The sequence below is a fragment of the Leuciscus leuciscus genome (assembly GCF_965113295.1).
Source record: "Leuciscus leuciscus genome assembly, chromosome: 3".
In the NCBI taxonomy this organism is placed as follows: domain Eukaryota; kingdom Metazoa; phylum Chordata; class Actinopteri; order Cypriniformes; family Leuciscidae; genus Leuciscus; species Leuciscus leuciscus.
In genome coordinates this window covers 30101083-30173171 of record NC_138727.1, presented here as the reverse complement: position 1 = coordinate 30173171, position 72089 = coordinate 30101083, and the positions used below count along the sequence as shown (strand labels likewise).

Sequence of the window (72089 nt, the reverse complement as noted above, 5' to 3'; positions counted from 1 at the left end):
ATGACATTTTTGGAAAATGCAGCACAGTACGATCTCACCTCTCATCTCTCGGGTTCTCATATGTTTACTACTGAAATGTAGTCCTTTGGTTTCATTGTTATACTTACGGTCTTATCTGTATTGAATCCCTGCCTTTTCATTTACAGATATTTTGCTTTCTTTCTCTCTGTTAGGTACGTCTTGTTGCTCTTCATTCTATTCTTCATCCCAGGTGTGGTGATGATCATTTCCTACGGTCTTATATCCAGAGAACTTTACAGAGGGATTCAGTTTGAACTGGAGCAGAAGAAAGACTCTAGTGGTATGAATCTTTTTTTTCTTCTTCTTTGTAAAAGCCCTTACACCACAATTTCATTAAGCCCTTGAAGCCCTGAGTAGTCTGAAGCATGCATGTTCACCTTGATGAACCACCTGGAAAACTTCTGAAAGATTGCACTTGTTTAGCCACCAGTCATTTTCCATTTAACAAATGTTTTTCTGCTAGCACTTGAATCCAATTTAAACTTATCCTTTGGATGTTACCTTTGACTTGGATTTCCAGTAGTGAGCCAGTGAAGCCAAAATTTAAACAACTCTAATTCGGTATATTGTTTACTGGCTAATGTGGCTATGGTGTTTACTGGATTCATGTGTACCAAACAGCCAGTCAAAAGTTTTGTCATGTCATCATTTTAGACCTTTTTTAGAAACCTTTTGGAAACCTTTTTTTTTTTTTTTTCATGATGTAACTGCTACGAATCAGGTGGCTTGCTTTCTTTGGCATTCTCAAAGGCTCAACAGACTATTGCCTTCTCTTCCCATTTTGTGTTAGAGGCTGCTTGACCCAAATCTCCCATGGCGAGGACTGAATGCACTAAGGTCATGCTGAGTACCTCCCTGTGTGTTAAGGTTATTTGTGCACTGATGTGCTGGAAGTTCTTTCAGGGAGAAGCTTTAGACAACTTCAGTGAGGTGGAAAGAGGTACTTCTGAGGGCATTGCAGTTAAAGACCTCCACAGGTATATTTTATTAGAAGTGTCCCTCAAAAAGTAGGCTACTATTTGTACCATTGCTGGGATCAAATAAATGAGGCTGGAAAAAAACGAGAGTGAATACTGAAGTTAATATTTTTGGTATTGGGTTAATATTCAGAGTAGGGACGTGCAGAACAAGATCTTTACATATTTAAACAGGCTACTGGTTATAAAGGTTGTTATTTTCCTTACTTTGTTAATCCCTTGTATCAGGTCCATGCAGAGTGTTACAAGATACTTATGTAAATTAACCTTCCCATCCTCGTAATGTTATTGTGCCCTGCAAAACCCACATTATGCCATCTACATTAAACCTTGATGACACTAGACTTTTCTGAAGCTCTTGCTCTAATGCTCTAGGACTTCCGTGTTTAGTAAATATAGTAATAATTTCGAAAACTTTTTTTTAAATACACCATATACTCAATATTTTCTTGCAGCTTTAAAGTTTGTGTTCTTTGAATTCAACCAAGAGGTCAATCTGTGGCATTTAAATCCTCTGTTAGTTACAGGTCTTCTCATTATACAGATTCAAAAGTTAGAGTTCAGCAACCTTGAACGCAGAGGATTGTGAAATGTCTTCTGCATTTCTTCCAGTCTCTCCATTTACTTTCATTCATTGGTATGAATGGAAGTCAATGGAGTGCAGATTTCTTGTGTTAAACAGAATTTCTCTTAATTTCTTCACTTCTTTTAATTACAGGCGTAAGGAATGGGTTGAATGGTGTAATGTCTCCTGGCCATGATGAGAGCGATGGATGTTACATCCAGGTCCCAAAGAAGCCCTCTGCTATAGAACTTTCTGCCCTGACCACCTCAGCAACCGTCAAGACAGACCGTCCACGGTGCAACACCTCAGAGGCTAAGCTCATTGCTAAGAAGCGAGTGATACGAATGCTGATCATTATAGTTGCCATGTTCTTCGTATGCTGGATGCCTCTGTACTCAGCCAACACCTGGAAGGCTTTTGACCAAAAGTCAGCCCAGCGCACTCTTTCCGGAGCTCCTATCTCCTTCATTCAGCTGCTGTCCTATACCTCAGCCTGCGTCAACCCTATTATCTACTGCTTCATGAACACCCGCTTTCGCAAGGCTCTCATTGTCACCTTTGGGTGTTGCAGGCGGCCGTGCCACAACCGGAGGAAGAGGAGGGAAGGTGATGATGAGATCACTGGGGTCACAGGGGCATCCATAACAAAGTTCAGTTATACCACCATTAGCACGGTAGGACAGTGTTAGCATTAGCATTGCAGGTGTCTCCAGTTTGATCCATGAGCTGTGTGCTTGTGACATTTACTGCTTGTTTAGGAGTTTAGATCACCAAATGTGTTCTTCATTTTCATGGTGTCAACATGCATTGTTCAGTGTGTCAGTGTTCATTTTTATTTGGAAAAAATACCTCATTTGTCTATTCTTTCTGGCCAAAGTCGGTGTGTCTTTCTATCGTTGTGTCTTCAACTTTTAGCATTGTGATACAATCAAAAGGTGCGGTACATGGGATGTGCAAAGATGTAGCTTTATTTTAATTGTGTAAAATCTTATCATGCATGGGATTTGTTAGTAGGTAAATACCATAGAATTATTCTTGTATCTTTGATGTTATGGAACCAAATACTGCATGTAGCATGATCAAACAATAGAGTACTGGTAGATGCTTTCTGGCTACAAAATGGTACAGTCTATTTTGAGTGTTGTGATGTCTGGAATTTTTTGTTCACTGTTTTGTTAGTTGTATAATAGAATCTTTGTCTTAATGAGCTTTGCTTAAATGACCCCACTGAGAGTCCTTCTATTGTATATTCTGATAATAACAGCATAATATGGTCTTGTAGGAGACAATGTTTAATCTGTGCTCCTTCTTTTTTGATGCACATCTCTTACAAGTTATCCATCATGAAGATGTATCAGGTGGACAAGACAATTCAGTCATCAACAGAATAACAGTCTCTTGGAAATCTTCATCCCAGCTGATGTTATTAAATGGTCAATAAGCTGCATGACCAGCGCTATCTCACGACCAATTCGTACGAATGAGTAAAAGGTATCTAATTCTTACGACCTCACTCATACAAATTTGTACGATTTGTCTAAACCCACGTGATGGGTACACTGTAAAATCCAACAGTGATTCTAACTAACACTTTTTTGTAAACTTAATGTCTTAACTTAATTGTAAAAATCTAGTAATCTGTACTATTCACATACTATGCTTTGTTTACTCAGAAAACCAAAGTTAAGATTAATTGATTGGTTTGAGCGTGGACTTTTCACTGATTTCCTCCACTTCTGCAGTTATTTTTCTCGGTTTGCATTCAATCATTTCCCAAAGTCATCTTGAATGTTGAATTGTCAATACAACAACTACAAAACTATATATATATATATATATATATTGATTTTCCTAAAATGTGTGATAGTGATCCCTTTGGTTGGGCACTTGGAACTTAATTTATACTAGTGTAATTATCTTCCCATTGATGCAGCAATGTAAAAAGAAATCAGTTATTTGGTTTCAAAGGAAGATAAGTAATATATATATATATACACTACCGTTCAAAAGTTTGGGGTCAGTAAGATTTTTTATGTTTTTAAAAGAAGTATCTTCTGTTCACCAAGGCTGCATTTATTTGATTAAAAATACAAACAAAACAGTAATATTGTGAAACATTATTCCAATTTAAAACAGCTGTTTTCTATGTGAATATACAGTAAAGTGTAATTTATTCCTATGATCAAAGCTGAATTTTCAGCGTCATTACTCCAGTCTTCAGTGTCACGTGATCCTTCAGAAATCATTCTAATATGATGATTTGATGCTCAAGAAACATTTATGATTATTATCAATGTTGAAAACAGCTATTTACATTTTTATTTCATGATGCTATGATGAATAGAAAGTTCAAAGGAACAGCATTTATCTGAAATCTAAAGCTTTTGTAACATTAAACACTACCATTCAAAAGTTTGGGGTCAGTAAGAATTTTAATTTTATTTTAGGGGGAAATAAATCAAATAAATCAATAATTTTATTCATCAAGGATGAGTTAAACTGATCAAAAGTTACAGTAAAGACAATTATAACGTTAGAAAATATTCTATTTTAAATAAATGCTGTTCTTTTGAACTTCTATTCATCAAAGAATTTAAAAAAATTGTACACAACTGTTTTCAACATGGATAATAATAATGAATGTTTCTTGAGCATCAAATATTATAATGATTTCTGAAGGATCATGTGACACTGAAGACTGGAGTAATGATGCTGAAAATTCTGCTTTGATCACAGGAATAAATTACAGTTTAAAATATCTTAAAATAGAAAACAGTCATTTTAAATTGTCATAATATTTCATAATATTTCACAATATTACTGTTTTTTTTTTATTATTGTTTTTTTTATCAAATAAATGCAGCCTTGGTGAGCAGAAGATACTTCTTTTAAAAACATAAAAAAATCTTACTGAGCCCAAACTTTTGAACAGTAGTGTATATATATATATAAAAGGTTGTTGATTGTGGACTGTATAATGTTGGTCCACAGAATGTTGGGCTGTGCGAAGTTGCTTGATATTGGCAGGACCTGGAGCACGCTGTCGTATAGCCTATGCCGATCCAGAGCATCCCAAACACATTCATTCATGCTGACTGCAGGAATGTCCACCAGAGCTGTGGCAGTGAATTAAATGTGAATTTTTCTACCATAAGCCGTCTCCAAAGGCATTTCAGAGAATATGGCAGTACATCCAACCGGCCTCACAAACGCAGACAACGTGTAACCACACCAGCCCAGGACCTCCACATCCACCTCTAAGATCGTCTGAGACCAGCCACCCGGACAGCTGCTGCAACAATTGGTTTGCATAACCAAAGAATTTCTGCACAAACTGTCAGAAACCGTCTCAGGGAAGCTCATCTGCATACTCATCGTCCTCATCGGGGTCCTTGACCTGACTGCAGTTCGTCGTCGTAACCGACCTGAGTGGGCAAATGCTCACATTCGATGGCGTCTGGCACTTTGGAGAGGTGTTCTCTTCACGGATGAATCCCGTTTTTCATTGTACAGGGCAGAGGGCAGACAGCATGTATGGCATCGTGTGGGTGAGCAGTTTGCTGATGTCAACGTTGTGGATCGAGTGGCCCATGGTGGCAGTGGGGTTATGGGCAGGTGTATGTTATGGACAACGAACACAGGTGCATATTATTGATGGCATTTTGAATGCACAGAGATACCGTGACGAGATCCTGAGGTCCATTGCTGTGCCATTCATCCACAAACATCACCTCATGTTGCAGCATGATAATGCACGGCCCTATGTTGCAAGGATCTGTACACAATTCCTGGAAGCTGAAAACATCCCAGTTCTTGCATGGCCAGCATACTCACCGTACATGTCACCCATTGAGCATGTTTAGGATGCTCTGGATCGGCGTATATGACAGCATGTTCCAGGTCCTGCCAATATTCAGCAACTTCGCACAGGCAGTGAAGAGGAGTGGACCAACATTCCACCACAGGCCACAATCAACAACCTTTTATATACTGTATATATATGAATGAATGATGTAACTATATTTCATGTCAATCAAAGATATTTTATAATTTTGTTGCTAACACTTATGTTCTAAACACCTAGTGAACATTGTGAAACTTTTAATTGGGTTTATAAAATCCCTCTATATTTGTGACAATCTTGCAATTGATTATGCTTGAGTCACACAGACTTCAACATTCAGCATGCAAAACACAACAATGGTAACAATTATATATATATATTTTTTTTTAAAGTAAATTATCAAGTACTCTCTACAGTTCTTTTTTAGTTACTAGAACTCTTGTGTAAGTGAACTATACTAACTAAGTATTTGTCAGTACCACATACTATTCCTATTTCACTTTACTTGGTTTTTTTAAGGCAATCGGTTTGCACGCTTTTTTTTAAGTAAGTCTAACTAATTAGATTTTACTGTGTAGGTTTAGGGGCGGGGTCAGGTGTAGGTCATTCGTACCAATTCATACGAATTGGGCAACTCGAAAAATATGTTCGATTTAGATTTTTTTTTTTTACGAAATTCGTATAAAATTTCAACTAGATGCTCTGGGAAATAATGAAAATAAACTGTAGAGGGAAGTTTAATGTGATTGCCTTGGAGGCACTAATGTTCTAATACACATTCTAGCAAAACCACTACAAAAAAACGAACAAACTTCAGTCTTTATTAAATTGGTGTTGCTCTAATTGATTTCTTCCTTATTGCTGAAGCTGATGAGACTCCTGGGATATTCGGCTTCTTGCCTGGCCCAAACGAAGCCTCTTTGAATATATGAAAGGCAAGCTAAGCTCTTGTTTGTGCGGAAATTAATTTATTCAGTGGTTCATGCTAAACATGAAAGCTGGATCTTCAGCATCAAACGGATTGTAGAGATGTGTATGTGCTTATACTTGGTTTATCTTGTTATCCACTGGATTGTGGGAATGCTTGTATGGCCATATTTTATACGTACAAGTAAGTTGGCAGTTGTCCCAGTTACATTTTTTTGCTACCTAATATGTATTGAAAAAAATATTCTCATAACTCAGATTAGGCAGATTAGGGAATTATGATAAAGTTGGTCAAAGTTGGTCTGATAAACTTTAGTTTAGGGTCCAATTCTCACTATTAACTAACTATTAAAACCCATTTGTGCCCAATTTTTTTCTGAATGGTTTCATTCATATAGTCGTGTTTTTATAGTGTCCTATGTGAACATGTTCTGCATTTATTTCCCCAGGTTTTTCCCCCCTATTTTTTCTTGAAAATCGAATTTGAATGTACGGCAACTATAGTTGCTGGTGGGCAAATATGTTGTATGCACCCCCTCAATGTCAAATATGAATAGGAGGAGAACGTTTGGCATCTATCTCATATCATATCTCATATCTATCAAAATAACTGCTTTCAACAGATCAATCTTTATTCATAAACAAATTTATTTTGTATAAAAGTCGAAGAACATTTGATGCGAACCCAAAAAAGCTGCATCTAGCTTATATAATCTCTTGAATATGAAAACACAACAAACAACAAATCCATTTGTCTTAAAGTGGTGGAACATAACAGGGCATTGTGTATCAAAAAGTTAAATGAAAATAAATAAATACAAATAAATGTAATGAAGAAAAAATTATATCTATATAACAAACAAAAAAACAAATAACAAAATGGCAAATAATAAAAATAACAGTGAATACAGACAATATATGAAGAGTAGAGATGTAATTCAAAGGGTTAAGTTATGTTTATGCACTAAACAAGACCAATAACCTTGATTTATTAACCTATTAACACAGTATACCCAATTTTATCATGATACTGTATATGTACTTACAAGGCATTTGCCCACCGGCAACTATAGTTGTCGCTTGGACTTTTGACTAAGTATATAAAAAACTATAGATCTCTAAGATTTGTTTTGTTTGGATGATTCTGGAGACCTTCATGATTATGAAGATATATAAATATATATATATTTCAACAAAAAATACTTATTAGTTACATGAAAATGAACTTTCTTTGGGAGGGTTTGCCTTTGCCATGCTTCCTGGAAGTAGGGGTAGGAAGTTGACAGCCTCATGTGACAGGAAGGAAGTTAATACTTTTTTTTTCTTCTTGAAATCCTTTATTTTGTTGTTTGCTTGCATGTCATTGAGACATAAAACATGGATAACATCTAGAAAAATATTTACAAAAGGAAAATTACAACTATACACTGCGGCAACTATAGTGTCAAATATAATAAGAAATTAGTTACAGTTTTTTTCGATTGCTAAACGACAGTGGGCACAACTGGAGTCATGTGCAAAACTCTAACTACAGTCTGCACAGCAGCAGTTCATGTGGACCAAACTCTAGTTCGTTTTTCATTGCTTGAACACAGTTTTCAAAACTCTACACACTTATCCCATGACTTTACCCACAACCTGCACAACACTGTGGATTTACAGCACTTTGTTCAAATGCTAACACACTGCTGTCAAAACTGTGAACCACACATTCAAAACAGAATAGATTTCAGCCTTGTGCCTTTCAAACACTGCTGACTGCAATTTCAGCTGAAAGGCTAAGCAGGTGTCTTGTTTTAGACTTGTTAGTGAACACACACACACACAGACACACAGACACACACACACACACACACACACACACACACACACACACACACACACACACACACACACACACACACACACACACACACACACACACACACACACACACACACACACATACATAATATATATATATATATATATATATATATATATATATATATATATATATATATATATATATATATATAGGTAGAGCTCAGAAAGACTAATTTTGGAAATGGAACAAGGAAGACGGGTTGGTGGAGGGAGAAGGGTGGCAGGGAGAGGGCGGATGCGTGCCGGATGTGAGGACACGAGTCCAGAGGACTGCCAGGGATGGATAAGGCACTCCAGAAGGTTCTTCCCCAGGTGCATGGCAAGAGAGAACATTAGATGTGATGTTGATGAAAACCTGTGGCCTGATGCTAGAGAGGCAGGATTAGCCCCTCAATTATTTGTTCGAATTACAGTATGTACTTTTAGTTCTACCTTTTTTTTTCTCATTACTGTAATTCCGTAAATTACTACAGACTATTGAAGCAAACTGCTAATTTTCATTTACCTTAAAGAATTGTTATGTTCTAAAAATTTTAATAAATCATGTGAAAGAATGTCACTCTTTTCTTTGAAGAAAATATTACTTTGTATGAAGTCACTGAAATTGTTCAAACTGTAAAGATGAAAAGTTTGTATTTTCTGTATTGGTGTTTGATGCTAGTGTTTTTCCTCTCAGTGTGTTCTGAGTGACAGTGTGTGTAATCTCAGTGAGGGTTGTGTGTAGTGTTTGGCTGCACTGAGCCTGTTGTGTTGCTTGGAATGAGTTTTGCAGGTGATGTGAACTGTTTAGCTCAGGTGACTGTTGGTAGTGCAGACTGTAGTTAGAGTTTTGCACATGTAGCTCCAGTTGTGCTCACTGTCGTTTAGCAATCGAAAAAAAACTGTAATAGGGAGAATTTGGACCCTAAACGAAAGTGTTACCATAAAGTTTAGAAACCACAGAAACAACTAATTAGAAACAAGTAATTTGTTAAGCCATTACAAATAGGCTATATTAGAAATATAAGTAGGCTTTTGGTTATTTCTGAGTAACAATAGATCAACTCTATAGAAAAAGAAAGTTTAACATGTACTCTACAAATATAAATTGAACTTTATTTAACAATATATCAGTGAGAATAGATCAAATAAAAATGATATGACAAAATGCAGCCTGTAGACGTATGCCCAGGTGGCAAATGAGAGGTCCAAAACACAATTGAGTGTTTTTGCAGGCCTATATAAAATGGTGGTTGTTTTTTAAAATGGTTTTGTGAATGACTCACTTGCTCGAAAATCTTGATTGGCAGAGCGCAAGAGAATTAGGTGAAAAGAGCTGTACAGCGGGCACTTGCTCCCTCCATTAGAATTAGAATCTTTCTTCCCTCCTCCTCATGTACACAAGGATAACTTTGAGGGTCAGAACTAGAATTCATAGCTTCATTTTGTTTATGTGCCCTCAGGTTATACAGTGAGCAAATACTTCAGTGCGTACACACCCTCCCTCCTTACCTCTTCCATTTCTGTCTTCTTCTTTCTTTATTATCACTCCCTACTTGCAATTTTTCTTTTCAGCAATCAATTTTTCCTATCTCTCCATTCCTTCTAAAGGACCACCTGGGTATGTGGCAGACCTATATAAAACAAAAAACTTGGGGATAAACAGAAAGTGTTATTTCTCACTCAGACACACAACCTGTCTGCTAAGCAGCTGCTGTTATTTCTCTTGTTGTCAGTGACATCCGCCAAAAGCTACAGTTGAACTAGTTCGTCTTGCAGGTTTTTGTTTGGGTAGATGACTGATAACATAAGTCTGGCCATTATTTCAAACCATGCCAACAGAGGATATGATATGGATCCTGTTTCCAAGACAACCATTCATAGATTCAAGAATGGCTTGATTAGGACCGAACGAAACAATAAGTAACAAATAGAACCTGGTTGAAATGAAAGCTACCTGAATAAATAAATAACAGCAAAACAAACAATTACTTGGGAATAGTTTTAGATAATCAGAAAACAAATAACAAAGAACTGCATTCAGAAATTCATCTGTTATCCCAGTCAAGCTTGAGTATTCGGCTAGTCTAATGAAAATGTCACTTTTGATGTTTGGCAGGTTAAACAGGAACAGGTTACCAGTTGTCCCACCTTCTGACCTAATTCAGAGAAGATTGCTTATATTTTCTAACATGCTTATGCTGTCTTGTGTTGTTTCTGTGGCAGATGTAAACGAGCACTAACAGACTGATAATTATGCAGTGTGTCAAAGTTTCTCTGCTCTAAAATGTTCTCTTTGAGGAATTATCCTCTGCTAGTTCCCTTATTAAATATTCGGAAATGCTTTCGGAGTGCTTTGCGATTTGTATAATTTTAACAAAACATTGTAAGATATTATATAATATACTGTCCTTAGGGTTTATGTTTTGACTAATGATGATGAATGATTCACTTTTATCCTGAATGGATATTTGTATGATAAATCTCTAAATGCAATTTTTTTTAATATAAATATCACATGATTTAAAAAGCACTTAATAAAGCATTTTTTTTATAATTAATACATGTTGACAAATTAACCACACAAACAAACATACCAGAAACAAACAAACAATATACACAACCAATATAAAAGCTAAATTTACTGGTCCTCTGAGATAGAGAGAATTGTGGGAATTTAGTTTAGTTAAGCACCATTCAACACAATTAAGTGATAAGGTTGTTAAAATGCAGTGTATTGGCTAAAACACCACAATACACCTTGGCCACCATAGCCTTAAATGAGGGAGAGAAAATGTATGAGACTCTACAGTATCTGTCAGTGTGTGTGTGTTTGTGTGTGTATGTATGATACTCTATAGTATCTCTCTGTGTGTGTGTGTGTGTGTGTGTGTGTGTGTGTGTGTGTGTGTGTGTGTGTGTGTGTGTGTGTGTGTGTGTGAAGGTGTGTGTGTGTGTGTGTGTTTTTGTTTATATTACATTGTGGGAACCAAATGTCCCCACAAGGATAGTAAAACCTGAGATCACCTCCATTGTGGGGACCAGCCAGCGGTCCCCACGAGGGAAATGGGTTAATAAACATACAAAATTATATTTTTTTGAAAATGTAAAAATGCAGAAAGTTTTCTGTGATGGGTAGGTTTAGGGGTAGGGTTAGTGTAAGGGGACAGAATATACAGTTTGTACAGTATAAAAACCATTACGTCTATGGAGAGTCCCCACAAAGATGTGTTCGCCTGTTTGTGTGTGTGTGTGTGTGTGTGTGTGTGTGTGTGTGTGTGTGTGTGTGTGTGTGCACTTGTGTATAACAAGAGATTGTATTAATAGGCAATTTTTGTAGCAAATTGTCCTTTCCTTTAGCCATTATCTAAATTTAAATGTGATTTATACATTCATCAGAACTTAGTTTAAAATTTTGAACTTTTTGAAAGTTATGTGACATTGTCATTTTTTCCCATGTCTGAGATCCATTTTAGGCTTATTTATGTTCCTATTTCTTACACCTTAAAGAAAATGACAGTGTCTACATATTTTATTTGTTATTGGGCATTTGTATGAAGCAAACTATAATATATGGGTTGTTTCTCAAAGAGTAATACTTTGAAGTAATATTTTTTTCTCCCAGTGTTTCACTCTTACATCTTAATCTAGTTGCTGCTGTGATGGATGGGTTTCAAAGGGCAAGCTTCTGGGCAGAGTTTTAAATGTGCGTACACGCTATGTGCATTGAATGAAAATTCAGTCTTCTGAACTGTAGGAATACACAAGGTGAACAGAAAACAATTTTTTACTTTGAAAAGTATTTTTAAAAACCTTTTTGAAAATAATGGTGAAGATGTTTACATTCACATGTATTCAAAGTCTAAGAAAAATATATTATTACTTTTTACTTCATGGTTATACACAACTTAACATATGTCATTAAACCAGAGGTCTTCAACCCTGCTCTTGGGGACCAACTGTCCTCCATCCCTAAAAAACTGTAAACTCCACGCACTGGCCCAACAACGGAATCCAGTGCTGTGGTTGAAGGTATTCTGTGTGTATGTGTTTTCTGGTGCTTCTGGAAAAATCACTTGAATTTATGAAACTGTTGGTTTCTAATTTTAATTCTGACCTTAATTTTAAGTGATACTTTGTTTTTACTATGTTTCTGTCTTAACAGCTGATCATAAGATTAGTTGTGATTTAATTTAGAACTTTGATTGTTCTGGGTGTCCCCTAATCCCGAATAGAGATCACGTTGGCCAGATCGTGTTTGCGGCAGCATCAGCCTCCTTATAATCTACTAAAATAAAGATTTCAGAATAATACAGAATAAATCAAGATTAATTTTATTTTATTTTAAACATCAATTAAAAGGATCAGAAAGAATAGGTTACATGATACACAACTGATCAGCATAAAATACAAACACAATAAAAAAATGCAATATTAAAAATAGTTTCAAAAAGTCAGCATGGCAATATAGAGAGACACTGCAATTGAGCGGGAAGTTCTGCTTACAGGTGCTTTCTTGAGTGGTTTGCCAATTTCCAATTCCCTTTAAATACCCAAATGAAAAAAAAAAAAAAAAGATTATTGTGGATGTGAGCCCAGTTGTGATATGCTCTCTCTCTTAGATCCCTTCTTCAGATTAGTGAGTTTGCATTCTTGAATTCAATCTTAGGAGAAATCCATTCTTACAAAACACACCTGAACCAGCTAATCAAGCTCTTCAGGATCGCTTGAAAATGAAAGGCAGGTGTGTGAAGCAGGTTGGATAAATTTTGCAGGATAAAAACTTCAGGAGCATGGTTAAAGACTTTTGATTTAAACTTTTGATAAAATGGTATATGGTATATGGTATACAAAGAGAATATGAACATGGCACATTTTATTTTTTAATATAAATAAATAAATAATTCTTAATCATGGACACTTACATGTCACCTTTATCCAAACATTGATCAATGAGCCTTGCAAGAATTTTCTTTTTTGAGACTGTATGATTTTCAGAAGACTGAAATCTTAAAAACAGGGGGAAAAAAACGTTTTTGTACCCTGACCCTGTATGTTCTGTTTAATATGACTACTCCTTGTCACACAAGCTGCGAGAAATCTGTATCAATGTCTTTTCTCATTATATGTTTGATATATTTAGAATACCTGTGGTATATACCAGCTTGTTTCTCAATGTGCAAATGTCTTTGTCGTGTTCTGGGTTTGTAGTTTGAGTCCAAGGCTAAAATAAAGCTTTCTCTATGCTGCCATGGTAATCTGTCTTCTGTTATCATGTCTTTGAAACTCCCACCTCTTCCTCCTCCATCACAGAATGTTTATTCAGCTACTTTGTTCCCAGGTGTTGTCTCAGCACTGTTACTCAAAATTGCTTGCATCTTTTTTGTCTGCACAGCTCTGAGCATCATGACAAGAGTATACAGTATGTATGATGTGTGTGTAGACAATAGATAGAGTTTGATGGTGAGATGGTGTGTTCAAACCGCCAGAAAGATTGTTGTGACACAAAGGAATAAAAACTTTATTGCAGCCTGCAACAAACAGTAATTAAATCTAGAGTAAACTAACATTTCATAACTCAAATAAATGCCAACACTGTATCTATTCTCAGTAGTGCATAAAGGGCATTACTGCATTGTTTAACATTTGATATGACTAGATAACATAATATCCATAATATCCAAATGATCCCAAGCCATCCCTCATACTGAGCTGTTTGATTACAGCAGACTGTCCATGTATGTAGCCTAATACATTACAATAAATAAATAATTTGTATTTCCAAAAAATGCTACATGAAATCTTAGATTTGTATTCTCAGTGACACTGATTGAGATCCTTTTAATCCCTAAATGAGTCATAGTCTGATAACATTCAGACAAAACAATAGGTCATTCGGAACTTTCACGATAAAGGTTCACAACCCAACATACAGTATGGCACAATCCATACTGCCTTTCATTGTATTTAAAATGTATCTTTTCTCTAAATTAATGTAATTATATTTTCTAAGCTGTAGTCAAAAATAGCACTAGCACTGACACTTTTTTGGGAAAGGCAAAAATTGTGGTTTCACTTTATTTTGATGGTCCCTTTAGCACATTCGGTTGTCTATAAGTAACATTGCACGCACCTACACGTCTACTAACTCTCATTAGAGTTTTAGTAGAGTATTAGTAGACTGTTAAGGTTAGAATAAGTTGACTTGTAGTTGAAAAGTTTTATAGTCAAAAGGTTCAAAAGGGACCATCAAAATAAAGTGTTACCAAAATTGTATCCTTAGACATGGCAGAGCATTCAGCACATCTGGCTGCAAGTCAGGACTGTGTTAATATTCACTTTAACCGAACAGTTCTTTTTGTCTTGTTTCCTTGTGGCAGCCATAATTGGGGTCAATGTCCTCTTTTGCTCCTTTCGCCACCTTCTCTATTCAATCGCCTTATTATCTCTCAGGTTTACAGTTCACACCTGCCTGTCAAGAAGAAATTTCCTTGTGATTATTAATTAGCTGCACACACGGGCAGGCAGGTAATGAGCTAGAAGGAAAAGCATCCAGACGACATAAAAAGGAAGAATTTTTCCATGTTTCATTCATCCGAGTGAATGGTAAATCTCACACTGAGATATGATTAATCAAAAACACATGCAATTACTGCTGTGTTAGCGCTGTCAGGGGAAGCTAAGCAATTATCTCTGCCTGAACGCTTAGTTCTCAAGCACTTATTTTCGTTTCATCTCTTAAAAAAAGACTCCCATTGAGGAAATCCCAGTGGGGAGAGAGAAAAAATTGCCAGATCGCAAGAGGAGATGCTATGTTTTTATGAGGGTCAGTCTGAGTCAACAAGTCTCTCCTGGTCACACACACTGTCATTGTAGCGGTTATGAGATTCTGTCTCCACGCTGCTCATTTCTGTGGTTAGACTGTGTAAGGATTGATCCTGGAGAGACATAAGGTCAAAGTAATGTCTTGTGAGGGATATAATCTGTGTGTTCGTGTGCAGTATTTCATTTATAAGTCATATAGTGCCCATCTCCGAAACCTTGGTCAAATCAGGGGTGATGTATACATGTGTGAGCTCATGTGAGAGGCTCCTGGGCCTTATCTCAAGACCGATTACAGTGTCAGGAGATATCAAGCTAGAGATCTCTCATTGGGTCTGTCCAATCTCACAGGGTTTTAAGAAACAATTCTAACAATCTAAAAGAAAACTGCACTCCCAACAATAAAATATTTGAATTACTGACAGCCTTTCACTCTTACTTTCTGTCACTACCTGTCATTGAGGATGTTCTAAAAAATCTTCATTTTCTTATACTGTCTGCTGGCATCTTGACTGCAGTGACTCAGTCATACTGGCCTTGGTAATGAACAGATGCAAATTTCCATTAGTTGCTTTATTATTCAATGTCAATACAGCAAATTATGACTGATCCATGTTTCTAGGCAAATTTACACACACAGAATATATTTTATTGCACGAGAATCATCTGCAAAAGGTTGCTCCTCTTTCAAATCAACAAGTGTTCTGACTTACCTCCTCAAAAGTAATAAAAGAAAATTCAAGGCTCATTCATAAAGCATGTTTCACTGTATAAACACCTTTTTACTGCAATTTACTGCTCAATTTATACCAGGATATTTGTACCATGCACACACTGGCAGAGAGGCCTTATAACTTTGAGATGAGATTCAAGCCATCACGATCTCATTACACTTCTGACATAGTGATTCAAAGCTTTTTTTCAAATAGTGTACCTTTAAAAGGTGGAAGAAGAAAAGAATGTGAGAATAAAATGCTGAATTTTCACCTCAGACATAAGTGGTAAAAGAAGAGCGGCTATGTTTCATATGGATGGACACTCCTCTTCGCTTCAGTATGAGACAGAGTTGGAGGATTCGCTGTCAGCCAAATAGACTCTTTAAACACACACACACACACACACACACACACACACACACACACACACACACACACACACACACACACACACACACACACACACACACACACACACACACACACACACACACACACACACACACACACACACACACACACACACACACACACACACACACACACACACACACAGCTTCATGTTGCCCACTGCATACTAACGGCTTGGAAAGCCCTGGAGAGCCAGACCCCAGAACAAGCTATTTATCTTCACTAGCCTTCACATTTCTCTCTGGCCTCCTCTCTTCTTCCTCCTTTCATCTGATATTGTAATTCTTGTTGCTTCATTTCATCTCTGTTGTTCTCAGTGTGTTTTTAAAATTCACCCTTTGGTCCAGTAATTTTCTATAATGTGGCCAAACATAATGACCACATATGCTGCTCACAGGCCCACTTTTACATAATGGTCCACCACCATGTTACAGGACAACGTTTTTCAAATGCAGAGAGACAGAGGAAACGGGAGACAGTAACTGTCCATGGATTACACATTAGTGACCGACCCCTGACCACTGATGTGATTGTGATGGATCAAAGGGCACACTTCTCACAGGTAGCCATTTTTTAAATGTTTGGCCAACATTGTGTTTGGTGCTTTGGTAAGAGGAATGCAAAAGTTTGTATCTTCATAAGCTTTGGGTTTAGATTTGCATTAGCTAAGTTTCCATCCACCTATTTTTTTTGCACATTTTTGGATAGGCTATCGCATAAAAAACTGCTGGATGGAAATGCCAAGATGTGCATAAATTCGACAAATCTGCATAAAAAAATAAAATAAAAAATGTATTTGAGTCGAATAAATGTTTCCACCGATAAGAAGATATGTGTATAAACTAAGACGGAAACACATTTATCGAATACATTCCTCAATGCACATAAAAAAAAATCAGTAACACTTTAGTATTTTGTTCCGTCATTAATGAATAACTACACTGGAACAAATAAGTAACACAATATTAACACTCTATTACTATTAACTAACAAGAAACTCTGATTAAAGAATTAAGTAACAGTTATTGTGTTTTGTTTGCGCAACCTGAGATGCAAGTAATTTATTAGATATACAAAATATGATATACAGTGGCTTCTCCTACTTCTTAATTATATTTAACGCCAGTTTATCAGGAAGTGACTATTTTGTTCTCTTCGACACACTGGATGGAATCGCTGCTTTATTCGCAAATGTTTTATGCAATATTCCAATTTTGCACACAAGTTAAATTCGCAACTTTGGATGGAAACAGCTTATGTGAGCAAGACTGCATGAAATGATCACAATCCATTCTTGTTTTAATTATATGCTGACAAGAGCTGACAAGTTGACAACTCAGTTGTGATAAATCCATTGTTATCAAATTCACAGAGCTTCTAGAACATTTAGACATACAGCACAGGTACAGAGATCCTCCCCCACCACCCAGTAATTAAAATGAACATTTCATGTTTGTTTTAAATGGATCTTTCCTAAATATCAGATTATTAATTGTTAGTTTCTTAAGTTAATTTAATTTAGATACTTATTGTCTTTAGAAACACTTGACTTGATTACAACAAAGATTGCTGTTTATTAATTTAGCCTACATCACACAGTCAGACATTTTGCATATTCCCACAACGAAAATGAAGCTGGGGTGAAAGAAGTGAGTGATTGTGTACATGTTATTTCATAATAAAAATGAATCATCTTCAAATTCGTGACTCTAAACACCATGAACAATGTGTCACTTTGACAAATCACACACAACTCTGTCAACAATCCCACCATATTATGTCTGTGCCTACAATCATTTGTCAGTATGTTATATTTTTTTATTTGTGTTCATTTATAACAACTAATTGAAATGTGTATAAGACACTGACATTGCTTCAAAAACAAAAATACAGGAAAAATTATATATTGTCTATCTTTCATTTTAAATCAATATGAATATGTTGCTCAGCTTGTCAAGCATAACAGTTATATTGGATCATTAGTAAGAAAAATCCTCCATAAACACTGCAAGTTTGGTGGCAGGTGTGGAGGTGCACTTTTAATTTATATGCTAAAAACTAGTTAACTCACAGATAATTAACGTTGCACTTTTTTTCACTATGTAACAGAGTTCAGTATGTAGGGAAGGAAGAGGACAGGGTCGGCTTGGGGAGACTGTGGGTATTTATTCAAAATAAACAAAAGAACAAAACAAAGTCGCGCACACGGCGCTGCAGCATTCAAACTCAGTCCAATAAAGTCGTAATCACTCAAGACGTCCTTGTGCTCTCCGCACTCAGCGTTGTGGCATTTCCAAAACTTTTTCCACTGTGCTGCTGGTAGCGTGATCACCCACGGTCTCCCGTTTGTCTCTCTCTCTCGTGGTCTCGTTTCCTCTTGGCTTTTATCCGGTCTCAGTTAACCCACTTACACCGCACCTGTCTCTCGATCCTCTCTCCCATCACAGACCTCGCTGAACCACGCCTCCCTTGCAACATACAACTTGGTCTCAATATGGTGCTGAATGAGATTTGTTCGACCAGGTAGGGGCGAGAACATGTCGGCAAATCCTGCCTGCAACCTGGCTACGTGAGTAATCTGGGACGGCGAAAGATGATCTCCTCCCGGAGCCAGTGCAAGAGATAGAATTTTAATATTCGCCTCTAGCCCGAGATCTTCTTCTGCACTAATCACGTCGCCAGCATTACTGACTCTGCCTCACTCCACTTTTTAAGGAGGCTGAGGTGATAAATTTGACGTGCCCCGTTCCTATCCGTTCGAAGTACCTCATAATTGAGATAACCAACTCGCTGTGTGACCTCAAAGGGCCCTTGCCACTTCGCGAGTAATTTGGAACTTGATGTAGGAAGCAATACAAGGACTTTATCTCCTGGTGAAAATTCTCTCAGTTTAGTTCCCCTATTGTATAACTGGGTCTGTCTGTCCTGAGCCTGTAACAAATTCTCCATCGAGAGCAGCCCCATAGTGTGGAGTTTTGTTCTCAGGTCCAGGACATACTGAATTTTGTTACGACTCTCTGAAGGTCCTTCCTCCCAAGTTTCCTTTAGAACATCCAACACCCCACGGGGCTGACAACCATAAAGGAGCTCGAAGGGGGGAAATCCCGTGGAGGCTTGCGGGACCTCGCACACAGCAAAAAACAGGGGTTCCAACCACTTATCCCAATTTTTGGCGTCTTCGTGAACAATTTTACGAATCATGGTCTTTAATGTGCGATTAAACCGTTCCACCAGAACGTCCGTTTGTGGATGATAGACGCTGGTGCAAATAGATTTAATTCCCAATAACTCGTAAAGTTCACGTAATGTATGTGACATAAACGCTGTGCCCTGATCAGTGAGGATCTCTTTCGGTATGCCCACTAGGGAGATTAAACGAAGAGAAGAAAAAATGGGAGAAGAAGAAAAAGTGGAAGAGATAGAGAGATATTAGGTAGGGTTTCGTCGACCCTGGAGCACGCCACCATCTGGTCCACCGCCAGTTGAATGGCTGAGTCCAGTGACGTCGGTCGGTGGCACTGGACCCACTCCGCTGTCTTCCTTGGCAGACGGACGATAAACTGCTCCAGTACCACACGGTCGATGATCTTCCCGATGTCGCTTCCCTCAGCCAGTAGCCACTTGCAGCAAGAGTCCCGGAGCTGTTGAGCCATCACGAAGGGCTGGCCCTGAACGAGCACCTTGAATCGACGCTCCTGGTCGTTCCGCATTTCCAGCAGCACCTGGTGTTGTTCTTGGTGGAGGACTTAGTGGAGGAGGTGAAATATTCTGGTTTACAGTGTGGTTTACATTATTTTGTGCTGTTGATTATTTTAGCGTCCAAAACCTCCCTTGCCTCCTCATAGAAAATACCTGTGCATGAAAGTACACTATTACCTTTAAGTTAACGCTAACGTTGAATGGGATGATGATGTGAAAAAAGTCAGGTTACACTTTATTTTTATGGTCCACTTTAAACATTCTACTAACTATAAGTAACTTTAGGTGAGGAAACACAGGTAGGTAACTGGAGAGTCTTACAAGGAGAACACTGGAGGAATACAAGGAGATCTCAGAAGTATAATTGAGAATCCACAGGAGACAACTTCAGGTAAGTAGAGCGGATAGGTAGATCAGGCAAGGAGTCAGTAGTCCACATTGGAGGCCAGACGATGAGTGACAGAGAAGTGTGTGCTCTTATACTGTGATGAGTGAGCTGATGAGTGACAGGTGCTTCTAATTCTAGTGAGAGTTGAGTTTAAGTTTATTCACAATACCACTTCAAACATTACAATAATACAGTTGGGGGGTACAGAATCAATTGGGTAGAGTGAATGGGTCCCCCAAGGAAGCTAGGAAAGCTTATAGGTGGAGGCCCATGGTTTATGAAAGGGTAGTGATACAGACAAAGGTATACACAGTTACCACCTGTAACCAGATGATGATGAGTAAATGCACGCAAAAGCTCACCAGGACATACATAACATTACATACACATACAATCATACACATACATCCCAGTAGTTCATGAGAAAACAGTTTTATATTAGATATAGGTTAATATGAAATGATTTTTTAGTTGTCTTTTGAAGTTGGAGATAGAGGGCAACACCTTGAGGCCATCATCAATCCCGTTCCAGATCTGCGGCCCCCTACAGACAACACTCATACTGGCGCGCACATGTCGGCGACATTTTCCTGATACAAGTGGTTTGATTCTCGTTTGGTATGTGTGCTGGGGGCTGGAGATAGGAACAAGACTACTCAATCTAGAGTTCAGCCTGTTAACAATTTGAAACATAAGGCAGGCATTATGATATTCATTTAGCTCAGCTAGTCTTAGTAACTCAAAGCGGTGGAATCCTCTATGGGTGGGGGAATTTATCTCTGACCAGGACAGAGCCTGTATGACTTTATTTTGCAAGGATACAAGTTTTTTAAGATGACTTGTGAAGGTGTTGCACCATATCACATTACAGTAGTTAAGGTGTGGTTCAAAGAGAGTTTTGTACAACATGAGAAGGGCAGACAGAGGAAGGAAATGTCTGATCTTATAGAACAAGCCAACATACTTTGACAGTTTGTTTACAAGATGGTCGATATGACATTTAAAGTAGAGAAAGTCGTCAATGAGGACCCCCAGGAATTTAGTGGAATACACTCTTTTTATCTCCTGCCCATTAGTTTTAATCAGGCAGTGATCAGTGTTTTATTTTTTATTTTTTTGCTCGATTTGAATAAAATGAAATTTGTTTTGCTGACATTTAATGACAGTTTGTTACATTTAAACCAGGAGTCAACTTTGGTTAACTCTGAGTTTACGATATCTTGTAGAATAAGTGGGTTCCTGTGTGATGTAAACAAATTTGTGTCGTCAGCTAAATTGATTTTATGCAATATTTTAGAGGAATTTATAAAATAATTTATATATAGAGTGAATAAGAGTGGCCCAAAAATGGAGCCCTGGGGGACCCCAAAGATTATGGGCTTACAAGTAGAGTTATGATCATCAACATGGACATACTGTTCCCTCTCATATAGATAACTTATGAACCATTCAAGTGCTAGACCTCTGATACCATAGTGATGCAATTTTTGCAATAAAATATCAAAGTCAATGGTATCAAAGGCTTTTGATAGGTCCAAGAAAATACCAACACCACATTTTCCCTCTTCAATGCAGTCATTAATTTGTTCTATTAGGTTGAGTATTGCCATACAGGTTGTGCTCTTTTTTCTAAAACCGTATTGAGAGGGAACAAGAATATCTAGTTTATCAAGATAGCCACTGAGTCTATTGTATACTACTTTCTCCATTACTTTAGAGAAAGTGGGTAGAATTGATATGGGCCGGTAATTGCTCATATCATTTCTGTCGCCCGATTTAAAAATTGGAATTATCTTAGCAATTTTTGTCATTTTAGGTGCAGTGCCAGTAAGTAAAGAAAGGTTGATGCAAAAAGCTAGTGGCTCTACAATGACGTTCGCAATGGCCTTCATGATCTTACTACATATTCCATCTACACCAGCGGTGTATGAGCTCCTCAAGTCCAAAATGATCTTGAGGAGTTCAGTACTGTCTGTTGGTATCATGAAAAATGAATGAATGTTGCTACCAGAAAGAAAATGTTTGAAGGTGACACCCTGGGGTTAACTTATCTTTTTAGACAGATTTACACCTATTGAGGCGACATGATTATTAAAACTCTGTGCAAGATCAGCTTTGGCATCACCAAGGTCAGGTAGAGCAGTAGGTTTAAATCTCCTGTTGAGGACTTAATTTAACACATTCCATGACCTCCTGCTATCTTAGAAAATCCTTCTATCTTAAATAAAGAGAAATATATTTCCTATAAAAATAAATTAACGCAGATCATAAGAAAGAGCAAAATAAGTCATTACACAGAACTCTTAAAAGCTGCACAGCCCAGCCAAAATGACTACCGTAATCAGAATGATGGGAAGTTTGAGCGCGCTCGATTTAATCTAAACAGTAAACAAAAAAGTAGTTTGACCTTGTTCGGCAATTTCATTGGTCTAATGAAAGCTTCATGCCGGCAAAAAACTGAGCACGTCACAGAATGTGTTTTTAAAAAAAATAAAAATAATTGAAAGCGGGAAAAATCGTCTCGGTTACGACTGTAACCTCGGTTCCCTGAAGAGGGAACGAGCGTTGCGTCGAAATTGACGCTATGGGGAACGCTTTGCGTGATGACGTCTTGAAGCACATGTAAAATCAGTCCAATGGTGTGGCGGAACGTCAGAGGCGGGTGACGTCACATACCAGGAAGCTATAAAAGCCAGCCCGAAACAGAAAACGAAAGCTTCGTAGAGTCTGAAGTCGTGCTGACAGGCATGAAGGAGATATGGCAAGGCGACGCAACGCTCGTTCCCTCTTCAGGGAACCGAGGTTACAGTCGTAACCGAGGCGTTCCCTTTCAAGGGAACTCGCGTTGCGTCGAAATTGACGCTATGGGGAACGTCTATACCAACGCCACCATAGCTACAAATGTCTGTCCTGTGTGAAATCAAGTGAGCAGCACTAGGAAGACAAAACCTGAGACCCAGGAGTAGAGTCTAGGTCTAAAGAGTAGCACCTGACGAAGGTGTGCGGTGAGGACCAGCCTGCCGCATCACAAACGTCCTGCAAATACACTCCTGATATAAGGGCCTTAGAGGCCGCCATACTCCTAGTAGAGTGCGACCGGACAGCCCAAGGAGAAGGCTGCCCAGCCGCCTCATAAGCAAGTGAGATAGCCTCAACCACCCACTTGCTCATCCTTTGCTTAGACACTGGACCTCCCTTGTTAGGGGACCCAAAGCATACAAACAATTGATCACTTTTACGCCACAGGGCAGCTCTGTGGACATACGCGTCTAACGCCCGGACAGGGCAAAGCAAATTATTTTGCATCGACACTGAAGCTGGACCGCTTTTCGAAAGGGGAGGAGGACAGAAGGCCTCCAAGTGCCACGAGGGAAACGAGATACCAAAGGGTCTTTCCCCACAGACATTCCACCCAAAGGAATGTGGTAAGCACCTATGGCCGCCACATAAACCTTTAAAGTGGACGGGGTCAGACCTGCAGTGAACCGGTCCTGCAGGAACTCCAGAACTGTACCAATTGGGCAGTTGACTGGATCCAACCGACGGTCACTACACAAAGAAGTGAATACTCTCCAGTTCAGGGCATAAAGTTTCCTCGTGGAGGGAGCTCTGGACTGTAGAATGGTCTCAACAACCTCAGTTGAGAGACCTGACTCTATGAGCTGGGCCCCCTCAGAGGCCAAGCCCACAGGTTCCACAGTTCCGGTCGGGGGTGAAAAATCGAGCCCCCTGCTTGGGACAGAAGGTCCCTCCTGACGGGTAGCTCCAGAGGAGGCCCGTCGAGGAGGGACACAAGATCGGGAAACCATACTCTGCCCGGCCAGCGCAGGGCTATAAGAAGCAGGCAAACCCGGTCCCTGCGAACTCTCTCCAGAACTCCCGGGAGCAGAGCAACTGGGGGAAAGGCGTACAGACGTAGCCTCGGCCACGTCTGTACCATAGCATCCAGTCCCAGAGGAGCTGGATGCGTGAGGGAGAACCAAAGTGGACAGTGAGACGTCTCTCGAGACGCAAACAGATCCACTTATGCTTGGCCAAACTCCCTCCATATCAGCTCCACCACCTCGGGGGTGGAGCCTCCATTCCCCGGGCCTCGGCCCCTGTCTCGACAGAGTGTCTGCTCCTATATTCTGGACCCCGGGGATGTAGGCTGCCCTGAGTGACAGCAACTTCCCCTGGGACCACAAGAGGATATGGCGTGCCAGATTGGATAATGGGCGCGAGCGCAAACCCCCTTGGTTGTTGATATAGGCGACCACCGACGTGTTGTCCGTATGCACTAACACATGGTGTCCCCTGAGACCTGTGATAAAGCTCCTCAGAGCCCAGAAGACAGCTAACATCTCTAGGCGATAGATATGCCAGGAACGATGATGGTCTTCCCACAGACCTTGAGATGAGCGACCCTCTAGGATCGCTCCCCAACCCGTGAGGGAAGCATCCGTCGTTAGCAGTTTGCGACGACAAGGAGCTCCCAGCACTGGGACCTGGGACAGGAACCAAGGTTTCTTCCACATAACCAAGGCACGTAGGCATCGCTGCGTGACCTTGATTGTGCGAAATGGGTTGCCCCTCGGGGAAACCCCCTGGTCCTGAGCCACCACTGCAGGGGCCTCATGTGCAGCAGTCCAAAAGGTATCACGTTGGAAGCTGCTGCCATGAGACCCAACAGTCTCTGGAACTGTTTGACAGTGAGTAGCTGGCCTAGCTTTACACTTTTCACAGCTGCCAGGATGGGATCTATGCGTGGCGGTGACAGGCACGCCTGCATCGACACTGAATCCCAAACCACGCCTAAAAAAGTGGTCCTCTAAAATGGAGAAAGCACACTCTTCTTGGCATTCAGCCGTAACCCCAACTCTTTCATATGGGCGAGAACAACATCTCGATGTTGAACCGCCAACTGATGCGACTGAGCTAAAATCAACCAATCGTCGATGTAGTTCGTGATGCGAATACCCTGGAGGCGCAGGGGCACCAGAGCTGCATCCACGCATTTGGTGAAAGTGCGGGGTGATAAAGCCAGGCCGAATGGAAGAACTCGACATTGGTATGCTTTGCCCCCGAAAGCAAACCTCAGGAACTTCCAATGACACGGACGGATGGAAATATGCGTCCTTGAGGTCTATCATGACAAACCAGTCCTCGGACCTGATCTGTGGCACGATTGTCTCAATTGTAACATTTTGAACTTGAGCTGCATGACTGACTCATTCAGAACTCGAAGATCTAAAATGGGACGCAATCCCCCGTCCTTCTTTGGAACTATGAAGTACCGGCTGTAAAACACGGTTTCCCTGTTGGAGGGAGGTACATATTCTATGGCCCCTTTCTCTAACAGAGTGTTTACTTCCTGTTCCATAACCAGAACCTGCTCGGGGCCCACCACTGTGGGCTGGACCCCCATAAACCGAGGTGGGCGTTTCTAGAATTGTATCTGATACCCTTTTTCCACGGTCTGCAGGACCCAACGAGAAACATTTGACAGTAGCTTCCACGCTGTCAAAGATTCTACAAGAGGTACCAGCCTCTCGAGACTGGTTTCTGGATTGTGTTGCTGTTGAGTAGTCGGTTCGTCGCCCTGTAACGGCACACCGGCAGGGAACGACTGAACAGACTGCTCTAACACCCTCCTCAGAGGGGGCGGGCATCCCGAGGCCACTACGTTTCCGGGTGGTCCTTGAGATATGTGCTCGTCGGAGACCGCTGCGCCCTGAAACACCGGAGGCGGCAGGGTTGGCAGACCGGTCCCCTGAGGGCACCGAAGAGAGACGGGCACCGTATTTTTCTCCTGCTGTTGAGTAGTCGGTTCGTCGCCCTGTAACGGCGCACCGGCAGGGAACGACTGAACAGACTGCTCTAACACCCTCCTCAGAGGGGGCGGGCATCCCGAGGCCACTACGTTTCCGGGTGGTCATTGAGATATGTGCTCGCCGGAGACCGCTGCGCCCTGAAACACCGGAGGCGGCAGGGTTGGCAGACCGGTCCCCTGAGGGCACCGAAGAGAGACGGGCACCGTAAAAAGAGGTGTTGGCCGCTCTACTTCGGGGGGGACTACCCTCATTTGTCCTGAGCCCTCAGACATCAGGACTTTTTCCCAGCAGCCTTCTTGGCGGTAATAACGGTCCGCAGATCCGTTTTACCCCTCGAAGACTGCTGGGTTTGAGAGCGCCCTCCGTGTCCCCGAGATTTTTGTGGGGGAGCACGGGAGGAAACGCTCTATTTCTGAGTGGCACGGTGCTCAGCGCTCTTTTTAGATGAGTGAGGCTGCTCCCGCTCAGCAGCCTCAATGAAAGAACGGCGGGGGAGAAGTTTCTGAAGTGCAGCTGCCTGTTTTGAAGCTTCTTGAGATTTAGCTACAGCACTATTAACTGCATCTCCAAATAAACCTTCAGTGGAAACCGGTGCATCTAAAAGAACATGTTTCTCTTTGTCCTTTATATCACTTAAATTGAGCCACAGATGCCTCTCAGTGGCCACCAGGGCTGCCATAGAATGGCCGATGGATTTAGCCGTCTCCTTGGTGGCCCTGAGAGACAAATCTGTGGCTCTACGCAATTCAGACACAGTTTCGGAACCAATACCCCCGCCCTCTTCAGAATCACCCAATAATTCAGCCTGGTACGCTTGCATTAGTGACATTGTGTGTAAACACGCTGCAGCTTGGCCGGCGGCGGCATAAGCCTTATGAACCAGGGAAGATGTGAATTTTACTGGCTTGGATGGTAGTGCAGGAGCCTTCAGAGAAGATGCCGTTGCTGGAGAGAGATAGCTCGCGAGCGTCTCTTCCACCTTCGGCATCTCCCCATAACCATGCTTTTTATAATTGTGAATGGAAGAATAGTGTGATGTTTGTGCAGTATACACTCTATATGACACTGGTTTCCAACGGAAGGCTTCTGCGCTGAGGCTGTGCACGAGATGGCAGGAAACGCTCGTCGAGTTTGCTTTTCGAACGAGCGCCCTGCCGATCCTCTGGCCACTCAACAGATAATCGCTCGACAGCTCTCGTAACAACATCGAGCAATTCTTCAAACGCATGAGACTGAGGTGGCGAATCCTCAGACTCAGCGTCAATACTAACAACGTCCAACTCCTCAGAGCTGGACAATTGCAGTATTGGTGCCTCCATCGGGGGGGAAGAAACCGCAACGCGTGCTTCCACACCCTGATGAGAGGCACTGGATCTATCAGAAAGAGGCTGAGATAAGGCAGAGCCCGTCTCAACATCCACTGAAATATCCATTTGCGAACCCCAGGTCTGTGATCGACGCCGTGCCTCGGCAGCGGCGGGACCAGAGCCCTGGGGAATGCAATCCTGGTTAAATAAAGCCAGGCGGGATCTGAGCGTACGCATAGGAAGCGCATCGCAATGCTCACAGCCAGCACCCTCGAGTGCTGCCTGGGCATGCTCTTCACCCAAACAGACAACACAAAGAGTGTGAGTGTCCCCACTCGTTAAATAACGCGGGCAGGGGTGAACACACACTCTAAACTGCTGCTGCTTACTCGCCATACTGAATATATAAATATAATAATATAATATAGACAGACAACACCAAATAACAGGGACAGATTTCACACAGAGCGCAACTGAAGACTCAGAAAGCTTTCGTTTTCTGTTTCGGGCTGGCTTTTATAGCTTCCTGGTACGTGACGTCACCCGCCTCTGACGTTCCGCCACACCATTGGACTGATTTTACATGTGCTTCAAGACGTCATCACGCAAAGCGTTCCCCATAGCGTCAATTTCGACGCAACGCGAGTTCCCTTGAAAGGGAACCATATATTAGCCGCGTCATTGTTTAAGCCACGAGGTTCAAAGCGTGGGAAAAAAGTTGCGGCTTATAGTCCGGAAATTACGGTACTGTAAGAAACTTGAGGAAGGCTTTAAGTCCATAGACAAAGAATCTGACCCTGACTCATACTGGTACTCGCTGAGAAATACTGTATATGATGCGGCGGTTAAGACTTTCGGAAAAAGAAAACGCCAAGATCCTGTAATGAGTTAGCTCAAAGGGGAAATATTAATAATAACTCATAACTTTTTATGACTAATTGTTAATATTTGGGTTAGTTAATTGGATTAACTTGATGTAGCTAAATTAATATTACAATCAATTAATCAGTTCGTCCAACGAACTCTTTTGATTATTCATTTATTCTAAGAAAAGCGTATCTTTCATGGCCACCGAAAAATAATTATTTCTTAGCATGTACGGCGCTTAGAGCCTGTAACAAGATCAAGATCGTAAAATAGACTTTGTTCCAAGCAGAGAATCAGAACCAAATACATATTGTGCACAAGTTTTATTAACTAAATCACAAACATAACTAAACTAAACAAACATACATACATACATACATACATGCATAGGTTAAATCAGCCCGGTCTCACCCCAAAACGTCATATACTGACGGGTCTTGACCATACGTCAACATACGACGAAAAGGGTACCCCTATAACGTCCATATGAGACGAAGACATAAGCGCACCAGCAGCGCCTCCTTGCGGTACCCTAACGCATACCTAAACCTACCCATAACCCGAATCGTTACACATGGACGTTAAAGGGGTACCCTTTTCGTCGTATGTTGCCGTGTGGTCAAGACCCGTCAGTATGTGACGTTTTGGGGTGAGACTGTGTTAGTTAAATGGTGATTGATAGAATGGAACCGGAAGCAGGATAGTGTAAATTAATGTGTTAATTACCACAAATGGTCAATGCTATGCACTTCAACTTCCAGTTGTCTGCTTTATTTAATCATTATATAATGATTTGCAAATGTATCATTGTGTTATGACTTTATTGGTTGAGGCACATGACTATTAACTAATTGTTAAAGGAGCATTTCACCCATGGGAACATTGATCTTTATTGAAAGTGGGTCATATATGTAGTCGAAATGTAAAATAAATTTTGAATTTGGTGCCTTCTTGGCCGAGGAAAGAAAGAAAGTAACTTCAGGACGCATTTGTATGAAAGACACCAACTCCCACAATGCACCACATTGCACAGCTGCGCAAGCCACTCCCACTAATCCAGAAAGCGCATATCTGCCTATAAGAGAAATAACTCTTCCGTCTACAAGGCTAGCTACCACCAGAGCTTGAAATTCATTTCACACAAAATGTCTAGTTAGTTGGCGAACTCATTAGTGGATTACTCTTCATTTGTATTTCTTTCGAAGTGGTGAATTATTGCATTGTAACGTTACCTGGATGTTCAGTCAGATGCGGTGCGAAACTAGGATAGTTCACAACACAAACGTCCGTGTCCTCGTCTGATTCACAACACAAACGTCCGTGTCCTCGTCTGATTCACAACACAAACGTCCGTGTCCTCGTCTGATTCACAACACAAACGTCCGTGTCCTCGTCTGATTCACAACACAAACGTCCGTGTCCTCGTCTGATTCAGAGATTTCATCCAGGAGAAGTTGTCATTGTTGAAATTCTTTGCCGCAGACGGACTCTATCTCTGTGTTCGTAGCGGTTCATAGTTGCATAGTGAGATCACCGGCGCCACCAGTCCGCCCTAACTCGAGCCAGTCCGGGCTCCTCGTCCGCGGCAGGCAGGTCTTCTGCTGCCTCGGCTGCTCTGCGCTATAATGCGGCTTGTAAAGGTAGCCACAAACACCTGATTCGAGCATCAGACTTCCGAAATCCTCTTCTTCTACATCATATTGAGTAACGTTACCCTCCGCTATTGTCATATCTTCACATCTGGCTCCACAGCGCCTGTTAGCTTAGCTTCCAAACAAGATGGAGGATATTGCTTTTAGTTTCAGAAAGTCAAGTCCCACCCACTGATCTGTAATAGGCCTGTAGCGTGAGCGGTTCCCGCCCCCTGGGAAAGATGAGGAACGAGTGTCTGTAGTCTCTACACTTTTCAATGAAATGTGACTTCCTGCTTATTATGACGCAAAATGATGATTTTTACGTCATAATAAGCAGGAAGTAAAACACTTAAATCCTTATTTCTCCCATCTCAGGGAAAAATGGATGAAAAATCCACATTTATTATAATATATGACTGGGTTTCTAACAATACAAAGCTTAATGCAAATGGGTGAAGTCTCCCTTTAAGTAATATGTCATTATGATTATGGGTTTTGACATCCCCACTAAAGGTATGTGGGGCAGTTGCGCAGTGAATGTAATGTCAGAGAATGTTTTTGAAGGTAAGTTGGACACAAATATCAGCACACCAGAATCTGAACTATACTAATCGCTTATACACTATGTTTAAACTGGACGCAACCATTATCGCTGCGACAGCTGTCTACACTGGACATGACAGACCATTGCAAGTTCATTTGTCGTTTGCAACAGAAGTAGCACAAGAGCTTGGAATACGTCAGAAATAGAATGTGGCATAATTTTACTGTCAGGGTTTTGTTGTGTTGTGTAGCGATGTTCCACATCCAGTGTAGTCTCACTGAATTTATTGGGTTCTATTGTCTTTGTCCGGTCTAGACACAGTGTTATGAAATAGTAGTGCCTGGCCGCATATTCTCAGTGTTCCGCCTTAGAATCCTAGACCTCAAGCTTAACCTGACATATTCTTGTGCCATGAACAACAAGGCACTGGATGTGGCATTTCATCTGGCACAGTGGGATCTCAGTTGTAGAGGGCTGGAAATTGAAATACATGGCTTAGTGTGAATGTCAAACCCAAAATGACAGATTACTTAACAATTAGTTAATAGGCATGTGCCTCAACAAGTAAAGTCATAACATAGATAACTTTGCAAATCATTAGATAATGATTAATTAAACCAGACAACTGGCAGTTGAAATACATGGCTTCGACCCATTTTGGTAAACTTCTGTTTAAAACTTTAAATTTTTGTAAATATAAACTGAATACTAGATCCTCCGATTGTGGAAATCTTTGACAATATTTTAAAATTACATAATAAAAATAAAAAGAGGAAAGCATTCATGATATCGGTAACACTACAATACTGGTGCACTATATTGCATTAATTCATGCTTGAGTCACATGTGCAAAACTCTAACTACAGTCTGCACAGCAGCAGTTCATGTGGACCAAACTCTAGTTCGTTTTGCATTGCTTGAACAATTTTCAAAACTCTACACACTTATCCCATGACTTTAACCACAACCTGCACAACACTGTGGATTTACAGCACTTTGTTCAAATACTAACACACTGCTGTCAAAACTGTGAACCACACATTCAAAACAGAATAGATTTCAGCCTTGTGCCTTTCAAACACTGCTAAGTGCAATTTCAGCTGAAAGGCTAAGCAGGTGTCTTTGTTTTAGACATATTAGTGAACACACACACACATTTTAGTACTTTTAGTTTCTACATTTTTTTTCTCATTACTGTAATTCAGTCAATTACTACAGACTATTGAAGCAAACTACTAATTTTCATTTACCTTAAAGAATTGTTATGTTCTAAAAATTTAAATAAATCATGCCAAAGAATGTCACTCTTTTCTTTGAAGAAAATATTACTTTGTGAAGTCACTGAAATTGTTCAAACTGTAAAGATGAAAAGTTTGTATTTTCTGTATTGGTGTTTGATGCTAGTGTTTTTACTCTCAGTGTGTTCTGAGTGACAGTGTGTGTAATCTCAGTGAGGGTTGTGCATAGTGTTGGCTGCACTGAGCCTGTTTTGAGCCATGTGTTAAGAGTTGTGTTGCTTGGAAAGAGTTTTGCAGGTGATGTGAACTGTTTAGCTCAGGTGACTGTTGGTAGTGCAGACTGTAGTTAGAGTTTTGCACATGTAGCTCCAGTTGTGCTCACTGTCGTTTAGCAATCGGAAAAAACTGTAATGTATGACTCATGAAGAACTAAACCATTTATTAATTACTGCATCAGCAACTAATAAAAAATCTTTATGATTAATAGATTTATAGAATTAAATAGATAATAGAATTAAAGGCGTCATAATGTATATATAGTATAATTATATTATATAGTAAATATATTATACTTAATAACATATAGTATAATAGTGTAAATGAATGTTAATTACCACCCTTCTTACAGGGCCCTATCTTACACCGGGCACAATGCAGCACCAAGCGCGACGCAAGTGTTGTTTGCTAGTTTTAGTCTGACGCAGTTATCATTTTCACGTCCTGCACCACGTTGTTTAAACAGCAAATGCATTTTCGCCCATTTGTGCGCCCATGGGCGTGCTGGTCTGAAAACGAGGTGTGTTCTGGCGCATTGTTGGCGCATTGCTATTTTGAGGCAACAGAAATAGACTGCGCCATTGACCAACTGAAACCTGGTCTAAGGTCAATGGCACAATATTTTTTGTTAGTAATGTGCACCTATAGGCGGGTCCACAAAGCGCGTACACTCTGCTTATTAAACACACAGCAGCACACAAACATGCCAAATATTTAAAATGAAAGGATTACAATGTAAAAGATTATTATTGTGTATATGAAGATATGGTGGAATCCGGCTTGTCCCGTAGATGATCTGCTTGCGCACTTTTACCTCGCGCAGAATCACTTTTCCACCATCAAATTCAATGTAAATAGCGAATCTGCCATGGCACGAGCGCAACTGGCATTTAAAGGGAATTGGAGATGAGACTCTGATTGGTTTAACACAATCCCAAAACACACCCATTACTCATTATGAGAATAGGGACAACCCTTTTAGACTATGCGCCGACCATTTTTCCCATCGTTAAACTAGCAAAAGTGGATTCGGACACCCCCTAAGTGAACTTGCGCCCTGCACTTAAGACCATGCGCTTAGATCGTTAAAATAGGGTACTAAGTGTGTCTTGACAAAGAATAAAAGGGGAAAAAGAAAGCACTCAATTGAACACCAACTCACATCCTCTTACTGCATCTCTGCATACGATTATAGCAGCAAAATGGATCTCAACAAAATATTAGATCAAGCCTGATGACTCAAATCTTCACAAAGTATGTTATAGCACTAAGGTCATTTCCTGTACAAGCTGGCACAAGCTTTCACCAATTATTGAGGTGAGGAAGTTGAATGGAACATGCTAAAAATGGAGAGCAGTGGTGGAAACACAAAGCATTTACTGAGTAAGAGTCAATATTAGTAGCTTGTATCAGGTTTTTCTGTTACATGGAAACATAGAGGGCGTAAACTCCCTGTGGTTTGGTGAGTAAGCAATGATTGGGCCAAAAAATAGAATTATGTATTTCTCAAATATCAGGACACTTCAGCTTTACGTTCACACAGCGTGCCTTAGTGCTCAATTCTGATTTCTTGGTATTTCTTGGATTTTTATTTTTTTATTTTTTTTTCTGAACTGACCCGTATGCGCAAAAGAATGATGAAAAAAGTCACGCAGCACGCTGTCATATGGTACACATGTAAGTATAAGGGAACAATATGTAAAGTTTGGGGAATAAAGAGGGTAACAACCAGGAGAATTAACTAATTATTTATACTGTAAGTATTTTAGAACTAAAGGGTACTTATTATACTATTATGATACAACAATCTTACATTTGGGAGCAATTTAGCGAGAACATACTGCATACCTTTTTGTAATAATAGTGTACCAATATAGGCTTTCAAAAAATGACAGGGTACATATCTGTGCATTTATACAGTAATCTTTTTAACAAATGTGCACTGAAAACTAAAACTATTGCAACTTTTGCTTAAATACTGGGGAAATATACTCTTGTTTCACGTAGTGAAAGGGTAAGTGTGACATTGCAGGCCGTAAATTAAAGTGATGCTTGTTACCCTCTTGTTTCATATAGTTACAGGGTACAATAAAAATACACACAATCTGATATCACTGACTCGGAAACCTTTATTTAAAAAAAAATATATATAATAAAAAAAAAAAACTTAATTCAAAACAGATTTAAAACACTTCTTATTCATTTAAAACTACTTTTTTAAATCAACATTTCATTTCAAATGCTTAAGTCTTGACAGAAAGTAGCATGTTTTGTCACATTTTTTTAATCTTGGCTTCTTCCTCTTGTTCCTCTTATTCTTTTTTCTTTCTTTCCACTGATGAATCCTAAGAAGAAATCATGTCTCTTGCTATTCTGCATTCTGCATTAAAAGAAATTGCAATACATCCAGAAATACGTCCTCACCATTTACTCATCTTTACCCTCATGCCAGCCGAGATGTATACGACTTTCCTTCTTCAGATTAACACAAATTAAGGTTTTTAGAAAAATAAATAATCTGGGAATACATATAATGCAAGCTCATGTGTTCCTAAAAGTTGGAGCATCAAACAGCACATATAGGCTACTGCAATAACTACAGTAATCTATACGACCCCAATGGATGGATCAATGTCTTGTGACATTTTGTCTTGTGACATCATTTCAAAGTGAAACGATAAGTGTTTGTAAGAAAAATACCAATATTTTAAACTTTTTAAACTGTAGACTATCGCTTCAGAAAAAAACTGTTACCAGCGTGTGCATGAGAGGGTTGAGTTCACGCTTGACCTGAACGTAACATGAAGTGTTACGTGAGCACGGCGAGAAAGTTTTAAGAAAGTTTGCCGTCAGTTTTTATTTATTTAAAAAATATATTTATATATTGCTCACAACAAAATACAAACAATAACAGATAATTACAATCAGAAACAAACAAGACAAGAGGAAAGAGACTTGCACGAGTTTCACAGCATGCTTACGTCAAGCTTCACATTGTGCTTCACAACGTGCTTACATTTACGTCAAATGTGAATTAGATTCATTTGTTGGAAGCAAAAAGATGAGTAAATTATGAGAACATTTCTGGATGTACTGTGTTTTCTTTAAATAGAAAAGCAAGAGACGTGGGATTCCTTCTTAAGATTCATCATTGGAAAGATTGAATATAAGACATATAAGCCCAAACTAAAACATCTCTACTTTTGCTATAAAAAAAAAAAAAATGCTGTACATTTTTTTTTACTGTATAATTGCACAGATATAAAGCCTGTAAATTTTTTAAATGCCTATACAGTATGTATTGGTACACTATTATTACAAAAAGGTACGCAGATGTAATCTAAAATTGTTGTATCATAATAGTAGAATAAGTACCCTTTAGTTCTATAATACTTACAGTATAAATAATTTGTTAATTCTCGTGGTTGTTACTCCTTAATTCCAAAAATGTTACATATTGTTCCCTTATACTTACATGTAAGTACTTTATAGGTACACTATAATTACCGGCAGTACTTTCCGGGCTGTAATCTAAAGCGTTACCCCTACTGTCTTTATAACGTCGTCAGGTATGTCAAATCTTTGAAGTGACTCCCATGTGTAGCAAATTTGCTCTAAAGAAATATTAATAATCAATCATAACTTGTTATAATTGATTATTAATATTTGGATCAGTTAATAGAATTAACTTAATGTTGTAAATTAATGTTACAATCAAGTAACCTGTTTGTCCCGTGAACACACTGTTAATTGTTTATTAATTCTAAGAAATGTACATTTCTTTTTTTGCAGTACTACTAAGAGCAAGTAGTCAAAATCTGCATGATTAGGGACTCCAGTATATAATGAGCTTGAAACACAGACAACTTTACGTGACATGAACAAGATTTTATTAACTAGACTAAACACTTAAACTACTCTAACATACACATACAGTGGGGAGAACAAGTATTTGATACACTGCCGATTTTGCAGGTTTTCCCACTTACAAAGCATGTAGAAGTCTGTAATTTGTTATCATAGGTACTCTTCAACTGTGAGTGACGAAATCTAAAACAAAAATCCAGAAAATCACATTGTATGATTGTTAAGTAATTAATTTGCATTTTATTGCATGACATAAGTATTTGATACATCAGAAAAGCAGAACTTAACATTTGGTACAGAAACCTTTGTTTGCAATTACAGAGATCATATACGTTTCCTGTAGTTCTACCAGAAAGACTCGGGAGAATAAATACTGTGACAATTATCCATTTATTAGCAACCCAGCAAGCAATAAAGTTATTTGGCGTAGGCCCCGTCCGTAGCTCGCAATCTGAGGGTCCGGACTCTGCATATCCTGCCTGAAGATCAAGGCAGGGGCGCAGCCGACCCCCGTGAGGTATGGAAGGGACCATCCTGGTGGTGGTGGTGAGGAGGATGGAGGGAAGGATTCAATTTGTAGGAGGTGGGGAGGATGGTGGTGAATTGACGCGTCAGCATCTGCGAACTCAAACATGAGTAAGTACCGAACTTTTATACCACAAGTGTTGGAATGTGATTGGATAGATGAAAAGGTAGAGTGACGTAACAATTAAGTCTTCCTGGCAGAACTTAATGCTAAAGCTTTCATTTCTTGACCAAGTTTGCACACACTGCAGCAGGGATTTTCGCCCACTCCTCCACACAGACCTTCTCCAGATCCTTCAGGTTTCGGGGCTGTTGCTGGGCAATACGGACTTTCAGCTCCCTCCAAAGATTTTCTATTGGGTTCAGGTCTGGAGACTGGCTAGGCCACTCCAGGACCTTGAGATGCTTCTTACGGAGCCAACTCCTTAGTTGCCCTGGCTGTGTATTTCGGGTCGTTGTCATGCTGGAAGACCCAGCCACGACCCACCTTCAATGCTCTTACTGAGGGAAGGAGGTTGTTGGCCAAGATCTCGCGATACATGGCCCCATCCATCCTCCCCTCAATACAGTGCAGTCGTCCTGTCCCCTTTGCAGAAAAGCATCCCCAAAGAATGATGTTTCCACCTCCATGCTTCACGGTTGGGATGGTGTTCTTTGGGTTGTACTCATCCTTCTTCTTCCTCCAAACACGGCGAGTGGAGTTTCCCCCTTAACAAAAAAGCTCTATTTTTGTCTCATCAGACCACATGACCTTCTCCCATTCCTCCTTTGGATCATCCAGATGGTCATTGGCAAACTTCAGACGGGCCTGGACATGTACTGGCTTGAGCAGGGGGACCTTGCGTGCGCTGCAGGATTTTAATCCATGACGGCGAAGTGTGTTACTAATGGTTTTCTTTGAGACTGTGGTCCCAGCTCTCTTCAGGTCATTGACCAGGTCCTGCCGTGTAGTTCTGGGCTGATCCCTCACCTTCCTCATGATCATTGATGCCCCACGAGGTGAGATCTTGCATGGTGCCCCAGACCGAGGGAGATTGACTGTCATCTTGAACTTCTTCCATTTTCTAATAATTGCGCCAAGAGTGGTTGCCTTCTCACCAAGCTGCTTGCCTATTGTCCTGTAGCCCATCCCAGCCTTGTGCAGGTCTACAATTTTATCCCTGATGTCCTTACACAGCTCTCCGGTCTTGGCCATTGTGGAGAGGTTGGAGTCTGTTTGATTGAGTGTGTGGACAGGTGTCTTTTATACAGGTAACAAGTGTAAAGGAGGTATAAACAGGAGGGCTTCTTAAAGAAAACTAACAGGTCTGTGAGAGCCGGAATTCTTACTGGTTGGTAGGTGATCAAATACTTATGTCATGCAATAAAATGCAAATTAATTATTTAAAAATCATACAATGTGATTTTCTGGATTTTTGTTTTAGATTCCGTCTCTCACAGTTGAAGTGTACCTATGATACAAAATTACAGACCTCTACATGCTTTGTAAGTAGGAAAACCTGCAAAATCGGCAGTGTATCAAATACTTGTTCTCCCCACTGTATATAGAACTGTTATGGGGTTAACTTATATATTTTACATGTGCAGAGTGTCTTACATGCTCACAGCAATGTCTGTGAATGTATTGGCAGTAGTCAGTCTCGGTACTTGCTCTGTAGCAGCAGCAGCAGCAGGGAATCAGATCTATTCCACCAAGACCAAATACATTAACATTGCCATATCCATTACCAAGCCAATCTCTATTACCATACCAATCTCCTGAGAGTTGTCATGACAGAATTACAGTTTTTACTTGTGTTAATATCTTTCTCTTCTCCTCACCTTGTGGTGAGACAGACGAGGGTTTGTCATCCTGATGACGTTTCGGCTTCTATGGCTTATCCATATGCTGTGGTAATGATTGCCAGCAAGTCTAGATTTTGTATGCCTGGTGTGTGTGTTTGCAGGAAAGAAAAACCTTTTTTGAGATATGTTCATCAGAAACCATCTTGGCACAAGTTTTTCTTCCCTCTGATTTTGCATGTGTGGGTGGGTTTCATGACTTCACTGTGCTAGTCTGGAGGAAGTCTCTTCTTGAATTATGTTTCGTATTATGTCTTCAATTAGAAAGGATGCTGTAAATACCATGTATATGAATGCAGATATGTCATAGTGACGGACTTTAGGCTAATGCTTAACCATTTATAGATTCAAATAAAATACTTAATTCATTGGTCCTGAAACCATTTAAGATTTATGAGGGAATTAATAACTGTCACTGTCTAAATACAACAGCTCTAACAACAAGCGGTTCACAAAGGGTAAGATCGAATTAATTCTTAGATTTGATCTTTAACCTACAGGTGTCACGGATCGCCAATGAAGGAAGATACTGAAGACTGAATAAAGTTCACAAAGAGTTTACTGGTGACAAACATGCAGACAAGCGTGGCATTCAACAATAACCGACAAAGGATAGAACAGAACAGGGAGTATAAATACACAAGGTGAATGAGGGAACTAAACAGGCTCAGGTGGAGGAAGATTAAACTAATTAGGAATAACAAGAACAGGTGCAAACAGAAATAACGTAATCGTTACTATGGGAAATAGAAAATATATTTTTTTGCGCCACAAAGGTAAGGTATCCATGAAATAGTAAACTGATTAAGTGTTGATATCAAGCAGGTGAAGCCTATAGTTTCGAGCTCAGAATAAAATCTGATTTGGTATGTCATGAACAAAATATATCATGCCCTGTAGTGCGGGTCTTGGGTTTTCAAAAAATCTCTTATTAAAGTTATAATACATTTAAAAGAGGCTGAGAATACAACTTAATGTATCATTGGTTTCTGTAAAAAAGGGTTTGTGTCCTTTTATTATAGAGAGTGAGAGTGAACAGAGTGAATGTATCTCCCGGTGACCTATCATGAAGTGTTCAGATGTAAAGAAGGTCATGTTTTCCTTTGTTTAATTCTGATAGACATTTTGACATTCTTCACTGATTGATTTAAAGAGTAAATGGTTGTTTCTGCTTTCTTTAATGTCGATTTATTTTATATTTTCAATTATTTGTGAAGGAAGCTTTGTTTAAAGGGATGGAAAATGGCTGTTTTTGTACCCCATGCAGAATGAACAAAACACAACAAAGAACTGTCTGCATAAGAAGTCCTCTCACTATGGCAACTGCAAAAGAGATGTGTTACAGGGACTTCCATGAGTGAAATCATTTCACTCATCATGCTTAAGTTCTGTTTAAGTCTGACTCTTGATTAAGTGCACTCACACTAGTCTCATCACAGGTTCAGGAGGGGAGCGGGGAGAAATTTACTGTGCCATAATGGTGTAGAGCCATCGGACCCGTTTGCCTGTGCAAGGATGCACACGTGTCGCCACCATCGTGCTGACAATGGCCAGACCACTTTTGCCCTCAGCTCTGCGGCCCTGGGAAGATGAGCCGCTTAAGAAACCTTCCCCCTTCGTACCGGAGATAGGAGCGCGTGCGGCTGCCAGGACCCTGCCCCCTTTACTTGGACCAGCCCGTCTGAACACTCCCTTTCATTCACGTGCCCCAGCACAGTCTGGAGGTAACCAGATTCCCCATTTATTTGGACACTTTTATCCCCATAGATACTTAATTCCCATTACTGAACACTTTATGTTTATTTTTATGTTAATAAATGCTTCTCCAATGTTTCCAATAAATGCTTGTCCAATGCTTCTAATAAATGCTTGACACTACTCCCACTGTGTCTGTCATTTGCTCCTCCCGCCACACTGGTGGAGAATACGGGGAAAGCGGAGCTTAGACAGTGCAGCTGGATACCAGCTGATGATGTCATTCCCTCTTGCTCGCGAAAGTTTTTGGAAATTTGGACTAGAACAGAGAAACAACGGAGACAGCCTCCCAACCACCATAGGGGTAAGTGATGTTTCTTTTATTATCATTTACCCTGTGGTTAGTTGAGGCGTAAATGTAAAATATTCTAACTGACCCCCCAGAGTGAGTTTTTTCAAGGCGACCATTATTTTAGAACGTTCCCCCTTAATGTTTCCATGGTGACGCGTCATATTTGTCACGTGACACACCGCAGCCACAATAACACTTTATGACAGATTAATCGCTTTTCTTTCGTTTTTTCGTTTTTATTCACAATATTCACAAACTTGCTTACCATGTCATCAACTATCTGATATTCCGATTCTCAAATATGTGTAAGTGAGTGTGTTTGGTCGTTTAAAAACCTTTATAAATAATCTTGATCTTGATGATCTATAACGTGAGATGGGTGCCAGCACCGCAGTTCAGAGAGTCCTGTCAGTCATCAGTTTCTCCCGAAATACATGTAAGAAAGTGGCCGGTGAACTGTGAGAAGAATAGAGTAAACATATAATATATACTGTATGTTCAGGTTCAGGACACGCATATCCAAGATTGGTCGTAACCCACCGCCTTTCTTGGGTACAATGAAGTACGGGCTGTAGAAGCTGGTCTTCATATCGGCTGGAGGGACCGACTCGATCTCTGCCCAGAGTATAGGGGCATTGTCCGCCAGAACACGGGTGAACTGAATGCTCCTGAAGGCTCCGGAGGGCAAGGTTGGTAGCCGCACGGAGCTCCCAGAGGATCTCTGGGGCAGAACCACCCTTGTGCATGTCCATGAGCGCCTGGGCCTGGTGGACCTGCAGGTGCGCCATTGCATGGAGGGCAGAAGCAGGCTGTCCACGGGCTCTGTAAGCCTTTGCCGTTAGACATATACTTACAGGCCCTGGACGGGAGGCGTGGATTACCCCGCCAAGAGGCAGCGGACACTGGACACAATTGCATCGCGACGGCACGCTCCACTGGCGGGATATCCACATACCCCTTAGGTGCTCCGCCATTGAGGGTGGTGAGGAGGAAGGAGCCACTAGGACGGCATCTGGTGCTATACAGCACCGTCCATGTCTTAGTGAGCTCCTCATGCACTTCCGGAAAGAATTGCACCGGGGTGGAACGCTGAAAACCAATCGTCCAACCGAGACGGTTCGGGGCGTGGTGGAAGGTTCCACACAAGCCCGACCTTCTCGACGACCTGGGAAGCATAGCCGCCCATTCTGGATCTGACTCGGGCAACATTACATTCCCTGAAGGGGGTAACGCAGCCGAGTCTTCATCTCCAGAGGACTGAAGCTTCCAAACACGAGAGGAAACTATTGTGGCCGTCTGCTGGCGCCAGGGAACCCAATAACGCACAGGCGGAATGATGATCTTTTTGTGAAGAAAAAATGCTTTTTGTCACTCTCACAACAGTGCTGAGGCACCCAGGGAATGGCCGCTGTGTACAATGTACACTATTGGAATGGCAACCGAACCGACACAGTGCTCTTGATGTGATAACAGCAGTTGTTGAGCTTTAACAGTCAGAAGCAAAGCATGCTGGGTACTAGAAATCTGTTGTAACTTATTCCTTGAATGTGTGCGTATAAACATATGTGTGAATATACATTCATATTTATATGGGAACATGTACAGTATGTGCAATATATGTATACAATACAGGATACAACTTTGAGAATATATGCTATTTTTGTCTTCATTTATAAATATTTTATGTAACAGGATGTACACCCGCCCATCTATAATCAATAGGGGCAAGTTGTTCAATTAAATTAAAGTATGGGCACTGGTGCAGTGCATGGTCTCTTTATTTCTTTAAACGAAAACAACACAAATAAATAAACAACAAAGTCAAAATATTGACAATACAAAACAACCCTACACAATACAAACAAGAAAAATGGCAGAAGTAAGGGGACCAGATTGCTTTAGTTAGACAAAGACTTAAACTGGAAGTAACAGTCTCAGCTATTTATAGTACAACCCTGGAAACTTGTAACACACATGTAATATAATATACAACCATCAAACAAATCACATGATAGTGTTATCACTGCATCACACCACCCTCTAGTAGCTGAGATATGGTCTCGTCCAGTACAAGGCCCCCCCCAGCAACATGAACAAGGAAAAGGTGAACGATACGAGATGTACAGCTCCAACTGAATGACCGCAATGCCAGGTTTGTTACTACAACAAATACAAAACATACATGCTCAAAAACAAACAATATTCTGCTTTTTGTACATAATAAATCAAACAACCTACCCGGGAATTATCAGCAACATGAACAGGGAAAAAGTGAACGATACGCGACGTACAGCTCCAAATGAATGACCGCGATGCCTGGTTTGTTACTACAACAAAAACAAAACATACATGCTCAAGAACAAACAATATTCTGTTTTTTTTTGCATATAATAAATCAAACGACCTACCCGGGTATTATCAGCAACCAGTGGTGGGCGCCCACCACTGACTGCTGATAATACCCGGGTCAGGGCCAGCAAGGCCTTCTCTGCTGGCCTAAACACTATCAGATTCTTTGACTTGCACTTTAGTATAATTTTTCCATGAATGAGTATTCAATTATTCCCAATAGTCCATTCTCTTAATTTCATAGCTTTTCTATTCGTTGCGCTGCTTCCAGTAGAGTATGTTCAAGTTAGAGCTTTTATCCAATTATATTTCAGCCATCATATGTTGCCATGGCCAAATAAATCTGCCTTGGGGCCTTCAGAATCGATAGTGCGGGCACCTGTAGCTTAAAATGAATGGCAATGAAACTGTTGCTTTAACCAAAAAGTCCCGCTGATCTCTTTCGTTCAAAAATCTGTGAGAGCATGGGTCAGCTGTACACATCGTCATGTTTTGCGGTGACTGTCCCTGCCCACTGCTTCTGTCGAACAGACATTCTCAGCCTTAAAGCGAATTAAAACCTAAGCCAGAAACACGACAGGACAGACTCAACTTTCAACATTAGCCTCGATGGCGATAGAAAAGGTTGTTGGGACTAAAACGCACAGAAAACCCCTTATAACCATGTAATTTAAGTCTTTTTGAGGAAAGAAATTAGGATGGATTTTGTGTAAAAAAAATAATCAGTAGTTTTGGTGAGTATAATGCTTTTTCGTGGTGAATATGATTTTCTTAATTTTTCTTGTAAATTTATGATCGAAACTTAATTCTTTTTTCAAACATTCATACTATTGTAACGTCTGACAAGGGACTATTGTAACCCTTGAAGGACAAGACAAGGGAGCGTTTATGAACTTATAATCAAAACGCAAGAACCACTACTGTACACTAACGCACAAGCCGAACTCACTCGCTCGTTTTCTCTCTACCTGGCCTTCTGCGAACTAAGGCTTAAGTAGCACGAACTAAGGCCTTTTCCCGGATTAAGCCTATAAATGGGCCAACAATTATAGAGAGTCTGTGCGCTGCTACACTATTAAAAGGTATTAATTCAGGTAGGACACCACTGAAGACCAAGGTGTGAAATGCACGGCCCACCACTGTCAGCAACACAAACAGGTATGCGAACAAGCGGTACACTCAGCATGTACAGTAGCTGTTCTCCATGCTCACGCCAGAAAACCATCTGCGTGTCTCCCACAGTATCGCGCTGCGCACCCTTTAACTTGTTTAGACGGTAATTACACGGGACGCATTTTGCCATGACGTCAGCCAAAATAATTAAAATAAATGAACACTACAAACCCATTACATTTATATTAATATATAGCCATACATGGTCAATGCATATATTGCAGTATATTGAAAAATATAAGCACTAGTTTCCCATAATATGGAAATGTTTTATGTAACATACATTTATGTTTTATGTATGTTTTATTATATTTTGCAGTATATTCCCATATATTTATGTTGCATAAGGGATGGCTTACAGCGATCATCATGTTCAACAGTCTGACAAGCAACAATCGTAAAGGACTATTATAAATCGCATGTTTTAGTTTTTTAACTTGTACCTCCCCTGGTCACTGGGTTGCAGATCTATGAAATCAAATTAAAATCATCCTATGGCTTTGGATGGATACTCAAGATATGGCAATCAGTATCAGGCTGATCATTTTAGTTGGTACATACTGGGCATTGTACTTTTCTCAAATATTATTGCACAAATAGAAGGTAAAGAAGTTATTTGTCATTAATTAATAATAATAATAATTCGTTACATAAATTTTTCCTTTCAGTTTTCTTTCTTAACAGTTCTTTCTCTAACCATCCATTGTCTCCTTCCCATCATTTCAGCTCTAGTAGTGCTCCTGCCTTCTTGTTCTATACATGCACATACCTTCTTTCTACATTTTATTCCCTAAAATGTATTCTAGAGTTATTTTTATTCTTCTTCAACATTATTTCCTCTTCTAAACCAGTGCTGAATCATCATGAGATTAAAGGTCATCCCTGGCTATTATAATATAATATATATATATATATATATAAATAATCTTATATTAAAAAAGTATAATTAAAAAATTCATTTTACTTGCTGGTCTTGGGAAGGTCTCTGCTGAGTAATTTGTTCAGAATGACTTGTTTTCTCTCACTGGTCTTTTAGAAGGCACACCTTTGATTAGCCCTGCAGCTACAGCTGTGCATGGCATGTGCATTGTGTGCACAGCAACAAGTCAAACTGGAAACCAGTTATAGACTTTGCTGCTGTGAGCATTCAATAAAATGCAAGCACTGAGAGCATGGGTCAAATCATGGGTCAAACCATTGCTCAAGATTTGTTTGGACACAATTTTCTTGTTTTTGGTCTGAGATGTTATCAATTGCATTATTTTGAGAATCTATTTGAATAGGAGAAGAAAGGTTGGACAAACACAGGTCTGATGGAGAGGACAGAGATACATTTTTGGTTTGTTAATTTTTGTCAATCTCTTTTGAGACACTGAAAAACATAAAAGAGTGCAGCGATTGCAAAGTGTGAATATAGACAGACATTACAGCTATCTTTTATCAGATTGAGCCTTAAACAGTGTTGTTTACATCATATATTGTGACATAAGTCGTGAACTTTTTAGCACTTGTTTAACGATTTCGAAGTATAGTGATTAATTTTACGTAAATGAAAGCTTTAGCGTAAAGTTCTGCCAGGAAGACTCAATGTACATCACTCATTACTTTCTGGTTTATCTAATCACTATATAATACTTGGAGTATAATAGATTGTTACATACACATGTTTGAGTTTGCAGATGATGACGCAACCATTCACCTCCATCCTCCCCACCACCAAAAGGATGGTCCCTGTCCATACCTCCCCGAGGGGTCGGCTGGCGGGACCTGCGCCAAATAACTTTTCCATCCAATATTTTTGTTTTAATTTTCTGGTCTATTAATTAATAAATGTGTTTGTGATATCATCTCGCCTTCCGAGTCTTTCTGGTAGAACACCTTGTTCTTTGGCTAAATTTCTCTCTTGAAACAAGGACAAGTTGTGCATGTCCTCTAAATGGGTGAAACCCTCAGGCTCGACCACAAGCCTTTCAGTGACAAGGTTTAAAATTTTGTGTATTTTGCCTAATTGTCTCTTGAACTTCTGCATTTAATTAATACAGTGTATACTTTTTTCTTGATTTACCCCGAAAGAATGGAAGTGAAATGTGACAACATGCCCCATACGTGGGGCATGTTGTAACATGTGACGGCACATTGTAACATGACCATATGACAGATTAAAATGTTATCTGATCTCATCAAAAAAAATATCCAAGACAAACTAAAATATTTTGTCAATAAAATTATCAACTTTTTTCACATAAAATAATGGCATTTTTTAAAAGTTTGACAACAAACACACAGCAAAACACAGCTATACAGCATAGTTCGAAACATAATAATTAATAATTGACTCTCAGGGCCCTATCTTGCACCCAGCGCAATTGACTTTGTACACTGACGCATGCATCATTCCTACTTTGCACCCGCGCACAGCGGACTTTTCCCTCCACAGAAGCACGTCGGTTAACTAAGAAATACACTTGCGCTCCCAGGGGTGGTTCAGCGCAAAGAGGAGGCGTGTTCCGGCGCAAACGTTCCCTCATGCTATTTTATAGGTTTAGAAAACAATTCCGCCACTAACCGAAAAAAACTAGTTTAAAGTCAGTGGCGCGTTGTGCATGTTATTCAGATGCTATTTTAAGGGTGCATGCTTGGCCATAATCAATGTGCACAACGCGCATACACTTTGATTCTCTCATCTACACAGAAGCAGCAGTTCCCTTTCAAGGGAACTCCCGTTGCGTCGAAAACTGACGCTATGGGAACGCTTTGCGTGATGACGTCTTGAAGCACATGTAAAATCAGTCCAATGGTGTGGCGGAACGTCAGAGGCGGGTGACGTCACGTACCAGGAAGCTATAAAAGCCGGCCCGAAACAGAAAACGAAAGCTTTCTGAGTCTTCAGTTGCGCTCTGTGTTGAATCTGTCCTTGTTATTTGGTGTTGTCTGTCTATATTATATATATATATTCAGTATGGCGAGCAAGCAGCAGTTTAGAGTGTGTGTCCATCCCTGCCCGCGTTATTTAACGGGAGGTGATACTCACGCTCTTTGTGTTGTTTGTTTGGGTGAGGAGCATGCCCAGTCAGCACTCGAGGGTGGTGACTGTGTGCATTGCGACGCGCTTCCATTGCGCACGCTCCGATCCCGCTTGGCTCGGTTCAATCCCGATCGCGTTCCCCAGGGCTCGGGTCCCGCCGCTGCCGAGGCACGGCGGCAATCACAGACCTGGGGTTCGCAAATGGATCTATCAGTGGATGTTGAGACGGGCTCTGCCTTATCTCAACATCCTTCTGATAGATCCAGTGCCTCTCATCAGGGTGTGGAAGCACGCGCTGCGGTTTCTTCCCCCCCGATGGAGGCACCAATACTGCAATTGTCCAGCTCTGAGGAGTTGGACGTTGTTAGTATTGAAGCTGAGTCTGAGGATTCGCCACCTCAGTCTCACACTTTTGAGGAATTGCTCGATGTTGTCACGAGAGCAGTTCACAGATTATCTATTGAGTGGCCAGAGGATAGGCAGGACGTTCGTTCGAAAAGTAAGCTCGACGAACGCTTCCTGCCATCTCGTACACAGCCTCAGCGAAGAAGCCTTCCGTTTTTCCCCGATCTCCACACCGAGGTGTCGAAATCGTGGGGAAAACCGGTTTCATACAGAGTGTATGCACCACAAACATCCCACTATTCTTCCATTCACAAATATAAAGAATATGGTTATGGGGAGATGCCGAAGGTGGAGGAGACGCTTGCGAGCTATCTCTCTCCAGCAACGGCATCTTCCCTGAAAGCTCCTTCCCTCTAAGCCAGTAAAATTCACATCATCTCTGGTTCATAAATCGTATGCAGCCGCTGGTCAAGCTGCAGCGTGTCTGCATACGATGTCTATTATGCAAGCCTATCAGGCAGAATTATTGGGGGATTTAGAGGAGGGCGGGGGAATTGGTCCTGACACAGTGGCTGAACTACGCAGAGCCACAGATCTGTCTCTCAGGGCCACCAAGGAGACCGCTAAATCAATCGGGCGGTCTATGGCAGCCCTGGTGGCCACTGAGAGGCATCTGTGGCTCAATTTGAGCGATATAAAAGAGAAAGAAAAGCACGTTCTCTTAGATGCTCCGGTTTCCACTGTTGGTTTATTTGGTGATGCAGTAAACAGTGCGGTAGCTAAATCTCAGGAAGCTGCTAAACAGGCAGCTGCATTACAAAAACTTCTCCCCCGCCGTTCTTTCATTGAGGCTGCTGAGCGGGAGCAGCCTCACTCCTCTAAAAAGAGCGCTGAACATCGTGCCACTCAAAAACAGAGTGTGTCCTCTCGTGCTCCCCCACAAAAATCTCGGGGACACGGAGGGCGCTCTCAAACCCAGCAGTCTTCGAGGGGTAAAACGGATCTGCAGACCGTTATTACCGCCAAGAAGGCTGCTGGGAAAAAGTCCTGATGTCTGAGGGCTCAGGACAAATGAGGGTAGTCCCCCCGAAGCAGAGCGGTTAACACCTCTTTTCACGGTGCCCGTCTCTCTTCGGTGCCCTCAGGGGACCGTTCTGCCAACCCTGCCACCTCTGGTGTTACAGGGCGCAGCGGTCTCCGGCGAGCACATATCTCAAGGTCCAACCGGAAACGTAGTGGCCTCGGGATGCCCGCCCCCTCTGAGGAGGGTGCTAGAGCAGTCTGTTTGGTCGTTCCCTGCCGGTGCGCCGTTACAGGGCAACGAACCGACTACTCAACAGCAGGAGAAAAATACGGTGCCGTCTCTCTTCGGTGCCCTCAGGGGACCGTTCTGCCAACCCTGCCGCCTCCGGTGTTACAGGGCGCAGCGGTCTCCGGCGAGCACATATCTCAAGGTCCACCCGGAAACGTAGTGGCCTCGGGATGCCCGCCCCCTCTGAGGAGGGTGCTGGAGCAGTCTGTTTGGTCGTTCCCTGCCGGTGCGCCGTTACAGGGCGACGAACCGACTACTCAACAGCAACAAAATCCAGAAACCAGTCTCGAGAGACTGGTACCTCTAGTAGAATCTTTGACAGCGTGGAAGCTACTGTCAAATGTTTCTCGTTGGGTCCTGCAGACCGTGGAAAAAGGGTATTAGATACAATTCTATTAACGCCCACCGCGGTTTATGGGGGTCCAGCCCACAGTGGTGGGCCCCGAGCAGGTTCTGGTTATGGAACAGGAAGTAACACTCTGTTAGAGAAAGGGGCCATAGAATATGTACCCCCCTCCAACAGGGAAACCGGGTTTTACAACCGGTACTTCATAGTTCCAAAAAAGGACGGGGGATTGCGTCCCATTTTAGATCTTCGAGTTCTGTACGAGTACATGCAGCTCAAGTTCAAAATGTTAACCTTGAGACAAATCGTGCCGCAGATCAGGTCCGAGGACTGGTTTGTCATGATAGACCTCAAGGACGCATATTTACATCCGTCCGTGTCATTGGAAGTTCCTGAGGTTTGCTTTCGGGGGCAAAGCATACCAATATCGAGTTCTTCCATTCGGCCTGGCTTTATCACCCCGCACTTTCACCAAATGCGTGGATGCAGCTCTGGCGCCTCTGCGCCTCCGGGGTATTCGCATCACGAACTACATCGACGATTGGTTGATTTTAGCTCAGTCGCATTAGATGGCGGTTCAACATCGAGATGTTGTTCTCGCCCATATGAAAGAGTTGGGGTTACGGCTGAACGCCAAGAAGAGTGTGCTCTCTCCATTTTAGAGGACCACTTTTTTAGGCGTGGTTTGGGATTCAGTGTCGATGCAGGCGCGCCTGTCATCGCCACGCTTCGATTCCATCCTGGCAGCTGTGAGAAGTGTAAAGCTAGGCCAGCTACTCACTGTCAAACAGTTCCAGAGACTGTTGGGTCTCATGGCAGCAGCTTCCAACGGGATACCTTTTGGACTGCTGCACATGAGGCCCCTGCAGTGGTGGCTCAGGACCAGAGGGTTTTTCCCCGAGGGGCAACCCATTTCGCACAATCAAGGTCACGCGGTGATGCCTACGTGCCTTGGTTATGTGGAAGAAACCTTGGGTTCTGTCCCAGGGCCCAGTGCTGGGAGCTCCTTGTCGTCGCAAACTGCTAACGACGGATGCTTCCCTCACGGGTTGGGGAGCGATCCTGAGGGTCGCTCATCTCAAGGTCTGTGGGAAGACCATCATCGTTCCTGGCATTCTATAGCCTAGAGATGTTAGCTGTCTTCCGGGCTCTGAGGAGCTTTATCACAGGTCTCAGGGGACACCATGTGTAGTACATACGGACAACACGTCGGTAGTCGCCTATATCAAGGGGGTTTGCGCTGGCATGCCATATCCTCTTGTGGTCCCAGGGGAAGTTGCTGTCACTCAAGGCAGCCTACATCCCCAGGGTCCAGAATATAGGAGCAGACACTCTGTCGAGACAGGGGCCGAGGCCCGGGGAATGGTGGCTCCACCCCCGAGGTGGTGGAGCTGATATGAAAATTATAAGTGGATCTGTTTGCGTCTCGAGAGACGTCTCACTGTCCACTTTGGTTCTCCTTCACGCATCCAGCTCCTCTGGGACTGGATGCTATGGTACAGACGTGGCCGAGGCTACGTCTGTACGCCTTTCCCCCAGTTGCTCTGCTCCCGGGAGTTCTGGAAAGAGTTCGCAGGGACCGGGTCCATCTACTTCTTATAGCCCCGCGCTGGCCGGGCAGAGTATGGTTTCCCGATCTTGTGTCCCTCCTCGACGGGCATCCTCTGGAGTTACCCGTCAGGAGGGACCTTCTGTCCCAGGCAGAGGGCTCGATATTTCACCCTCGGCCAGAACTGTGGAACCTGTGGGCTTGGCCTCTGAGGGGGCCCAGCTCATAGAGTCAGGTCTCTCAACCGAGGTTGTTGAGACCATTCTACAGTCCAGAGCTCCCTCCACGAGGAAACTTTATGCCCTGAAGTGGAGAGTATTCACTTCTTGGTGTAGTGACCGTCGGTTGGACCCAGTCCACTGCCCAATTGGTACAGTGCTGGAGTTCCTGCAGGAACGGTTCACTGCAGGTCTGACCCCGTCCACTTTAAAGGTCTATGTGGCGGCCATAGGTGCTTACCACAGTCCTTTGGGTGGAATGTCTGTGGGGAAAGACCCCTTGGTATCTCGTTTCCTTCGTGGCACTTGGAGGTCCTCCTCCCTTTCGAAATCGGACCAGGAGGCGAATAATTTGCTTTGCCCTGTTCGGGCGTTAGACGCGTATGTCCACAGAGCTGCCCTGTGGCGTAAAAGTGACTTTTGCTCCCCTAACAAGGGAGGTCCAGTGTCTAAGCAAAGGATGAGCAAGTGGGTGGTTGAGACTATCTCACTGGCTTATGAGGCGGCTGGACAGCCTTCTCCTTTGGCTGTCCGGTCGCTCTCTACTAGGAGTATGGCGGCCTCTAAGGCCCTTATATCAGGAGTATCGTTACAGGACGTCTGTGATGCGGCAGGCTGGTCCTCACCGCACACCTTCGTCAGGTTCTACTCTCTGGATTTAGACTCTACTCCAGGGTCTCATGTTTTGTCTTCTTAGTGCTGCTCACATGATTACACACAGGACAGACATTTGTAGCTATGGAGGCGTTGGTATAGACGTTCCCATAGCGTCAGTTTTCGACGCAACGGGAGTTCCCTTGAAAGGGAACGCCTCGGTTACGACTGTAACCTCGGTTCCCTGAAGAGGGAACGAGCGTTGCGTCGCCTTGCCATATCTCCTTCATGCCTGTCAGCGCGACTTCAGACTTTACGAAGCTTTCGTTTTCTGTTTCGGGCCGGCTTTTATAGCTTCCTGGTACGTGACGTCACCCGCCTCTGACGTTCCGCCACACCATTGGACTGATTTTACATGTGCTTCAAGACGTCATCACGCAAAGCGTTCCCATAGCGTCAGTTTTCGACGCAACGCTCGTTCCCTCTTCAGGGAACCGAGGTTACAGTCGTAACCGAGGCGTTTTCATTTTTGCAAATCATACATTAATACGATAGATAGATAGATAGATAGATAGATAGATAGATAGATAGATAGTTTATTATAAAAGCATACATCTAGCTTACACATTTACCCAAATTATCATACGCCTGTTTAACCGAAGTTAATTTGGGTGTGTTTCTCCATCCCCAACGTCACTTCTCTGTGTTTTATGGCCCTGACGAGAACGTCGGTCTCCTCGGCTGTGAAGCGCTCCTGGCGCGCGTCTGGCAAATCTGCCGTTATAATAGGAATCCGCTTTAGAACAAGCGCACCTGCTCTTAAAGGGAATGTGAGATGTCGCTCTGATTGGTTTATTTCACGTTACGCCCAAACCACACCTATGAATAATGAAGCTACTTCAGACCAACCCCTTTTAGATTTGCGTCGGGTGCAAGAGTCATTTATCCCGCCGGTATAATAGCAACAGCGCCCAAGAACCGCCCACAAAGTTACTTGCGTTTCGTGCTTGATACTTGCGTTTCAGATCGTTAAAATAGGGCCCTCAGTCTTTATTCACCTTTTTCTCATGGTTGCCATGATAAAGGGAAGACGTTTAGACCAAATCATTGACCTTGAAAATACAGAGGACATTGAGCTTATGCAAATTGGACATGCTAATCTATCTATGGAGGAAAGATTGATGAGGAACTCACTTAGAGAGTATGAGATACCACTAATTTCCTGTAACATTCCCTTGACAGTTGCAGCGCTAGATGGATGCCCCCTGGGGACTGGACATGTCCATTACACCACCAATGACATCACTCTTCGACTGGGTGTTCTACATACTAAAGTAACACGCTTATACATCATCCATTCACCTCACAACCCAGTCATTCTTGGTCTGCTGTGACTACAACAATACAACCTACAGATTTCATGGAGGGAGCAACAGATTTCACGTTGGGACGCCACCTGTCATTCCCGCTGCCTACAGTCTCACCAATTGCCACTGGAGCCACCACAGTCCAATGTCGAATTGTAAGACTGAAAATACTGGTTGAGGCCTGATTTATGGGACAAAAGGGCCCGGCTGGCTAATTAACATTTGAACTCACACAAGCACATGAACTAACAACAAAGAACTCACACAAGAACATGGTTTAATGTGAATGTTTATCATTGACTGTTATGCTTTTGGTGTCATTTGAAATGTCTCAAAGTGAGTGGTACAGATATCTCATATCCAGATAGATAAAATAAAAGGAAATAAGGTTTATAGAAGTTCATAGAAAACTGATTTAGAGATAAGGCCAGATAAGGCAACCCCCCTTCTGTGGGATAGAAGCCATTTGAGGGTGGTCTCACCCCATCCCCCATATCACCTGGTCAGGAGAGAATAAAGGAAGGTGTTCTGGCCCTCTCTGGCTCTCTTCTTCTTGGCTGGGTACGAATGGAGTAGGTGCTTTCTCTCTCTCTCTCTCTCTCTCTCTCTCTCTCTCTCTCTCTCTCTCTCTCTCTCTCTCTCTTTCCCTTTCTCTCTCTCTCTCTCTATCTCAGGTAGGCTACAAGCTGGGTAAGATTCTTTGGTGTAACCAATGTATAACCATGCTCTAGATATTTGAATTGATTGTGGAATTGATCTCTGATATCTGAAATATTAAATTGCTACAATGTGATTATTCCAACTGATTTTGACATTGTTCATTTAATGGTTAAAAGGAATAGTCAAACATTCGCTCACCTTTAGTGAGGCACAGATATTATTAAAACCTTTCATTTATGGAGTCAGATGAATTAACGAGTAAAAACATATGATTAATGTATTACAAATTTAACCAACCAATACTTTGCATGAGTGAGGACAGAACACGTGATAACCTTCCCCGTGTATTGGCGAACCGGAGATTGGACTAATATAGCGGGCCTTACAAAATGGTGACCTCGAGACGTGATCTCAAAACAGATCAAAACAGTTTCACGAGAAATGTCCTTTTCAGCAAGTATTTGGGATTTTAAAATCAACAAGATGTTTGAACATCTTCTCTTTCTTCTGCCGCGATGGTAAGTAAACTTTTTCTGCCCTTTATAGAAGTGTTGAAGAAATGTTTGCATTGTTTACGGGTCGGAATTAAGTTTAGAACGTGATGCGGCAGCTAGATGAAGAATGAAAACCCTTGTGCATTAGATTTTAAGGATCTCCTTGTTTTGCCTAAGCAACAAGAAACGAAACCTAAAGTATAGCCTCTTCCAAATAATGAATAATCGATGAAGAGCTAAAAAAGTAAAGCCTAAAAGTTTTAAAATCAGGCGCATGTTTTCCGGCCATTGTTGAAACCAGCAACACGTGAAGAGAATGAGCAAACTAACAGAAAACAGAGAAAGAAAAATCTAAGTTTGTAAAAGATCGGAAAACACGTGATTTTATAAATAAAAAGGCAGATCGATGCATTGTTTATGAAAATAAAATTTTGGGAAAACAGGATGATGATTTACAGGCTAAAACTCAAATATCAAGGCTAATGCTAAGTGCTATTGTCAATGCTAAGCCATGCTGTGCCCAAGGCTAATGCTAAAGGCTAAAGCCATGCTGCGTCCAAACGCTTAAACCATGTTTTGTCTCACTGGCTGACTGGTAGGCCCAAAAGCCACATTGAAAACATTAATATCCTATACTAAACCTAAACTAATCTTGACAAACTCTATATTCCATTAAAATCTTAAACTTTGACACTGATGGAATTAAATTAAGTAATTCAATTTAATTTGGCTTATTTAAGTTCCTCTGAGAAGTAAACCCCTAAAGTATTTGATATGCTGGGATGGAGATAGATCTTTTTTAGAAAGAAGACTATCTAGTCAAAAATCCGGGAAAATTAACTGTAAGCCCATTATTGTGAAATCATGTGTACTGATCATGTCCTGTTTACATTATGGGCCGAAAAGGTTCAGCCTACACTGTACAAACTCAGTAGAAAAGGTCTTAACATGGATGCTATTGACAATGAAATTTTCACTTGGTGGAAAACAGTGGGTAGTAAACAGAAGAAATCAAAACATGGTGAAATAATTGAGGCTTTAAACTTCATAAGTTATAAACGGCTAAATGAGTTAACAAAATTTCTATCTTCGCTTATGGATGCTAAAAGTGAAGAGGTGCATTCTAAAAATGCAGAGGCACAAAAGTCTGAGGAAAAGATTCAAGATCTTCAAACACAGCTAGATAAATTACTAGCTGAGCTGTTAGCCCTGACTAAAAAGTGTAAAAATCACAAAGACACCATTGCAGATCTTAAGGCTAAGCTAAATGCTAAAAGCAAGTCTCCCAACAAGCTTAACAGTGATTGGGCTAAAAATGTACACTTCTTAGATGAGGCAGCCTGCTCTAATAATCTTGTATCTTTTCAGACAGATGAAGCATGTGATAAAGTTATGAAAAGAGTGCCTGTTTCTGCCCTTAAGGTGATACGGCACCCAAACGGCACAGAGTCAACCATTCAGCGTCCTTTAACAGTAACTGAATGTAGCTCGTTTAAAGGGGACATATCATGCAAAATCCACTTTTTTAGCCCTTAATAGCAGTTTGTTGCATATTTTTAGTGTTTAGAAGTATAGAAAATTTCAAATTAGTCTCTTCAGGTGTTTCGTTGATATCTTTATATTCTGTTTTGGCCGGATTTTTCAACCGGTTTGGATTTTTCTATTATCTATGACGTTTTGTGAACTATCACGTCACAGTATTTGCAGCGGAACTGCCAAATAAGGACATCGACTACCGGCTCAACACTTGGAGCAATCCGCCATTTTTATTTCTCGCTACGAATTTGTAGTCCAAGCTCAAATATGCAGAATTTACGAGAGCGTAAGTCAAATTGTTCGGTTGTTGGATGTACTAACCCACACGCGTCATTACACTGTCTCCCAGCATCAGAACCTCGTCGGAGTGCCTGGTTGAGTTTTATTTTTTGCGGAAATATACCCACATCTTTGGGTAAAGTCATTTTTGTGTGCGCGAATCACTTCAGTGACAACTGCTTCATCAACCTCCGGCAGTATAAAGAAGGATTTGCCGATCGACTTCGTCTGATGGAAGGGTCAGTTCCTTCTATCTTTAGAGATGACGGACAGAGCACATCGGTAAGCTGTAAAAAAGCTGTACTTTCATTTCTTAAAACAAATGGTGGTCAGGGTTTAGGAGTACTTTTGTCTTTTCTTTTCTTTTTAAGTAACTTTACACGTCTGTAGCAGTATTACTGTTGTTGAGTGTCATGTTGACAATGGTTATTTAGCTGCTGTGTTTTCTGATGCTTTTCTAAACGTAGCATATTATCAATACAGATTTTTAGTGGTAAGAATAGGATATAGTAATTTGTCGTGTTAGTGTACTTGTTTTAACAAGAGAAATCGACTTTCACTTTATTTAGATGGCTAAACCAACAAGGCACAAACCAACATTTGCTGACAAAGGCTGTCAAACAAAACCCCAGATGTGCTCAGTTGGGACACAGCTTTCTATGAAAACACTCCTACCTCATGTCAAGAGTACAGGTAAGCAAAATGGGTTAACTGCTAGGCTGTACATTTTATTATAAAAACAAAATTAAGCTAATATAACAGTGTTGCTAATACTTTTTTTTACTCAAAGGCACACAGGTGCCCCAAAGTGCTCAGATGTTGGAGTCTGCACTTCAACTACTACCTTTGTGCGAACACATGCTTTCCTGTCCTCCACACCAGCTAAGCGACGCCAGTTGCTTGATATTGAGGATGAAATCACGCCAATAAAGAGACCCTGTCTGGAGCAGACCGAAGTGGGTGTTGACTCTTTAGAGGGCAGCTCTACAATGATACAAAGCCCACATGATCTAACCTACAACCCTCAGGAATCCATAAGTGCTTTGACAGAGGATACTGGACACATGTAAGCATAACAATACCAGTAAATAATTTATGCAGACTCTTTCAAGAACTAGTTGTACTATGTATATTTATGTTTGCATGTTGTGCTTGTTTGTTTCTATAGCATTGACCCTTCTATACCGACCTACAAAATGCTTACTTATATTGTATATGAAAAATGCCTCTTAGAACTTTTTGAGGTGTGCCCAGTGTGTCAACGAGGGACAAGGGTGCGGACCAGAACAGTTGGGACTTTTCTGTGTGTAGAGCAGCGATGTCCACACTGTGATTTTGTAAGAACATGGAATAGTCAACCACTACATGGAGGCACCCCAGCAGGGAATCTACAGCTTTCAGTTGCTGTGTATTCCAATGGCGGCTCATTTTTCAGAGTGGAAAAAGTAGAAACTTTACACTCAAAGCTTCAAAGTTGTAATGTGTTAAATATTGGCATACTGGAACATGTTTGTTTTTGCTTAGATATTCAGAGCAATGAGGCTGCAAATGTTCCAGCACAATACCTATAGGCGGCATGCCAGACTTTACATAGAGCCAGCTATTATATACAAGTGGAAGTCAACACAGGATGGTATAATGGAGAAGCTAAAAGAACAAAATGCCATACTTGGTGGTGACATGAGGGCTGACTCTCCAGGTATGTACTGGTCCTCTATCATTATTATTCTTATTATTCTTATATTTATGTAACAACTTCAGAGGCCAGGATTGATGCAATTACTAATATTCAGATTGTGAATCTCAAAGGACACACGGCAAAGTTCGGGAGTTACACAATGATGGATCTGAGGAGCCAGAGAGTCATTGACCTACAACTAATTCAAGTAATTAAAAATAACAGTGCATTTTCTCTGAGATTAAACCACATTGAATCATGTTTTTATTGTACTTGCAGAGCAATGAGGTGGGTGGAAGTTATCATATGGAGCTTGAGGGACTGAAACGCAGTCTTGGAGTTTTGAATGCACACAATTTATCTTTTGACTGTATTGTCACAGACCGGCATCCTCAGGTCCAAAAATACTTGAGAGAAGAAGCCAAGATCACCCACTACTACGATGTTTGGCACATAGAAAAAGGTATTTTATCAATGTCGATGATGAAATTATAGCTGTATATTGGCTGTTTTTTAAACATGTATAAGTTTACTCAGTAAATAATTTATTTTCTTGTCTGTTTAAATTTTTTTTGGTCTTTAGGGATATCCAAAAAGATGGTAAATATAGCAAAAAAAAAAGATTGCACACAACTGAGCAAATGGCTTCGCAGTATAAAGAATCATATCTACTGGACAGCTGCTTCCTCAACGACCCCCCAGGAAAGAGTAGCAAAGTGGACCTCCATTCTTAACCATGTGCTAGACATTCACACACATGATGATCCTGCATTCCCCCAGTGTTTACATCCACTGAAAACTACACGGGATACAAAGCAATGGTTAAAACCAGGTGATGATTTTATTACCTTTTACTATTGAATTTATGTAGGCAATTACTTTAATCTATATTTGTTATAGCTACACCTGCATTCTGCTGGCTGGAGAACTTGCTTACATCCAAGAGGATTCTCAAGGACGTTGAAAAACTCAGTCCCCACTTGCAGACTTCAGCTGTTGAAGCTTTCCACAGTATCATCCTGCTCTTTGCCCCAAAAATCAATCACTATCCTTTCCTGGGAATGCTGTGCAGGTAAAAAGTATTGCAAAGGCGTTATAATCGCTCAGTTCACTTTTTAAATTACTTAAAATACTTTAAATTCATCCCACCTGCACTAACTGTCCTAAACAACACCCACACCAGTGGGCCAATGCATTTGTGTTTTTAGTTTGTTCAATGTTTGTATTCTGCGTGTTTTCATATAGCTTTTAAATGTATTACGTTGAAATATTAATTTTATTTAACTATATATTATTCTCTATTCTACTAGGCTGTACCTGGCGGCAATGCACTTCAATGAAAATTCTCACCGTCTGCAAGCTACCACCTCATATGGAGAGCCCATGTACAGAATGTCTTGCCCCAAGTACAAGAAGGGAGAAAGAACTTCTAAGCCAATCAAAACACCAGCAACCTTGAGTAAGTCTTTTAGGGACTATTAATGTTTCTGTGTGTTAATGTGGTTAATTAGATTTCAATAAATCTAAATCATTGTAGCAGCATTTTAATAACAATAAAAAAGTTTTATTTATAACATAATGACGTTCTCATGCAGAGTAATAACAATTGAACCAAAGCCACACAACAAAAATAAATAACTTCAATGCCACTATAAATGGCAGTGCAATAGAACATACTTAAAAAAATAGTTCACCTCAAAGTTGAAAACTGTGTCATCATTTTCTCACCCTCAAGTTGTTTTAAAGCTTCTTCTGCTAAACACAAAAAAAGATATTTTGAAGACTGTCGGTAACCAGACAGTTGTTTATACCCAATGACTTCCATAGTAGAAAAAAAAATTCATACAGGTTAGAAACAATTTGAGGGTGAGTATATGATGACACAATTTTCAACTTTGAGGTGAACTATTCCTTTCAGCAAAATAGGTTATGGAAATTATTTTCTGTCAACAGAATATGTCGACGACATCATGGAGCTGGTCTTTGAACAAGTTTTCCCTGATCCAACTCCGTATATAGATGAGGTAGAAAAGATCCCTATCCCACCAACACTCTCATCTCAGCATCCACGACCAGACAAGGCAACAGTGGTCTCCGCTTACGTCTCCCGCTTCAATCCCGGACCGGTCTGAAGCCCACATACTGTCCCTCATTGTCTGGAAACTCCTGCCGTATCCTCAATACAACACAAGACGGCAGGACAACACGCACTTTCTGGCCCAGATATCCCCAGCACCAGGAAACAAAGTTCCTGTATGCACAATACCTGTAACGACTAAAACACAAAGAGGTGAAATTACTAAGTTTGCAATGAAAATTATTACAAGATTTTGTTTCTTTGTATTTATAAAAATTGTAAATTTGTATTTCAATAAATGGACTAAACAAAAATTCACTTACTGTACCATTCCTCTTAGATGTAATGGCCCATACTGTGCTTTGTAAACATTTATTGCATTTTGTAGAGAATACTCATTGAGACACACAGGCTCAAATCCAGGATGATCCACCATGCATGTCAGCTGACTGGATACTTCCTCCATTCGAGCTGTAACCTAACAAATGTTTAATTTATTATGGTGGATTGTGTATACTCTAACCTAATATGTACTAACAAAGCACACTTACCTTAGGAGTTTCTCGACAGCATCGATTTTCAACTTCAGTTGGCATAGTTGCACAGTTACCACAAGAACACCTGAACACATGATTGGAATAAAGATAAAAAACAAAAACGTCAGTTTTGTGGAGTAAGTAAATAAACCACATGTTAATGTAAAGTTAGCATATATGCATTATGAATATGAACATTGCAGAGATATCGTAAAGGGCAGTTTATGAATTCTGATTTGATCCAAAGCACTGGTCTAGTACAGGTGTAGCCTACCTTTTTTTTTTTTTTTTAACGGCATGCTACTTTTACACAACAACAACATCAAACACCTACTTATGCTTCAAAAACATTTCTGTACACTAATTAGGCACAGTTCACCCATGAGAAGTAGTTGCCAAGATAGCAGTTTAGTCCTTATAATTTACAATATTGATAAAAATTTTAACAGATTGTTTTCAGCATGTTCAGAACAAATATAAAAAAATCTATCTAAAATGTTATCCCTGGACTATAAACTTTAGATTATAAATTAACACAAAAAGTTCACTATTACTTTTGTGTTTTTTTCTTTAATAGTTTATAATAACTTAAATATTATTTTGTGAGTGTTAAATAATCATTGTAAAAAAAAGAAATATTACAGGTGCTTCGTGAAAAAGTTAATTTATTTCAGGAATTCAACTTAAAATGAAAGATGGCTGTGTTAAATCTATATATGTATAAAGCACAGTCCAGAGTCAACAGCCATCTTCCAGGACATTTAGAGCACTTCATGCTTCCTTCAGCAGACAAGCTTTATGGAGATGCTGAGTTCATTTTCCAGCAGGATTTGCACCTGCCCACACTGCCAAAAGAACCAAAACCCGGTTCAATGACCATGGGATTACTGTGTAACTCTGTGATTTCATGCAATATTCAAATTTTCTGAGATTTTTATTTTGTGTTTTCACAAGCTGTAAGCCATAATCATCAAAATTATAACAAATAAAGGCTTTAAATATCTCACTTTGATTTCAATGAGTCTATACAATTTATTAGTTTCACATTTTAAGTTGAATTCCTGAGATAAATGAACTTTTTCACGATATTCTAATTTATTGGGAAGCACCTGTATAGTAGTGGGCATGGATGGAGAAGTAAATGTAAATACAGTAACACACCATTGGGATACATCCATATGAAGACGTTGTTCAGGTTCGTCGTCTTCATTTTCATCTTGCGCCTGCGCCGGGTCCGACTCCGGCTCGAACATATAAGGCTGGATGGACAAGTCCATTGTTGACATTTTGTTAACGTTTTTCAAGTTTCTGTGCCGCTAGATAATCGTATCTCTGCTATTAAACTACAAAAATGGCCGAACGGGGTGGAGTTGAACAGAGTGACGCCGCTGCAACCTGGAGAGGGGGCGGGGTATGAAGTGTCTCATTTATATTTAAAGAGACTGCACCAAAACGGGTTGCTCTCAGAGGCACATCAGAAAAGGGGTAAAAAAGGGGCCTGTGGAGCTATAATAATGAGGAATTCAGACCCAAGCATTGCAGTTCCGCTTTATATAGACCACAAATGTATGATTTATATGTAAAAAGGAACAATTTAAAAGCATGATATGTCTCCTTTAAAGCAGAGATCGGACCATTCCCTTTGAAAGGGCCATTCGAACCATGGTGGAGACACATTGTTAGTCTAAAACATGCATTTCAGCTCGAACCAAAAGATATTTGGCAAATTGTTATCAGCTCAATTCCAGATGTTCTGAACTATAAGATACCACAGGTTTTGATGACAGGCACCATTGTGCAGTCAATGCATCAAAATGAGCCTGAGAGTGAAATCTTGAATAGACTAAAACAATGCCTTCGCGAGCTGCGTGGTTGTAGTCCTGTTGGATGGGAATTGATTTTCAATCGGAAACAGAGTACTGAAGAATCGTTTGAGACATTTGCAGAAAATATGTTTGAACTTTTTGAGGAGTATTCTGGAATTGAGGGTGTTAACCACAACAATGTAATTCTCCTTGAATTCCTGCTTACAAATGCAGGGCCGCGTGTACAGCAATCACTCATGTGTGGTGCTTCGCCAGCACAAAATACATTCGAAGGTATTGTTAGCTGGGCAACAAGAATTGAGTCACGGAAACAAATGCATGGTGAGGTAGCTGTGTTAGAATGTCATGAAGATCCTCCATCTGCAGGAGAATTCAGAAAGCCACACTGTGGCAAACTGAACAGATTCTGTAATTCCTGTCACAAAACAGGCCATACAGAGGAAAAGTGTTGGTCACTGGGCAGAGGCAGACCTCCACCCTATTTCATAAAATGCAGACAATCACAATCTAATGACAAAAACCAGCACTCTGCAAGTAACCAAAGCTCAAATGCATCTAAAACTCTTACTGACCTAACAACTTTGGACGCTCAAGGCCTTCAGCTATTAGCGTCATTTGCTATTCGGGTAGCAGCCCAATAGCAAATAGCTTAATAGTTTAACATCTAAATTCATTGAACCTGTCTGCATTTTCAAATTTGAAATTGTGCTTAACACATCGTGCACATAGAACACAATTTGGTTGTTTGTGCTACAACATGCACATAGGCTAATTTAAAGTTTATTGTTTAAACACAGGATTGCTTTACTGTAAGTGTAGTTGAAACACTTAGGCAAAGGTGATATAGATGTTGTATTCTATTGCTTTGCTGTGGGTGTATTTGGAACACTTAGGTAAAAAGGTTGTAGATGTTGTATTCTAGGCCATGTGTCCTGTGTAAACTGAATTAAACACGTGTGTCTATGCTAAATTTGGTGGCTATAATGTGATTCACAATGAATTTGAAAATCAGAAACAGCGAACGCATCTCATTAATCCTGAAACAAAAACCTTTTCATATTTAAGGCTTCAGAGAACGCCTCGGTTACGACTGTAACCTCGGTTCCCTGAAGAGGGAACGACCGTTGCGTCGAGTTTGACGCTAGGGGAACGCTTCGCGTGATGATGTCTTGAAGCACATGTAAAATCAGCCCAATGGCGTGGCGGAACGTCAGATGCGGGTGACGTCACGTACCAGGAAACTATAAAGCCTGCTTGAAAACCAGAGAACAACAGCTTCGTAAAAGTCTGAAGTAGCCGCTGACAGGCATGAAGGAGATATGGCAAGGTGACGCAACGCTCGTTCCCTCTTCAGGGAACCGAGGTTACAGTCGTAACCGAGGCGTTCCCTTTCAAGGGAACTCGCGTTGCGTCGAGTTTGACGCTAGGGGAACGTCTATACCAACGCCACCATAGCTACAAATGTCTGTCCTGTGTGAAATCATGAAGAGCAGCACTAGGAAGACAGAACATGAGACCCTGGTGTAGAGTCCAGGTCCAGAGACTAAAATCTGACGAAAGTGTGCGGTGAGGACCAGCCCGCCGCATCACAAACGTCCTGAAGTGAAACTCCTGAAAGAAGGGCCTTAGAGGCCGCCATACTCCTAGTAGAATGGGACCGGACAGCCATAGGAGAAGGCTGTCCGGCTGCTTCATAAGTAAGTGAGATGGCCTCAACCACCCACTTGCTCATCCTTTGCTTAGACACTGGAGATCCCTTGTTAGGGGACCCAAAGCACACAAATAATTGATCACTTTTACGCCACAGGGCAGCTCTGTGGACATAAGCATCTAAAGCCCGGACTGGGCAAAGCAAATTATTAGTCTCCTGGTCCGCATTCTGAAAGGGAGGAGGACAGAAGGCCTGCAGTATAATAGGTCTGGCCACATTAGTGGGGACCTTGGGGATATAGCCCGGTCTTGGATGCAGAAAAGCTTTCACCATGCCCGGAGCAAACTCCAAGCATGACGGGGCAACCGACAGTGCTTGGAGATCCCCTATCCTCTTAAGAGAGGAAATGGCTAGGAGGAACAGAGCTTTCAAAGTTAAGAACTTCTCGGGAACCTCCTCAATAGGCTCAAAGGGGGCCAGGGAAAGGCCTTGCAGCGCAATGGACAAATCCCATGGTGGCACCCTAGAGCGAACTGCAGGCCTCAGCCTCCAGGTGCCACGAAGGAAACGAGATACCAGAGGGTCCTTCCCCACGGACATTCCACCCAAAGGAATGTGGTAAGCACCTATGGCCGCCACATAAACCTTTAAAGTGGACGGGGTCAGACCTGCAGTGAACCGGTCCTGCAGGAACTCCAGCACTGTACCAACTGGGCAGTTAACTGGGTCCAACCGACGGTCACTACACCAAGAAGTGAATACTCTCCACTTCAGGGCATAAAGTTTCCTCGTGGAGGGAGCTCTGGACTGTAGAATGGTCTCAACAACCTCAGTTGAGAGACCTGACTCTATGAGCTGGGCCCCCTCAGAGGCCAAGCCCACAGGTTCCACAGTTCTGGCCGAGGGTGAAATATCGAGCCCTCTGCCTGGGACAGAAGGTCCCTCCTGACGGGTAGCTCCAGAGGAGGCCCGTCGAGGAGCGACACAAGATCGGGAAACCATACTCTGCCCGGCCAGCGCGGGGCTATAAGAAGCAGGCAAACCCGGTCCCTGCGAACTCTCTCCAGAACTCTCGGGAGCAGAGCAACTGGGGGAAAAGCGTACAGACGTAGCCTCGGCCACGTCTGCACCATAGCATCCAGTCCCAGAGGAGCTGGATGCGTGAGGGAGAACCAAAGTGGACAGTGAGACGTCTCTCGAGACGCAAACAGATCCACTTGCGCTTGGCCAAACTCCCTCCATATCAGCTCCACCAGCTCGGGATGGAGCCTCCATTCCCCGGGCCTCAGCCCCTGTCTCGACAGAGTGTCTGCTCCCATATTCTGGACCCCGGGGATGTAAGCTGCCCTGAGAGACAGCAACTTCCCCTGGGACCACAAGAGGATATGGCGTGCCAGATAGCATAATGGGCGCGAGCGCAAACCCCCTTGGTGATTTATATAGGCGACTACCGAAGTGTTGTCCGTATGTACTAGCACATGGTGTCCCCTGAGATCTGTGATAAAGCTCCTCAGAGCCCGGAAGACAGCTAACATCTCTAGGCGATTGATATGCCAGGAACGATGATGGTCTTCCCACAGACCTTGAGATGAGCGACCCTCCAGGATCGCTCCCCAACCCGTGAGGGAAGCATCCGTCGTTAGCAGTTTGCGACGACAAGGAGCTCCCAACACTGGGCCCTGGGACAGGAACCAAGGTTTCTTCCACATAACCAAGGCACGTAGGCATCGCCGCGTGACCTTGATTGTGCGAAATGGGTTGCCCCTCGGGGAAAACCCCCTGGTCCTGAGCCACCACTGCAGGGGCCTCATGTGCAGTAGTCCAAAAGGTATCACGTTGGAAGCTGCTGCCATGAGACCCAACAGTCTCTGGAACTGTTTGACAGTGAGTAGCTGGCCTAGCTTTACACTTTTCACAACTGCAAGGATGGAATCTAACCGTGGCGGTGACAGGCGCGCCTGCATCGACACTGAATCCCAAACCACGCCTAAGAAAGTGGTCCTCTGAAGTGGAGAAAGCACACTCTTCTTGGCGTTCAGCCATAACCCCAGCTCTTTCATATGGGCGAGAACAACATCTTGATGTTGAACCGCTATCTGATGCGACTGAGCTAAAATCAACCAATCGTCGATGTAGTTCATGATGTGAATACCCTGGAGGCGCAGTGGCGCCAGAGCTGCATCCACGCATTTGGTGAAAGTGCGGGGTGATAAAGCCAGGCCGAATGGAAGAACTCGATATTGGTATGCTTTGCCCCCGAAAGCAAACCTCAGGAACTTCTAATGACACGGACGGATGGAAATATGGAAATATGCGTCCTTGAGGTCTATCGTGACAAACCAGTCCTCGGACCTGATCTGTGGCACGATTTGTCTCAATGTTAACATTTTGAACTTGAGCTGCATGACTGACTCGTTCAGAACTCGAAGATCTAAAATGGGACGCATTTTTTTGGAAAAATGAAGTACCGGCTGTAAAACCCGGTTTCCCTGTTGGAGGGAAGTACATATTCTATGGCCCCTTTCTCTAACAGAGTGTTTACTTCCTGTTCCATTACCAGAACCTGCTCGGGGCCCACCACTGTGGGCAGCACCCCCATAAACTGAGGTGGGCGTTTCTTGAATTGTATCTGATACCCTTTTTCCACGGTCTGCAGGACCCAACGATAAACATTTGACAGTAGCTTCCACGCTGTCAAAGATTCTACTAGAGGTACCAGTCTCTCGAGACTGACTTCTGGGTTCTGTTGTTTTTGAGTAGTCGGTTCGTCGCCCTGTAACGGCGCACCGGCAGGGAACGACTGAACGGACTGCTCTAACACCCTCCTCAGAGGGGGCGGGCATCCCGAGGCCACTACGTTTCCGGGTGGTCCTTGAGATATGTGCTCGCCGGAGACCGCTGCGCCCTGAAACACCGGAGGTGGCAGGGTTGGCAGAACGGTCCCCTGAGGGTACCGAAGGGAGACGGGCACCGTAAAAAGAGGTGTTGACCGCTGCACTTCGGGGGGGGACTACCCTCATCTGTCCTGAGCCCTCGGACGTCAGGACTTTTTCCCAGCAGCCTTCTTGGCGGTAATAACGGTCCGCAGATCCGTTCTACCCCTCGAAGGCTGCTGGGTTTGAGAGCGTCCTCCGTGTCCCCGTGATTGATTGATGTGGGGGAGCACGGGAGGACACGCTCTGTTTTTGAGTTGCACGATGTTCAGTGCTCTTTTTAGATGAGTGAGGCTGCTCCCGCTCAGCAGCCTCGTGAAAAGATCGGCGGGGGAGAAGTTTTTGCAAAGCAGCTGCCTGCTTAGATGCTTCCTGAAGCTTATCAACAGCAACAGTAACAGCGTTGCCAAAGAGACCAAGCGTGGAAACTGGAGAATCTAGAAGAACATTCTTCTCTTTGTCTTTAATATCACTGAGGTTGAGCCACAGGTGCCTCTCAGTGGCCACCAGGGCTGCCATAGACCGCCCGATTGATTTAGCGGTCTCCTTGGTGGCCCTGAGAGACAAATCTGTGGCTCTGCGTAGTTCAGCAACAACCTCAGGACCAATACCCCCGCCCTCATCCAAATCACTCAATAATTCAGCCTGATAAGCCTGCAGCAGTGACATAGTATGAAGACACGCTGCAGCCTGACCAGAAGCTGAATAAGCCTTGCCCACCAGAGAAGAAGTCACTCTGAGGGGCTTATTAGGCAACGCCGGAGCTTTCAGGGAAGATGCCGTCGCTGGAGAGAGATAGCTCGCAAGCGTCTCTTCCACCTTCGGCATCTCCCCATAACCATGCTCTTTATACCCAGATATAGTGGAATAATTCATGGTTTGTGAATTAAAAACTCTATAAGAAACTGGTCTCTCCCACGATCTCGACACCTCAGTGTGGAGATCGGGAAAAAACGGCAGATTTCGGCGTTGTGGTTGTGCACGTGAGGGCAGGAAGCGTTCGTCAAGTTTACTTTTTGAACGAACGTCCTGTTTATCAGATGGCCACTCAATACATAATCTATCAACTGCTCTTGTCACTACATCCAGCAATTCTTCAAATGCATGAGACTGAGGTGGGGCTTCCTCAGACTCAGCATCAACACTAACAACATCCAGTTCCTCAGAACTGGACAATTGCAGTGTTTGTTCTATCATCGGGGCGGAAGAAACCGCCGCGCGTGCTTCCGAACCCTGATGACAGACATCGGGTCTATCAGGTAAGGGCTGAGATAGGGCAGAGCCCGTCTCAGACCCCGCTGATAGATCCATTTGCGAACCCCAGGACTGAGATCGCCGCTGTGCCTCGGCAGCAGCGGGACCCGAGCCCTGGGGAACGCGAGCTTCCCGGAAGAAACTCAGCCGGGATCGTAGCGAGCGCATGGACAGCGCCTCGCAATGCACACAGCCAGCACCCTCGAGTGCTGACTGGGCATGCTCCTCTCCCAAACAAACAATGCACAGAACGTGAGTGTTCCTACCCGTAATAAAACGCGGGCAGGGATGCACACACATTCTGAACTGTTCGCTGGACATAATTGCTTTCAGTGACAAGACAACAATAAATTGACAGAGACAGATTTCACATAGAGCGCTACTGAAGACACAGAAGCTGTTGTTCTCTGGTTTTCAAGCAGGCTTTATAGTTTTCTGGTACGTGACGTCACCCGCATCTGATGTTCCGCCACGCCATTGGGCTGATTTTACATGTGCTTCAAGACATCATCACGCGAAGCGTTCCCCTAGCGTCAAACTCAACGCAACGCGAGTTCCCTTGAAAGGGAACTAAATATTGTTATGTTTGAATGTATTCTGAACTTACTCTGAGATTTGTTTTTTCCAAAATAGATTAACGGATAGGTATATTTCCACAAGATTGCGTCAGAGATTGGCGACGGCTAATAACTGATATCAGGAAGTGTGCAGGCGACTTGGATGAGAGGATGGGTTAGTCCGACTAGGATCAGCTTTACGCTGGTTGATTAACCTAGCTTGGACGCTTCCGATGACTTCTGTTCTAATTTAATCGTTTTGGAAAACGGTTGAATTAAGTTCCTGAAGGGCATCCAAGGGGGCTATTGTATATATCTTTGGTTGTTGCGCGTGTACGGCAAAATCCCTAGATATTTAGCCAACTGCCTCAGCTTCTGATCTTCGGGGCTGACCACTTGTGTCGTGCATCCTTGGGAAGGACTGCAAAGCGATATAGTTTTCCTTATCTATAAACGGAAAAATATAAAGTAAGAGTAAATAGAAGAATCAAACGTTATAATGGCCATTTAAAAAGACTAAATGAGAAGAAAAGGTATTTGAAACCTAGCAAAGGAAAAAAGAAAAACAGCGAATGTACATCTTATCAGCCCTGAGCCAAAAGGCCTTTTAATATTCAAATGTATTGACATGAGAACAAGTAGAGATTTGACCATGCGTTAAGTTGTTCCAGAGACTCCTCAGAGACCGAAAACAATATAATTTGACTTGTATTGTTAAAGAATATAATTATATTATAACTTGAATTATAATAAACATTATATTACACTCGGCGAGCAGGACAATAATTGGAGAAGTGTGACTTTCGTCATTAAAATTGAATTTCTGAAACAGAATTTCATTTGTGTGCTACCCAGTGCCAAAAAGGGGCGGAGTATGCCTCTATTTTTCACCGTTAGAAAACACGGCTAGGAGTGTGGCACAGGTAATAGCACGCTAAATAATCCTTGACTGGGGTGCACCAACTGAATTGAATCTGATAAGATAAGTAAATTTACGAGGAGGGTGTGAAATGCTAAACAGCAGACAGAAGTACCACAGTTTTTTGCAGGTCAAAAAATATCTGCACAAATTAAAATGTGTGAATGCATTGCACATGCAGCAGACTGAAGGCTGAACTGAAAAAGCAGCTTCAGGTGTCACAACACACTGAGACAACAGCAACAATTCAGACGTGGTCAATGAAACTCGGATTCATGTGACATCTGGAATTAAAATTGCTAACAAGTAAAAGAATTCTACACGTCTGAATTTAATGCTTTTGAAATATTGGAATTATCTGTGGTTCGCTCTCCTCTGTTTTCTGTCTCAGGCTTAGGCTACTTCTGCAAAATGGTGGAGCCCACCTGGAGCAAATCCAGGACAGCGGAATTGTTCGAACATAACCTGAGACTCGGGAGATGGGTGAAAAGACATTATAAAAGGCCTTTTCACACGTCACACTATCACATAAATATGGCCTCCCAGTTTAGAACTGGATCGAAATTTGCAACACAATTGTTATAGATTAGATTCCACCCATCTCCTAGACATGAACACTGAACACACCCCTCCATCACTATACCCTCACAGCAACATCACCTGGGGTAGATGGTCTATCCAGGCTGAACACTGCACATCAGACGAAGATGTGTCATCTTCACACTAACAGATCCAGATAGCTTCACACACACAGGGTGGAGCTGATCTCATGATCATGGTCTAACAGAGACACAGAGAATAGCATACGCTATTCACAACAAACTGCTAACTAATGTAACACACATGAACAACTGAATGGCTACAGTCACAAATCAAGACAAATTCTAAGGCAGACCTGCCATTAAATTTCAAACTCTATGATTGTTGGTGGGAGTTGGAAGATCAGAGGGCCCCTGATTTCTCAACTTACCACTAATAACAGAAACATAATTAAAATGGATAAATCTGAAGTGAGACCAATTCAATCAAGTACAAAAATGTACAATTCAACTCTGTCATCGACTGTGACTTAGCCAGATCAACACACACACACACACACACACACACACACACACACACACACACACACACACACACACACACACACACACACACACACACACACAAAAAAAACACTCTCACAGACAAAAACACACTCTGACATTCTAAAAAATTCTCACACAAACACACAAAATCATTGATTGGTTTACACCGACCTCTTGCTGCATTTCTGAAACCTATTTGGATTTCTGCATTTTTTTCCTTTGAGTAATTCAGAAAAACATTTCTGAAACTTATTTTGATTTTAATTTTCTGAAACTTATTTTGATTTCTGCATTTTTTCCTTTGAGTAATTCAGAAAAACATTTCTGAAACTTATTTTGATTTGATTTTTCTGAAACTCATTTTGATTTCCTTTGAGTAATTCAGAAAAACATTTCTGAAACTTATTTTGATTTTAATTTCTGAAACTTATTTTGATTTCATTTGAGTAATTCAGAAAAACATTTCTGAAACTTATCTGCATATTCTTATATTGTCCATTTTACTTGCAACAATGTATTTGGACATCAATTCAATTGAATCTCTATGTTTGGTTACACCAAAATAGCACTGGTTGTTTTGTTAGAATGCCATTTATTTAAATGTTTCTAGAAACAGGGTAAGAGCTTGTAAGATCTTCCTTTGTCCTTCCTTGACCCTCTTTAGGAGTACTATTGACGTGGTAATTAAAAATCAGGTAATTAATGAGACCAAACGTACCACTCACAATTGCTGACATGAACATGGTATTTTACATTGAACATGACATGATTTTTCCTTATTGCATTATGCGTTCCTATGCATTTCCTTACGACTGTAAGTTCATATGTGCTCAATCGTGAAGCGGACATTTAAGATGCTTTTCAGGTGTCTCACACAAAGCCGTGTGGACCAAAGGAGAACCCATTCATCCACTGAGGTCTGCCCAGACAACCGTACCGCTGGAGGTGACAGGATTGGTCAAGAAGGGTCAGAGCATCATCGTGGAGAAGGTGCCAGGGAAGCGGAAGTTTCTCCATGAAGGAATGACACGTCAACTGAACAAGTCACAAAATGTCCAGATTGACTCTATGAACTTTGCTCACGTCACAGGATTACAGGAAGAGAACCTGAACGCATTCATCCACCTGCTGGACTCAAGCTATACACCTGGTGGGAACAGGTGTTCTGCAGGTGAACACAGCCCACTGAGCTTCTACAGATGCCAACATTGCAAAGACAATTTTTGTGCTACATCTTCAAGGATTATAACAAACGTCTTACTGTGACCCCGTAAGTGTTCATCGGAATGTGACCCACGGGATCAAGGAGGGAAACTGTAAGACTGAAAATACTGGTTGAGGCCTGATTTATGGGACAACAGGGCCCGGCTGGCTAATTAACATTTGAACTCACACAAGCACATGAACTAACAACAAAGAACTCACACAAGAACATGGTTTAATGTGAATGTTTATCATTGACTGTTATGCTTTTGGTGTCATTTGAAATGTCTCAAAGTGAGTGGTACAGATATCTCATATCCAGATAGATAAACTAAAAGGAAATAAGGTTTATAGAAGTTCATAGAAAACTGATTTAGAGATAAGGCCAGATAAGGCAACCCCCCTTCTGTGGGATAGAAGCCATTTGAGGGTGGTCTCACCCCATCCCCCATATCACCTGGTCAGGAAAGAATAAAGGAAGGTGTTCTGGCCCTCTCTGGCTCTCTTCTTCTTGGCTGGGTATGAATGGAGTAGGTGCTTTCTCTCTCTCTCTCTCTCTCTCTCTCTCTCTCTCTCTCTCTCTCTCTCTCTCTCTCTCTCTCTCTCCCTCCCTCTCTCTCTCTCTCTCTCTCTCTCTCTTCCCTTTCTCTCTCTCTCTCTCTCTATCTCAGGTAGGCTACAAGCTGGGTAAGATTCTTTGGTGTAACCAATGTATAACCATGCTCTAGATATTTGAATTGATTGTGGAATTGATCTCTGATATCTGAAATATTAAATTGCTACAATGTGATTATTCCAACTGATTTTGACATTGTTCATTTAATGGTTAAAAGGAATAGTCAAACATTCGCTCACCTTTAGTGAGGCACAGATATTATTAAAACCTTTCATTTATGGAGTCAGATGAATTAACGAGTAAATACATATGATTAATGTATTACAAATTTA

At 41.6% G+C, this 72089-nt stretch overlaps 2 protein-coding genes across 3 annotated transcripts in view; both read left to right on the top strand.

The window, feature by feature from the left end:
* The window catches only part of cckbra (cholecystokinin B receptor a), an 86681-nt gene extending 83393 nt beyond the window's left edge, over positions 1 to 3288 (top strand). Inside the window, exons 4-6 of one of the 2 annotated variants that reach the window (XM_082165396.1) lie at positions 174 to 301; positions 1717 to 2237; positions 2898 to 3288. In XM_082165396.1, coding sequence (XP_082021522.1) covers positions 174 to 301; positions 1717 to 2237; positions 2898 to 2954 — 706 coding nt within the window. In that variant the 3' untranslated portion in view covers positions 2955 to 3288. Of the gene's footprint in view, positions 1 to 173; positions 302 to 1716 lie in introns of both variants that reach the window. The other variant, XM_082165397.1, reaches the window with a different exon arrangement.
* Positions 3289 to 56226: 52938 nt separating this feature from the next.
* LOC309494889 (uncharacterized protein) lies at positions 56227 to 59369 on the top strand. The gene is made up of 9 exons (XM_082164348.1): positions 56227 to 56488; positions 56591 to 56867; positions 56947 to 57121; positions 57232 to 57308; positions 57380 to 57563; positions 57684 to 57932; positions 58001 to 58172; positions 58411 to 58559; positions 59054 to 59369. The coding sequence occupies exons 1-9, from the start codon at positions 56412 to 56414 to the stop codon at positions 59230 to 59232; spliced, it is 1539 nt and encodes a 512-aa protein (XP_082020474.1). The 5' UTR covers positions 56227 to 56411; the 3' UTR covers positions 59233 to 59369.
* Positions 59370 to 72089: the final 12720 nt, after the last annotated feature.

Excerpts from the sequence above, each read along its gene's own strand:
- LOC309494889 (XM_082164348.1), top strand. The coding sequence starts at position 56,412 with ATGATACAAAGCCCACATGATCTAACCTACAACCCTCAGGAATCCATA. Across the intron at positions 57,564-57,683 it reads TGTTTGGCACATAGAAAAAG|GGATATCCAAAAAGATGGTA; the intron begins GTATTTTATCAA and ends TTTGGTCTTTAG. Across the intron at positions 58,173-58,410 it reads TTCCTGGGAATGCTGTGCAG|GCTGTACCTGGCGGCAATGC; the intron begins GTAAAAAGTATT and ends CTATTCTACTAG.